The 71,223-nt window shown below is 34.0% G+C and overlaps 9 protein-coding genes across 12 annotated transcripts; 6 read left to right on the forward strand and 3 right to left on the reverse strand.

Moving 5' to 3' along the window:
• The first annotated feature begins 6,525 nt into the window (after positions 1-6,525).
• On the forward strand, positions 6,526-14,237 carry stg (string). Of its 4 annotated transcripts, XM_014238374.3 has the most exons (3): positions 6,531-6,670; positions 7,304-7,894; positions 10,413-14,237. In XM_014238374.3, exons 2-3 carry the CDS (start codon positions 7,836-7,838, stop codon positions 12,043-12,045), a joined length of 1,692 nt encoding a protein of 563 aa, XP_014093849.3. In that variant the 5' UTR covers positions 6,531-6,670; positions 7,304-7,835; the 3' UTR covers positions 12,046-14,237. The 4 variants fall into 4 exon arrangements, with proteins under 4 accessions (XP_014093850.3, XP_014093849.3, XP_069961744.1 ...); XM_014238375.3 differs by lacking the exon at positions 7,304-7,894 and having other exon boundaries at positions 6,526-6,670; XM_070105643.1 differs by lacking the exon at positions 6,531-6,670 and having other exon boundaries at positions 7,213-7,894.
• Positions 14,238-17,288: 3,051 nt separating this feature from the next.
• Positions 17,289-21,411, reverse strand: LOC106620010 (protein vreteno). Its single transcript, XM_014238376.3, has 7 exons — positions 21,284-21,411; positions 21,116-21,224; positions 20,857-21,035; positions 18,966-20,070; positions 18,723-18,901; positions 18,116-18,309; positions 17,289-18,051 (listed from the first exon to the last, which is right to left on the reverse strand). Exons 1-7 carry the CDS (start codon positions 21,292-21,294, stop codon positions 17,885-17,887), a joined length of 1,944 nt encoding a protein of 647 aa, XP_014093851.2. The 5' UTR covers positions 21,295-21,411; the 3' UTR covers positions 17,289-17,884.
• A 955-nt stretch (positions 21,412-22,366) lies between these two features.
• On the reverse strand, positions 22,367-44,757 carry LOC106619997 (organic cation transporter protein). Its single transcript, XM_014238362.3, has 9 exons — positions 43,561-44,757; positions 25,829-26,278; positions 25,612-25,766; positions 25,372-25,540; positions 24,994-25,126; positions 23,546-23,702; positions 23,300-23,482; positions 23,034-23,218; positions 22,367-22,970 (listed from the first exon to the last, which is right to left on the reverse strand). Exons 1-9 carry the CDS (start codon positions 43,680-43,682, stop codon positions 22,758-22,760), a joined length of 1,767 nt encoding a protein of 588 aa, XP_014093837.1. The 5' UTR covers positions 43,683-44,757; the 3' UTR covers positions 22,367-22,757.
• Positions 44,758-52,791: 8,034 nt separating this feature from the next.
• Positions 52,792-54,725, forward strand: LOC106619998 (Cellular Repressor of E1A-stimulated Genes). The gene is made up of 4 exons (XM_014238363.3): positions 52,792-52,951; positions 53,611-54,108; positions 54,175-54,256; positions 54,368-54,725. The coding sequence occupies exons 2-4, from the start codon at positions 53,659-53,661 to the stop codon at positions 54,478-54,480; spliced, it is 645 nt and encodes a 214-aa protein (XP_014093838.1). The 5' UTR covers positions 52,792-52,951; positions 53,611-53,658; the 3' UTR covers positions 54,481-54,725.
• A 360-nt stretch (positions 54,726-55,085) lies between these two features.
• On the forward strand, positions 55,086-56,530 carry LOC106620003 (uncharacterized). The gene is made up of 5 exons (XM_014238368.3): positions 55,086-55,234; positions 55,293-55,545; positions 55,616-55,753; positions 55,881-56,278; positions 56,343-56,530. The coding sequence occupies exons 1-5, from the start codon at positions 55,218-55,220 to the stop codon at positions 56,410-56,412; spliced, it is 876 nt and encodes a 291-aa protein (XP_014093843.2). The 5' UTR covers positions 55,086-55,217; the 3' UTR covers positions 56,413-56,530.
• A 1,744-nt stretch (positions 56,531-58,274) lies between these two features.
• LOC106620002 (protein CREG1) lies at positions 58,275-59,382 on the forward strand. The gene is made up of 3 exons (XM_014238366.3): positions 58,275-58,732; positions 58,810-58,894; positions 59,187-59,382. Exons 1-3 carry the CDS (start codon positions 58,313-58,315, stop codon positions 59,294-59,296), a joined length of 615 nt encoding a protein of 204 aa, XP_014093841.2. The 5' UTR covers positions 58,275-58,312; the 3' UTR covers positions 59,297-59,382.
• A 1,433-nt stretch (positions 59,383-60,815) lies between these two features.
• Positions 60,816-62,696, forward strand: LOC106620005 (cathepsin L). Its single transcript, XM_014238370.3, is given in 4 exon segments — positions 60,816-60,995; positions 61,555-61,757; positions 61,817-61,929; positions 62,007-62,696. Coding segments are annotated over 4 exon segments (1,020 nt in total). The 5' UTR covers positions 60,816-60,893; the 3' UTR covers positions 62,609-62,696.
• Positions 62,697-64,697: 2,001 nt separating this feature from the next.
• LOC106620006 (uncharacterized) lies at positions 64,698-65,989 on the forward strand. Its single transcript, XM_014238371.3, has 3 exons — positions 64,698-64,852; positions 64,934-65,428; positions 65,499-65,989. The coding sequence occupies exons 1-3, from the start codon at positions 64,745-64,747 to the stop codon at positions 65,868-65,870; spliced, it is 975 nt and encodes a 324-aa protein (XP_014093846.3). The 5' UTR covers positions 64,698-64,744; the 3' UTR covers positions 65,871-65,989.
• Positions 65,990-66,867: 878 nt separating this feature from the next.
• Positions 66,868-67,989, reverse strand: LOC106620004 (uncharacterized). The gene is made up of 2 exons (XM_014238369.3): positions 67,413-67,989; positions 66,868-67,324 (listed from the first exon to the last, which is right to left on the reverse strand). Exons 1-2 carry the CDS (start codon positions 67,965-67,967, stop codon positions 66,977-66,979), a joined length of 903 nt encoding a protein of 300 aa, XP_014093844.2. The 5' UTR covers positions 67,968-67,989; the 3' UTR covers positions 66,868-66,976.
• Between the last annotated feature and the right edge of the window lie 3,234 nt (positions 67,990-71,223).

A 71,223-nucleotide genomic window follows, 5' to 3' on the forward strand; every position in this document is an offset into this window, starting at 1 on the left:
CCCTACCTGCGCCAAGCGCGATCTGCATATTCATACACATACACATGCATACTCGTATGCATACATACCCACAAGTATGCGAGATTTCAATGCGTCCATTAATTACCGGAAAGTTGTTATTTGTGGCGCCCTTTATTTGTGTGTTGCAACAACACATTACCGCGCACAGCGGCTCCAATAACTCCAACAGCTCAACGGCCCTCCAACGTCACACTCAGCCGCCCTCTGCGCGTATTATTGGCGCTCTCAACAGCTGTGGAGAGTTGTTTGAGAGCTTTGCTCCAATATTGAGTTGAAATAAAGATGTGATAGCTCCACTAGTGAGTGTTTTTAAGCTCCAATGAGTTGAACTCTTGAGTTCATATACATTTTACATTCGGCTTTTCGACGACAATTTTCGCTCGTGCAATTGGCGAATCAGTGCGAGCGGTGTTTGTTTTATTTGCCGGTTGCAATTGTGTTTTTTTGGTAGTTGATCTTTTCGTTGGCGCTGCTTGGCAGTATAAAAGCTTGCGCGCCAAAAAGTGTTTACCATTGCGGCTTCGACCGCTTGGGCGGTCGTTGTTGCCGTTAAAATGGCCGGCCTGCGATAGGAGGCAGTGTGTGGCGCTGAGTTAGCAGCAATAGCGACGACGATGTTGGAACGAGATGTCCCATGAAGGCGGCTGCTCGGTATGTGCATGTATGTTCAGGTGTCGTATGTCGATAAACAATGTTTTGCCTTACAAAGTGAAGTTCTTAGAATTCTTTGCAAATTATATGCAGAAATTGCATTTGTGCATTTACAAATTTACATATGTATGCAGTATGTACATATGTATGTATGTATATAGTACAAAATAGTATTTTTCGATTAAGTTAAGCGTTTACGAGATATCATCTGTAATGAATAAATAAAGAAATAAGAGTCAATTTAAATAGAGCAGTAAATTTGAAATGTTTTTTTTTTCATTGAGATATAAAATTCAGTAGTTGGAAGCGAGATATGAATTTTTCTATCTGATAATAAAAACAAATAGAAAACTGCAAGGCGGGGGACCTTCCCGTTGCAATTAAAAGATCATACATGGAGAAACTTATGAAGAACTGTCTAAGACCCAATTATTCAGAGAACCAAGCGAAAAACAATATTCGATACTTTTCAGTCCATGTTGTACATGTTTTTAAGAACAAGGACATGTGTATGTACCTAAGACTTTGAACGCCAGGTTTAAATTCATCAACATCAATGGGGCAGTAAAATGTATTGGGGAAGAATCAACCGGTACAGCAAAGTCGACGTGGAAAAGGGATGTAAAATAAAAATTGCACATAGAACAACCATAATTTCAAATATGTAAGTCTAAAGAAGAATAACTGGACTTGGTTGTGATAATTTAAGCATTTATATACACGTGTGAATTTCAAAAAATCGATTTTTGTTTTTGCATATACTCATACAATATCAAATGTACATACATATGTATGTATATTTGAAAATATACTCGAAAAAATAGTTTCGGAGCTATGAGTGTAATTATTGAAAAAATGTTAATTCGCGTAAGCGGTTCCCAAAATTTAAACGCGTTCTTCTCGAAACTCTGTTTTCAGAATCGGTGAGAAAGATTTCTCCGAACCGACCGATCAACTTGAAATTTTCAAACCACCTTCTTACATATATTTGTCAGATATAGTTGGAATGAATAAAATTTTGAAACAGAAATAAATTTTTATGGCATTCTAAAGTGTAACTTTTTTTTGGAAGCCGCCATTTTGTCAAAAATCTAAATTTTGACTAGTCTTTCGATCACTAACTCCAATCATTTATTGTAATAATAAATGTTTTTGGTTCTTGGATTAAAGATAATTTTAAACAGAAAAATCTTCTCCACCGACAGACACCTTTTGTCGAAGGTGCTCGAGGAGATCGGCTACGGGAACAAATGAATCCAAGATTTTCCAAAATAAATCCCGATTATTAAAGTGAATTAAACGCTGTAAATATATTTTTATTTATACGAGTATATTATATCTTCACAAACTAAATATATAAAACAATGCACTAACTAACTAACGGTTCTTCCAACGCATGATTTAGAACCTTTTATTGAAATGTTGTTTCTCTAACAAATAATACAATTATTTATTTATTTATAAAAAATTGGTTTAAAGCATGAATCACGAACAAATTTATATTCTCGAATGAAACTGTAAACATACATACATTTCAACCTTTATGCGTATATCGCAATGTCCTTTTTTCTAATTATGCATTATTATACTTGACCATCAAAATCGAATAAATTTCAAATATTAATTACAACAGCTATTAAATTTTGAGCCTAGCATGAATTTCAAAATATTCAAATGTTTTTGTTAAACGAGTTTTAAAAATTGCTTTTGTAATTTATCATTTAGCCAATATTTTCTTCATTTCACTTTAGATAATAAAAAGAAATTATAACGATTTCATTAATGTAAATCCAAAAATCACCAAAAGAAAGTATATTTAATAAATTAATTTTCTTGAATATTCTTAAAACAAGAAAAACCCGGTAACTTCGGCTGCACTAAAGCAATAATACCCTACACAGGCTCATTGCTAATAGCTTAAAAGGGTATAAGATAATCTTTAGCTTCATTTTGATCGTTCAGTTATGGCATGTAAATATGTATGGCAGCTATATGCTATAGTAGTTCGATCTGAACTATTTCCTCAGATATTGTAAAGTTGTCTTAAGCAACAATCTAGGCTAAATTTCGAGAAGCTATCTCCTCAAATAAAAAGTTTTTCCCCAATGGAGTTGATTTTGAGTGATCTGATTTCGGCGATTCCTTTAAATGGGCAGAAAAGAACGTGTACAAAGATACAGATTGATATCTCAACAACTGAGGGACTAGTGCGGAAGGGCAGAAAGACTTGGCTACATCGCATCAGCTCGTTACGCTGATCATTTATATATATCTATACTTTATTGGGTACGTTGGAGACCCTTCCTTCCTTCTAGGCGTTACAACGCTCTTTGCGAACTTAATAATCCCCTGTTCAGAGCATGACAATTTAGTTGAAACAATCAGAAGCAAAGAAAATATTATTCAATACAAAAATATATATCAAATATTATAATTTTTATTGTTGTTATTGCATTTCAATTAACCCTAAACATATCATGCCATTAAATTGCGTTATTTGTATTTATAATAATTGTCATAATAGCTTTATGAATCGCTGTTATAATATTTTCCCATAATTCAAAGCATTCAGCCATATGTACATACAGACATACATATGTCTAAAAGCTCCAAAAATACTTTTGAATTCAAATTTTAGTACTTTGCGCACTATAAATGTATCGATATCTACATATTTACATATATACATACATATGTAGTATAAGTATATGCCCTTGAATTTGTTTTTGACACATTTCAGTAGAAGGTCAGTAATAATCAAATCTCTGCATTCGCGCGACTTACTTTTTTGTTACTGTTACATACGGACGTATGCGTTACGGATTTCAATTATCATTTATGCATACGTACATACATACATACATACATATGTATGTGCTTATGTGTTACTATTTCCGCTAATCACTGATAATTTGCAATATATATCTACATATATAGGTATACAATTACATATTAATATTTGTGTACATATGTATGTTTGTACATCCATACATATGTATATCTTTAATATGAAATTCTACGAATTAAATCCTTTAGCTGTATAAAAACATGCCAAAGATTCATAAATTCACAACGATGCAATGCACATAACCGCACATATGTATATACATACCTATGTACATGCATACACAAGTGCATGTGTACACAAAGGCATCGATGTTGGCGGCCAGCAATAAAGTGATTTTCAGCGTGTTGATTTTTGTTGTTTTCGTCATTATTAACATCCTTGTTTCGTATGTCCATGTTGTAGTTGGAGCTATTTCTGTTAATGTTGTACATACACAAATACGCGCATACTATAAATACGAACACATAGCTGCATTAGTATTGTCAGAGTACCTGTTGACTACTGCATCCACATTTTGGATACACATACATACACACAGCCAGGCAGGTACGACAGTGCGTATGTATGAATGTAGGCGCTGCTAGAGCCAAGTGCAGCAGAATTTACAACTGACCCCACCTAAATCCACAAACAAGCAGTGATTTCAGGAATACTGTGGAAAACAAAGACGAAAGAGAATCAAATTCTTGTGGACATGAAGGCATCAAGATACCCGAGTTATCCTCATCCATACACATACACACACAAAAATGTATCTGGTTGAACAAATCACAAATCAGCTGAATGGCTCAAACAACAACGCCAACAACAACAGATTGTAGGGAAACGTTTGTAACGTACTTTTTATCAGCAACAAAAAAGAAAGCTAAGCAAGATAGTGGAATCCCAAAATTCTCATACTCTCATATACTTGCTCTCTTGCATGCAATCTCTATCGTGCTCAGAGTCAATCTCACGATTATATAGCATTTTTATGGGACTACTTCCCCGCTGACAATATGTATGTGCACACATACGTGCCAAGTGAAGACAAATCTCCTGCAAACAAAAAAAAAGTAAGGGAAAATATTGTTCGGCTTATTACTCGTGCATGGCTTCTTTAGAGAGCAAACCAGCAGAAAATGTAAAGTTAAAAACACACAAAAATGGAGTGATTACAAGGAGTAATTACGATTGCCATATCAAATTATTATTTTTCAAAAATGTTGTCGAAAAAGCACCAAAAAAAGTGCTTCAAGACTTTATGTGAAAATAAAAATTATTATAATAAATGCCCCACCTATATCCACTATGTTTATCAAATTATATTGAAGCTTATATCCTTATAAAATCATGTCTCAATATCTTGATATTTTGATATCTAACATATTAGGGGGTTTCACCACTTTTAAAAAAGTCTCGAGATTCGTGTTCGAGAAAAATTATGTAATTAAGAAAATCAATTTTAATTGCTTAGTGTTTCAACATGTCTGAACATACTAGAAACTTGCTACCTAGCATATAATATTACAGAATATTTGTATATATTAAAACATTGAGATTTGGCCTTCAGATGTTTTTATAATTTTTTTTTAAATAAACAACATTTATAAAATTCTATGTAGGGCTGAAAATGTTTCGAACTACTTGTATGCTTATGGTTGAAGGTTTCTACTGTTTTCTTAGATTTGCCTAAAACCAAATGACTAAGTCAAGTCTAGTTTTCGGCCAAAACCAAAATTCAATAAACAGGCCTAGTTTACAAACAATCCCCACACAATACCATATACTAAAGTAAGAATATAGGTTTCACTATAATAATAAAGCTCATCCAAGATTTTGTCCGGCGTTCATACACATCCTTAAACTTATGCAAACACATATTTACTCGAATTATATGAACTCGCTGAAAACATATGAGAAGGAAGTATCTAGCTCCAGCTAAGGTGTTATTCAAACAGTTTGATAAATGAACTGGAATTAGCAAGAAGGATTAACTAAGTGAATATATTATTATATACACATAAGATATATCTTATGTGAGGATATACCTATATACAAAGATTATAAAGTCGGCCTTATTTGTGTGGTATTTTCAAATTATCAGCTTTGGTAACCCTCCAAAACTGCAGAATCGTGATTTACTTTGATATTGTTGTTGTTTGTTTATTTGTTGGTCATTTCGTTGCGGAGAGCGCGCACTTTGTTGTTATTGCCTTTGTCGACTGGCCCATATGATCAACAACTGATTGCAGTGCCGTCCGTCAATATTGCTGTTGTTGCGATCGTCAACGTTGACATCGTTTTTGAGTGCTGCTGCTGCTGCCATTTACTCTCGTTTGTTGTTATCAACGTTAAGAGCAAAAAGGTAGAATATGTAAACAGAGATGGTAGGCAAGAAAGAGATCACAGCTGGGTTGGGCAGCGCTGGCAGTGGCAGCAGCACGAAAACGAGAAAAAATTTAAAAATCACTGCTCAGCTGATGACTTGCAAGGATTGAGTGGAAGGAGACTAAATGAAATGTACGAAGATGTGTTAAGGGAAAACAACAAATAAGTAATTAACATTGCAAACAACAACAAGGAAAATGTTTTGTTGTTGCCGGTTAGGCGAACAGCTGTAGAACAGTGCCGGCGAGTTTGTGCATACACACACACATCAATGTATGGATGAATGTTAATGATAAAGCCCACAACGACCGATGAAGTGCCAAATTTCTGCCGAAGTCGTCGGCAACAACAAATTAATTATTAGGCAGCCATTTGAGTAAATCCCAGGAATTGTTGAAAAAAGCTGGTGAACCGGCGAAAGCGAATTGAAGTCTTACCTGGCAACGTGGTGACCATTATTATCATTGGTCTTTATACGATTAATTCAACTTGACACGTTTCAATATTCAAAATCTGGAATTCACATTCTATTTCATTTAAACACAAAAAAATTAAACTGATATTGTTATTATACTTGTTATGCGGTCTTTTGAGATAATTATTATTTTTTATGCAGTTAAAATTTGTAAGGGAAAACAGTGCATCCTTCTTACACTACATCTGCTGCCCCGACAGACAACCTAATCGACCGATCAGCTGACCAGGCCCACTCAGGGCACAGAAGGCATCTTGACGAAAACAGCCTACTCCTTGGGAGCAGCTAGAGTGAGAAAAGTACTGGTATGTACATAAGTTAAAAAGTGCATTCATGCAATCCAACAAAAGGAACGTCAGCCACAAGAAGATATCTGTCTGTGTTGGCGCCATATGCTTCCACAAGAAATCAAAGCATCCTTTTGCGCCTCTCGCGCAATTTTCTTCACTTTCCTCCGAGTCGTTTGCCATTTCCACTTGTTCGCACCTTTTCGGTAGTGCTTCGCTCTGTTGATTGTCGATGCTGTTGCACTCGTTCATCTGTGCAGAGTTTGAGTAATTGAGCGGCGCTCTCCTCTTGCGCTAACTAACTTTGAGTTGACCACACTAGAGTTGTTCTTGCAACGGGGTAGTTCTTTGTTTTCTCACTCTGGCCTTTGGGCCAATCTCATGGTATTGTTGTTGCAGTGGTAGCAGTGCTGCAGTTTTTTATGTAGTGTGCGCGCAGCGTTTTTGAGTGTTTAATGCAAAATAGAGCGCGCGTAAAATTTTGTATAAAAGTCGGTGGTTTGACAATGAGTGAATTAGTTCGAGTTTTTGCTTAGTGCTACGTGTACTGTGTCGTAGCATCGCATAGTGCGCTTGGCCTCTTCACTGAAAAATTTATTAAGATTGATTTTTGTGGTGTTTAAATATACTATTTTCAATATCCAATGCAAGTTTTTTATTTGAAACATATCAACTATAAACAAATACGACGGTTTGGGACTAGAAGCAATATTGGATTACATACTAAACAAAAAATGTTGCCAAGTATATGTGGATTATAACAATAAGTACTTAAAAAACTACAAATGAAATCAATTGATAGTGACGGACATTTTTCCACAAAAATCTATTAAATTGTGTATTAAAAGTGCAAAGAGTACATACAAAGCCCGTTGGCCGGTAAAAAAGACTGCAATAAATAGCAAAACGGAATAGTAAAATAAAACAAGTGAAACACTCACACACACAAAAATGCAGCGAATTTTTTAAAAAATTCAAGTGCAAATAACCAAAATCAAACGGAAAAGCAGTAACACGTGAAAAAGTTGAAACAAACGAAGTGCTGCTGCCAGATAAAATATACGAAAAATTGTGCTACAACAATTTTCGCGACTATCATATAAAATAAATTAACGCCCGACATTTCCCTGTCGCAAAATTGTAAAATCCAAATCTTAAGCATAATATTTAAGAAAACTACAAAATGATGTGGGACACAATTGCCGAAGAAACCAACGGAGATATGGCTATGGAATTTGCAAGGTAAATATCACATCGAAATGCATTATAAAAATTCATCATCAGTCATGTGAATATGCAGCTTGTAAAGTGTCAGGCATTGTGTTTATCAAGTTATTTCAAAACCAAATTGCTAAGCTTGCCATGAACCCGGATACGGATATAACTTAAACGAACTAAAAATATAAAAAAGTGCAAAGTAAATAGTGCAATTCTTAATTTGTAGAAATAATAATAATTCAGTGCATTTTACAACGCTTCTTGTGCAGTTACAGTTTATAAGCATACCTACATTACCCAAATCTAAAAAAATATTCCACGCCACTGTTTTTTCGTTGAGCTCTAGCACTCCATTGCTGTTGCTCACTCTCACTCTGCGACGCAAGCCCCAACTCGCTAACAACACCAACAAGCAGACAATGCTCAACTTGAACTCCATTTCAACGGTTCCAACATTTTCTAGATTTTTTTTCTTGTTGTTACAACGTGTTTACATTTTCCGTGCGCTGCAATAACCAACGTTCGTGACTGTGCTGTGGCGTTTTGCCGGCCAATCAGTTTTGTATGCGGTCATTCTCCCCATTAATAAGCTAAAGAAAAGTGAGAGTTTTTTTTTGTATGTGCGTTGCTGTTGATTTTATATCATTTTTTTTAACTGTTGCTTTTCATATGCAAGACTCGTAAGTAATAGTATTTTTTTTATTTCTTCTTTCGCTTTTGTTTGGCTTTAAGCTGGCACGTAAAAATCGCACCGTCGCGTCCGTCATTTCCGTCTTAAACGGGAGCTTACAATTATATGGAGCGCTGTGATTTGGGGCATGACCACAGCCTCAAGTATGTATATATATAAATATGTATGTATATATGTACGTATGAATTTACGTGCACCAAAGCATTTCGGTAGGTGTTTTCGCCTTCACTTGGCAGCGCGTTGCGGTACGTTGGCGTCTTGCGGTTTTCTGCTTTTGTTTGCTTTCCTATTTCCGACTTTTATGCCTTGTGCACCTACTTTCCGCTTGACTGCGCCTTTCTTGCATTCACAACTTCCTTATTAAGCTAACGACCTGGCCTAATAATAATATTTCCGGCGTTCGTGCATTTTCTTGCATGCAGTTTTATTTATTTCATATACATTTAATTTTTTTACTTCACATGCATATATATTTACATATGTGTATGTTTTGAGCTCAGTGTTGCACAATATAAAACCGTGGGGGAATGGCAGCAAGTTTTATTTTCTTTCTGTTCCTTCTGTTTAGGTCGTGCACGCAGCGTGACTTTATAGTTTTCGTACTCAACTTGTTTGAAATTCTTAGGGAATTACTTGCATTTCGGTGCACGCCGCATTCGACCACCGCCTGACGTAATTGTGTTACCATGTTTGATGTGTACGCTTAGTTGCTTACTTCCTTATTTCCGCGTTCTTGCGAGTCAGCCTTTTAGTCCGTGTAGTAAGTCAAACACTCAACTAGTAATTCTATCGTGCATATAGTATTTTTTTCCTTATTTTCTTAACTGTTATGTCAATGGCCAAGTCAGCGACCAGCCAGCCGGCGCTGCCGTAACATCTGCGGCTCTGTGCAATTCATAAGAGTCCAATTGTGCCTTCGCTGTCGACCTCTAATTCTTCCTTGTTAAGCATTGAATTCCATACGGAGCACACACTCACATGTACACAGCCAAATGCATCGCAAACTTATTATTTTTTGTTGTTTATGTCTGTATGTATGTGTATATTTGTACTAGCATATTCGTCTTCCTCCACTTTGTCGATCGATATCAACCGAATGTGAATGTTGACTCGAGCTACGGGACTGATGTGCACTTCTAGTGCAGTGAGGGTACAGTACCCCAGCAGCGTTGCTGTGTAACATGCGCTACTTGGGTTAATTGTTGTTGCTTGGAACAACCCTCACTTTGTAAGCATATGTATATGTATATATATATTATATATTTTGATCGCTTGTGGGTCGCATTTTCCTGTGCATGTACACCACCGTCAACACTAGCACCAGCGCTCTAGCACTATCATCAGCAGCCGAGTTCCTCACTATCATCCTACTATTTAATAGCATAAATAAATACATTTACAACTGCGCTTGTGCTTGGTCTGTTCAAGTTGAATGAACCCATCACTTGCACATGCATACACACACACCAGCTCAGCCGCACACCTACTTTGTCCATCAGCTGCCTGTGTACGCCTGCGCCGTGCCAGCATGCTGGTGTTTGGTCGTCGTAGCGTCAATTCTTCCAATTTGATTCAGTTCTATTTTGTGTGTCCTTCGGTATTGTACGTTTCGAATTGTGCTTAAGCATGGCGCCTGCCCTGTGGCTTTTCAGCTACAGCTTCAAAAACACTGAGCCGCCCACTCTGGTCTTTACGTGGAATATTTACTTTGTGGTTTGCCTGTAAATACCTGCCGATTTGTTGCTGTTTATTTGTTTCACTACTTTTCCTATTATTTTGATTAATTTTTAACATAAATATATCGTTGAATATATTTTTAATATCGAATTTGTTCTTCTGTTTGCATTTTAGCTGTCAAATGCCACACGACTTGAATACAGTCGCAGTCGCTGCTAGCAGTAATGGAGCTACCCGTCAACGCCAGCCACGGAATATTTTGAGCAGCCCGATAAATGATATGGTAGTCGACCAACAACTGTCATTTTATGGGGATGACGAACATGCTGCTGAGTCAGATCAGCGTTCGGCCGTTTTCGATATGCCACAACAGATGGGTTTACTGTCACCTGAGGGATCGCCATGTCGTTTCCAAATAGTACAAAAGCCTAGAGTACCGAAATATAGCCAAGAAGGCAGCAGTCACAACGGTGGTCAACAACGCCAGGCATTTGCAAACCGCCTACAGAAGCTACAACATAACAATGCTGCCAATGGCAGTGCTAGCACACCGACACCACCGAAGAGTCTGCGTATTTTCCACAGTTTGTCATCTGGTTCGATGGGATCTTCGTCGATGGAAGAAGATTACATGGATCTGTTTGAAATGGAATCACTTGAGAATTCAATGATGCCATCAAATAATATGCCGAAAATCCCCAGCGATCTAGACTCGTTGTTTGTCGGACAAATCAAGAATATATTATCACCTGCCCACCGTACAATCGAACAGCCACAATTGTTCGAACAATTGAGAACACCTGAGATGCGCCGTCCACCAGTGCGCCGCTGCCTAAGCATGACAGACAATTGTCTACCCAAGACACCGGAGACGCTGCTTAAACAAGTGCAAGAAATCGCTACCAGTCCATATGGCGTTAAGCTGTTAACAACGGAACGCAACCAAAGCACCATGAGCAGTTGTTTCAAACGTCCCGATCCACCATCGAAGACCAATTCGCCGGTACTTATCAAACGTTACCGCATTGAAGCCGAAAAGGAGAATCTCGATGACTCTCTGACAATGTCACTACCAGCATTGCCGGCGCCTCAACCCAAGCTCAGCCATCCACCAGCATTGCGCAAGAGTATGTCGATGAATGATGCCGAAATCATGTCGGCGCTCGCACGCTCGGAGAACAACGACGAGATAGATCTCATCGGCGATTTCAGCAAACCTTATGTACTGCCACTAATGGATGGTCGTCATCGCGATTTGAAATCAATATCCTGTGACACAATGGCACGTCTGATGCGCGGCGAATTCAATAATATTGTAGGCAACTACCGCATCATCGACTGTCGTTATCCATACGAATTCGAAGGTGGTCACATACGCGGCGCTCAAAATCTGTACACACACGAGCAGATACTCGAGGAGTTCCTCGCGCAACAAAAGACTGAAATGGCACAGCGTAAAGCAACCACTGATCATCGGCGCAATATCATTATATTCCATTGCGAATTCTCATCGGAACGTGGCCCGAAATTGTCACGGTTCCTGCGCAGCACCGATCGTGAACGCAACACCAATAGCTATCCGTCACTTGACTACCCCGAGATCTACCTGCTACACAATGGTTACAAAGAATTCTACGAACATCATTCGGAGCTGTGTGACCCGATTGCCTACCGACCCATGTTGGAGCCAGCGTACAACAGCGCGTATCGTCACTTTCGCTCCAAAACAAAATCCTGGAACGGCGACAGCGGTTTGGGCGGTGCTACAGGGCGCCTAAAGAAATCTCGTTCACGGCTAATGCTGTAAGCAGCAACGGTGCAGCGGTACAGCAAATGAGTCAAATATCAATACGCTTGTTAAACCAATGCCGCAGCTTCAGCTAGTATGAAAAAAAACCAAAATTTTCTTACAGTAGCTGGGCGGCAGACGGGCGCAAATGCGGTCGACGTTACATAACGTCGCTAAATCGTCAGCAACAACTAATAAGACTGCGAATTTGACAAGGAGTGCGGTTGGAGGGAGAACAAATTCACGATTGCAGTACAAATTCAAAAGCTCAGCTTTAACTAACGTTAAACTTATATTTGAAAACAAGAAGAAAAACAAAACAAAACACCCAAAACAATTTTAACACCAACTCTTTGTAGTTGGGCTCCCAACGGTAACTCCCAATAGAGTTTCGGGGCGGCCACTTACACACTCGCACTCGTATTACACAACCACACATGTACATATACACATGCAATTAGCACAACCACATTTTTAACGCACAAACACACCACACAGACACAAGTCATTCATTCATCAAATTTACATTCAATTTGTTTTTGTTGAATTTTTTATTCGATGTTTTATGTCCTATTTGGATTTTATTTTATAGAAACGTTTTATGTGTATGTAAGTACTATAAAAAAACAAAACAAAAAACAATAACAAAGCAAATCATAATTTGCAAGCTCCTTTGTGCATAGACTGCATGCGAGTGCTTATGCATGTGTGTGTGCGTGTGTATGTATGCGCGTACACTATTGTACATTTATACATATGTAAGTGTAAGAAAGGACACTTTCATGGCTACTAAGTCACTGGGGATCGAGTCAATGCCATGTACAGCTGTGTGAGCGCCTGTGTTAGCGCCTCCATGTAAATAATGTGTATGTATGTATTTATGTATGAGTTAAGCATAACGCAACGTTTGTAAAAAATGCTTAAAATATTTAATTTATTTGCTATGAATAGCTTTAGTTAGCTTAATTTAATTTGCTTAGTTGATATATGTATGTTGAGAGGCGCTGCCAAACACAGCGCGCGCACGCGCACACACAAACGTACGCATAGCTCACCCATTGTAAATTATAATTATAAATTTTTGTATGCACAAAAGCACCCTTAATTTATTTAGTTACAAAAGTATAAAGTAAAATACAAATGTAATATATTTTTGTTAGTGAAATGCATGCTATATATATGTATGTATGTTTAATATAGGCAATGCTATGCTAAGCAATCACAAAAACAAAAACAGCAAAACGAAATTTGTGCATTATTATGTATAATTTGTATGTGTACAGCAAAAGCAATTAGAAATTTCCAAAAGAAAAAAAACACTAACAAACAAAAAAAAAATGAAAATGAAACAACAACAATGTGAAGCTATTTATCTTTACATGCAAATAATTGGTTTATATATTGATTTTCTTTATTTTTATTTTCGGTACATATTTGTTTCGATTTTCGATGAACTTTTCGATGTTAATTAACGCATACATATAATACATATAAGAAATATTTACAACGTAACAATTCATAACCATGTATAAACATATGTATACAAAGCATACATACATATGTCCATATGTACACTAATGTGCGCACAGCAACGCACCACGCAACCAACAAGCACAAGCATCTGGGCACGCACACACTACTTGTGTTGTCGTCGCTGCAGTCAAACCATTCAAACAAATTCAACGTAAAGTTAAAAACAATTACGCTTATTTTATGTTATAAGAACCCCTTTTTTATTTTTTTAAAGCATAGCTTTCTTTTTCATATAAACAACACAAAAATACAAAAAAAAAAAAATTAAAATTAAAATAAAAACAAAAATGAAAAATGCAATACAAAATTAATATGTAAAAAAGGAAATATATGAAAAAATTTATCAACCAAGACTACATGGCTTTAATTACGACCAAAAAAAAAAAAAAAGCAAGAAAAAACGAAAATCAGCAAGAAATTTAATTTACTTTGAAGTTTCACTTTGAGCGGCGCGTAAATCGCGCAAGAAAATAAGCTTATGCATACACTTTGGGGGCTTGAAATAAGCGTGATTGTGTCTTGACAACTTCGTCTAAGAAGTAAGCAAAACTCCACACAATAAACCAATTGTATCAAGTAGCCAGAGCCAAAATCAAAGGCTTCGAAGTGTCTGTTATAAGTTTTCATGTAATTTCAGACCGAGCAAAATAAATTCTTTGTATACATATTTCATATAAGTTTGTCTTTTCATTTTTTGCAAATGTTAAACGAAATGTTTAGTTCTAATTCAAACTTTTGTTATTTTTGTTAAATATATATTAGTTTTATTTAGTTTTTTTCTTTATGTAAACTTATTGTACTTTTGTTTGAACGCACTTCCAAAAGGCATTTGTAAATTCATGTGTATGCCTGCACACATACATACATACATATGTATGTATGTATATCCCTTTGAATTGTTTTAGCATTGACTTAAATTTTAACTGTGATTATATTTTAAATGTTATTAGTTTCTTTTATTTTTGTCTTGTTTTCTTATGCCAATGTACGTCTGTATGTATGTATATTTTTATGACTGCGCATTTTAATTAAAGAAAAGGAGAACATATATTTAATGCATAACGTCATTTGTACTAAATTTCACATAACCTCTAATTTAGTGCTCAAAATTCCTTAGTGTGTTCATAGTTATAAAAAAAAAATATTATTAAACGAACGTAAATTCTTACTTTAAGCAATTTTTGTGCGCTTGATGCAAATGAAATGAGAATGGAAATTTAATTCAAATACAAAAACTTCAACAATTTCGGAATATGATATGTTTTTAGTACAGTAAAGTGTTGTGTAAAATACCAATTTGCTGGAAGATGTCTGTGTGTGAGTATAGGCTAAGCAGCCAAATTGGAGAGGAAACATTTAGAATCGATCGCATGGTGACCAGATCGATCCGACTCATATATAGAATAGCGCCTTATGGCACTTCTATTACTAATACACAAAAGCCTGTTTCCACTCTATCTTTGGGGCGGCAAGAGCACATTCACCGAAACAGCAACACAATAACTTTAGACTTAAAATATCCATTGCTTGCAGCATTGCCTGCATAGACGATCGGAAGTACGAAGGTGATAGAATTGATTTCGCAATGCCAACGATCCCTTTATTGAATGTCAAGGTCTTGTGAGTGTGTCTGATAGCAACGGAATTGAGTTAAGCTGCAGCAGCTTGCCACAAATCTCATTAGAAACACAATTCTACTAAACTGTAGATCCCTGGTTGCCTACAGCATGCTTGTATCCGACCCATAGTGACTCGTAATTATTTTCGTTGGCAGATTCCGTAGCGGAACACCAATCCTTTGGCATCTTAATTATATGAAACGAAGATGGTCGGAGGATCATAATCGTGCAACTTGGTGGCAAAGTGTCGCTTTACTGTTTCGGCGAATCAAGGATGAACTGCAACACAACCAAGCAGTTTCTGCTCGGTTCGGTGTTCTAGCAGAAACCATCCCCACAGTCACCTGCTTGAAACGGAGCCGCCTTTTAGGAGCAACAGGAGAACATTCCTCCAATATGTATATCGACGAACTAGAACAATATATAGACCACATTTCGGACTCGACCAATTGCCAACATATAATGAGCGTCATTCACAGCGGAGCTATTTACACCTTCATTAACTCCCTCCCAGTGAATGGCGTACTTGGAGTCCAAACGACATAGCAGCACAAGAGCTCGAGTATCCGCGTGAAACCAGAGTGAAACTTGCGCAACTTCGTTTTGGATATGATAGCAGGTTAAGCTCCTACTTAACCAGAATAGACCCTGACATACAAAATTTATGTCCTGCGTGCAATGAGTCCCCACATGATACTCTCCCCTCTTTGCATGCTCAATAAAATCAAGTAACTTAAGTGAGCAACAATTTTGTAACCCACCATTTCAGCTTTATTAAAATATTTTTGATTTTATCTCTCAATTTTCAATTCAAATATCAAATATTTCACAATATGTTTGTTTTACAAGTATATGCGTTACATTAGTAACGTTTTTGTGTATCATTACGATTTCTTTTCTTACAATATAATTATTGTATCCACCAGAACATAACCTAACAAACGCATTGCGATTTGCGTTAACATAATTTAGCAAAGTGCTTTGAGATCAACAGACGAATTTTAAAAAAGCAAGATCAGCATCATTTGATTGCTGTTAGCGATAACTAGTTATTACACGAGCGACCAAAAAACGAGAAAGTTCTGTTGATGGCAGCTAGAAGAGCTGGGATTGAGAATCAATAGTTTTCGACGAGCATTCCATTCCACAAAACTATTTGCAGAATGTTTTATGCCGCGAAAATAAAAACAATATTGTTCTAAACCAGTAGCCTTACAACATAGCGAGATGACGCTGTAAAGACGGTTAGTAAGAGGTGGTATGCTGATGTCTTTCTAGCTCTACTAGCGATGTATGATTTCGCACTTGAATGTTGTGACATAAATTCGACTGTCCCTCTACACCACAGAGCGACGATTTGGTAACGGGTTTTGCAACGTTTAACGTAACATTAAGTAAAATGCCGGAAATATTCCGATATACTTTGTTAACAGGGAATGCTAATAGAGAGTCGATAACACCGCAAAGCATCACACGCTTATCGGTTTCAGATTAGCTGAGTGTACGTGGTCACAGAGTGTTAAACCCTAAAGCAACCGCAGAGTGTTAGGTCAGTGATGCTCTCTTTTGCGTTGGGGTCCTAAAACCGAAAGATTTTTAGCAATCGTGTACTGCATTTTAGATTGTGTAGACAATATACCATACATAATACAAATTACTGTTATAGTTGCCAAGGCTAGTAGAACCGCTACTATACACTGGCTTCCATACATAATAGGGATATTAAATTGCATTGGATTGATCCCTTTAGCGAGCGAAAATGTATTTTCTGGCCAACACACTGTTGTTTTAGCCGATACTTCATAAGTGAAATAATATATAAATTTTCAGTAGTTGAAATGTCATTGAAGATTGCAGATTGCAGTAAATACTTTAGTGATTTGTAAACTTTTTCAAGTACAACCCAAAAATAGTTTTCAAAAAGTCCAACAGCCTTTAGTATGCATGCAATATTCTAAAAAATATTACAATCATTAAATGATATAAATAAAAAAAAATCGATGAAAATAAAAAAAAAAACACACATTACAGTGCTCTTCTTTCAGGAGAGGGATAACGGTACTACCACTATGCACTCAGTCATAAACAGTGCGACATAAAGACGTTGGATTGACTGCTTACAAATACTAGTAAAACGCGGATCATAGACCGTTTTTATTTAGATAACTGTCGACCATAGACCTGCGCAATTTCGTTCAATACATATTTTACCATATAAAATTTTTTCATGCCTTAAAAATGTTACCTCTCAAAATATATGTAGTTCATGATAAAATTTTCTTCGAAACAATAACTTTCGAAGGATACACATAAAAGGCTCCACTTTCACGGATCTAACCATTTGAGTTATATATGGATTAGGACGTCAAAGTCATATTGGAGCGGTTGCGTTCGTTGTATTCATCATGGATAATAGATTATTATAAAAAGTGGGTGCAATATATATGTATATATAATATTAAAGGAAATATCCTCTATAAAATTAACATAGAAGGATTTATATCAATTATATGGTGTTGCAACTGATATCGAAACATTTTTATATGTTTCTGTCAAATAGGGGAAGTGTATTAACTTCCATTCAAAACTACATCTTGTTCATATCGAAGCAATTACTCATTATAGTGGGAGGCTAAGCAATTTTATAATTAGAGCCTTTGCTTCGATTATATACCGTCTTAGCGATAACAACGTTCTTATAGGATTTAAGTAAGCAAATTATTTTTTCGAATTTTGTCCAAAAGACTCTTACATTCAACCACTACTACTTGCTCGTCGATATTCTTCACACGATCAATGGTAATAAGAGTTTGCAGTTTTATTTCTTCATTCAAAAATCTTATGAGTTCAGCACTCAAATTTGTTGGCAAGCCTGTATAACGTAAAACAAATTTATTTCAATAATTATAATCAATAAAGTTGGTTTAAGCACGTACCATCAATTAAGCATAGACTTGTTTTGCACGCCCCTGTTGCGCTTGCCGGAAAGTGGCGTATATCGGTACTTTTCAAAGTTGCTTCATTCGTAAAATCGATGTACATCACGGTGTACTCGGATTCGTTAGGTATATCAAATACCTGAGCACGATACCACATTTCTTCAAATTTTGCAATGCAATACTCCTCCAATCTGAAAAATAAAATATTGTTTTTTTTTTTTTTATTGACCCGAGTATGATCACGAGGCATCACATAATTTTATTAATATCTCATAAATGGTATAAAGTTCATCATAGAGACGACTAGTTATATCCCACAAAGAGATTTGGGGAAGTTCGGATTACTATACGAGTGCTTGTGTAAGCTAGGTTTCACCTTGATATATTTTTTAATTGCTACTGTATTGTAAAGACAAATCAATAGCTCAAAAGCTTTTCAAACAGAGAATTATGTACAGTTAACTTCGGCTTTAAAGAAAGAGGTTAGCTATTTTAACACTATTTTTCAAATAACCGTTAGTCATTTAAAACTATAATACACTGGGTGCAACGTGTTCCAAAAGTGTTAATATAAAAAGTTCAACAAAATGTCATATATACTTACTGCGGCTTATAGGGTTTATCAGATACAGTTATGGACTCCAACTGCTTATGCACAATCTGTAGGCATTCCAAATCATCCTGTGCAATACAGCCCAAATAACCGATTTCTAAACAGGAAACATCAAGCACAACAGCCTTGAAAGGGTCACAACCCATTTTGAAGTAGTGTATTTCGAACGGCTGTAGAGAATTTATGGTATATATTCACTTTCAAATCTGAAAATAAAAAAATATACCATCTTACCGCTTTCATCGTGGGATGTTCAACTTCAATGACACTTTCTCTTTTCTTCGCTTCCTTTATGCCATTACTATCTATTGGTATAGCCTGCTTCTGCTGCACACTTACATGTGAATTCGCTGTGGACGAGCTTGGTTGAAGCGCATAAAATTGTTCATCGTGTGGCTCGTCCACATTTTGGCTGTCGCCTGCTGAATTTGGTTGTTTAATAGTATTGGCATTGGTATTATTATTAACAGTATTCTGTTTAACGCGTACACCATCAGTCCAAACTTCAGCACCTGATTCCTTGCAAAATTGCTCAACTTCATCATTTAGTGATTTTTCAGTTTGCCAATGCAACAGGTCCACACCGTTTTCGACGCGTTTATATTTTATTTTGAAGTCTAAATCCTCGTAACTGGCAAAATGTTTTACCAATTTCTCACTCAACACATAATTGCATACATTGCGCAATTGTATCATACATGTATATTGTTTAAGCGATATAATTTCATCGGAAATTTCACGCAAATCCCTTAGATTTCGTGTCGCAATTACACCGCGATCAATAAAGAGCACACGAATGTTGGCGGGGTTACGTGCAAACAATACTTCTACACGATGCATAATACCGTTATATGGTGCTATGGCATAACTGTGCAGCTTGGGCATTGCGCTTAGTGGTTTTGCCACTTTTCCAAAACCATCAATTTTGCGTGCATTCAACATGGTATCATCTTCAACGGATGGATTGACAGCGCGCACATAACAACGGTTTGGTGTACGAAAGCCGGTCAAAGTCACATGACTGTTGGTCTTGGGTAGGTCTACTGTTGGTACAGTAGTCGTTGTCACTTTGGTCGTTTGTTTTGCATCTTTATTATTAGCCTTCTGTATGGCCTTAATATTTGTTTGTTGTTGTTGTCCATTAGTATCAGAGAGCTGTGGATGTCCCGTCAAACTGTGATTTTGTTGTGAATTATTTCGTAAATTCTGTGGTTGCTGTTGAGTACGTTGAATACTTTTGAACGGGTTGGTATGAGAAATTTGGTTAACAGTTAGTAGTGGCGCATTAGCAGGATACACAGCGTCCGTTGTCAAAACTGATGTTGGCTGTACCAATTTTCTATAAATGTAAAATTAACTTTATTATTTAACAAGATATCTTCAGAGAATTGTAAGGCAATGGAATTATCTCTGAAGAAATTGTTCAGATCAGTCTACTGTAGCATATATGTATGTATGTACAGAGTTGCCATGCAAACTGACCGCAGAAAATCAAGCTTTGGATGGAAACTTTTGTATTTGTGAAGGGTAATATAACTTCGATGCAACCAAAGTTAACGTTTCTTCTTGTTAATAATGGTAATATAATTTGTTTACATTATTTTCAAGTGCATTGATGCTCAAATTCCGTCGTCAAGTAAACCACTTAAAACTCTTGACAGTTTTGCAGGAAATAATTTAATGGAAATTAATGCAGAACAGCCATCTCGTTATACGATAACACATTAGAGTATTATGTGTTCAGCTGTTTCGAAGTAAGCACTTGACTGTCAAGTAAGCACACGCCCTGATTGGAAAAATTGATATCAAGACGGCGTTCAAGTTTAAAAGATGAATGTGGTAGTAGAAAGTATTGCAACTTGAAAGCAATTTCTTGATCGTGTAACGACCGGGTTAGAGATGGAGTTTGGTACCCGTATATAATTTATAAACTATTTATAAAGTGGTTGCTTCGAATTGATTTCAAATTATATACATACATCACTTGCATCAATCATTCATCTCTTGAACACAAAATAGAATGTAAAATTTAACCACCAAAGTAAATAACTTTTTAAACCGGATTCACATACAAGGGAGTTCACCAAAAAAAAAATATATATATATTAACCTAACAAAAACTTACGGCATTGGGAAGCATATATATCTATGGCTTTGCCAATCTTTCTTTTGGCAACCCGGTGAGCAGTAAAAATCTCCACATCGTTCACATACACATATTGATGGCTTGCGGCAAGCAGTACACTCGCCGGTTTGAAAAGTAGGATCGATGGAATGGTTGCCAGCATTTTGCTTTGGAGAGTTCTGTGAATATTTATGTATATTATGTATGTATATCTGATAATTTTACAATATATAATTAAGTAGAAAGCTTTTATAGTTACAGTCACGTTTTGTTTTATTCCATTGTGTTGGATATAATTTTCACCCGCAGCTTGTGGTGACATATATGGAACGGCGTTGTTAATTTGCGCTCTTTTATTTCTTTTTGCCCTGTAAATACAGTTCAGTAAAATTTTTTATACTTTATTTATTAGATTCAAAAATATTACTTATAATCCATGCTAAACCAATTAAAACAACTAAAATACGCAATGCTTTACTAAAGCCACACAAATTTTATAGGCAGCAGGTAAGTAGCTGTCCCGACATAATCGAATTGTAATAGATTCCGATATGGTATTAATAAAGCACTGTTGCATCTGAATCATATTGTGAATTAATTTGAGATATTATTTAGGGTGTGTGCCAACTGCAGAAAAATATAATTTTTTAATTTATAATATATTGTACCAAACAAAAAAGTTCTGAAACTTACTGCATATTTTTAGACTTGGTTTGACTCCGTTTTATAAAAAAAAGCTTATATATATATATTAGAGAATGTAAATTATAATTAATATAATTTTCTATATATCTTTTTATGACGTTTTGGTCTACTTGTTAGCACTACAGCCCGGATCGAATAACTTTCAGTTTGAAGACGAATTGTACGTAGTCGAGAAAGATTTGCTATTTACATAATGTTAAGTAAAATTTATAAATTAGTTAAAGGCATAAAATGGAAGAATGCTTAAAAATAAAAATATGCTCCAACGAAGAAAGTATTATTGGCTTCTAAGTCCACTATTATTGACTCTTAAATTTTAGACTTCTGCATGACAGTTTCTCGAAGGAAACCCCAAATGTTGAAGGCGTGAATGTTTTATAAACCAAGAGTCTGTTTATTTTCTCAGACCCTATAAAATACATATTTGTATGGTAGTTTTACGAGCTGAGTCGATATTGCCATGCCCCTCGAAAACTTTTATTTGACAAAATATCTTCACAAATTTTTTACGATTATTATCCAAGGCAACGATAAATTCACTGAGCATATTGTTTAGATCAGACCATTATAGTATATTGCTGCCATACAAACTGATTTTTTTTTTTGTAAAGGGTATTATAGCTTCGGTGCAACCGAAGTTAACGACCGTTTTTCTCGCCATTCCCACGACAGTCGGGTCTACGTAACCGGAACGGACCCGGATTTATTCCGGCCAAGGACTGTCAACTCGGCAGAATTCTGCCGCTACAGCACCAACAACAACCGTTTTTCTCGTTTAGTGTTAAAATAAATAATTTTGCAGATGTTTAAAATTATATTTCATTGCCTTATAGCTTTATTGTCATAATCAAAAGCAACAGGCTACGACAAATAAACGTGTATTACTAACTAATGTGCAAATACATATTTTTTTACTATATAAATAAATAAATTTTAATAATTTTTATTTAACCACTCAAATAACATACATGATATATTATACAACACTAGCCATAATATTTTCGGTTTATGATAGATCTTAATTTATAAGATATCTTAAAAAACAAACAATGGAACATTTGCAAAACTCTTGCAATTTCTAATTGACATATGTGTAAATTATATATGTAATTATGTATGTACTGTAATGTATATACTTATATTAATAGATGTTGTGTACGTGTGAGAATATATGTGTATGTATGTATTAAAAAAAACTAAAATTTATTAGAACTTTCGATTTCTTTCACTTTGGCCACAGTAGTAGAAGTTGTGTTCTCCTCAGTGCTCGATTCCGATTCAGAAGGCACTTCCTCAACGCGATCCACCAGTTTGTGGGTACTGGTCTCGGGTAGAGTGAGCGTCAGCAGACCCGCTACTAACACACAGCAACCGCAAATTGTCGTTGGAATGTACCAGCCGAGTAAGCCCTGCAAGAATACATATACATATGTATATAACATTTTAAAAGTAAAACAACTTCTTTCACCCACCAGCACATCCACCACGTAAGGCGCTGAGATGGAGCCTACATGGGCCCACGTTGAGCATGTGCCCAAAGCAGAATTTCTTATCTCGGTGGGAAATAATTCAGCAGTATATAGGGTAACAATGGAATATGTAGCAGTAATACCGAAACGACCCAACATAGCAAATAATATTATCCATGCAGTATTTCCTGTGATTTTGCAAAAACAAAAACAGAAAAGTTATTAACTATTACTGTGAAAAATTTAATTTTGACAATGTTTCTTCCTACCGCTGGGCACAGCCAACACCATGAGTAAGGCCACTCCGGTTAGTATAAACAGTGACATTGTAGTTGTGCGTCGACCCGTGAAATGCAGCATTATCATCGGCAACAGATATGAGGGCAGGTCCACCATACCGGTAATGCCAACATAAATGAATCGACTAACCGACATATTGGCGGCATTCAGCGCTGCAAGATAATATTTATAGTAAGTCACTGTTTATATATAATAATACAATTTTCTTTACATACCTGTGACATAGTAACTGAGAGAGGTTACACAAAACATAAAATATGCGGTAAATATGAGACGACGCACCTTCCATGTGCCGAATAGTTCGTGGAATTGTTTAAGTGGACCTTCTCTTAATTTCACCCAAAGTGTTGTCGCTACCTCGGGCTGCGCCTCCTAGAAGGCGAAAAAAAAGTTTTGTTCAAGTATATTTATATATATGTATATATACATAATTTTATATGTATTCACAACAAATGTACAGTTTTTCTTAAAACTAAAATAATATGAAGGAGCTTTTAAAACCTGTACTCTGAAAAGTCATAGAATCAAGCTGACTTACGGCTGATTATTTTCTCTTAATAAAATAAGGACTCTTGAGTTTATTTTGGACTAATTTTGTTCGCTTGGGCGGAAGCTGATATAAAAAACTATTATAAATATTAAAAGTTAAATTTGAAATTTTGTCAAAATCAAAAATTCAAAAATGTCTTTAAAAAAACTTGGTTTCGTAAATCAGTATGCGTTTTTGCTCGACTTTACTAACCATTTGTCAGTTTTTTATCAATCGGAACGTAGAAAACACGTATATTTAGTATTCGGGGTGTCTAGGAAAATGCATCAATCGATGCCAAATAGTTTTTGGTACCAATTCACTTCATATTAAGCCACAGACTCCCTGCTAATAAATGGACGGAAATTAGCATATGCGAAATAAGGAACTAGAGAAAGGTTAGGTAGAATAAGGTTGCCATATATCAGTAACACTGTATGGGCTATGCTGACTTTCAGTATCGCCGTTTATGATTGCGTTATCCGTGATAAAATCAAATAATTTCATGGTTTTAAAAATTCCGTTATATGGATGGTGGTATGACCTTAAGTGCCTTCAGCAAATTTTTTTTTTCCGGTTTCGGAACTAACAGAAGTGGATAGACGACTCGCAAAAGGCCAGTTATCGTTGACTTCACGACATATAATTGTGTTCGTGAAAAAGTAGACTCCCCAAAACCCTTCTGTAGCATTTTCAAGGATTCCGTAGTCATCGGTTAGTAACTTTATAAAAACAATAAAAAAAAGGTCAAACTAATCTGGGAATATTTTTTTATGGATTCGGTTCGTACGGTCGTAGTTCTTTAAATAGACCAGTCTGAGTCAAATTTGTTCAGATAATATGTATGATATGCAAATTATAAAAATAAGTGAAATCAGCTTACTTAAAAATTAATATGTTAAGTATATTATTAATTTACAATACTATGTGGGTGAATGGACTTCCTTTATACTTTAATAGTACACTTTCACATGAACATATATGGTACATATGTATGTATATGTTGTATATAAATATACATATGGTTTGAAATGTGGCATTTACCGCATACAAATATTCTTATGCACAAATGAATTGAACTTAAGAATAAAAGAATAACAACAACAAAAGCACAACAAATATATAAAAACTTACGGCTTTCTTGTCGGTGATGGCTTCAATGGGGGCTTTCTGAATTTCATAATGGCAATCCTCTTTGAATAAGATTCTGTAGACCTGATCGTAGCGTTTCTTCGTTATAAGCCAACGTGGCGATTCATTCATCAAGCTGAATAAAACGACAAACAATTTAATATGAGATTTTTAATTTACAGCAGCGGCAGCAACATAACCGAACAACAACAAAAAACGCAGAATAATGGTGATAACGACGATAACGGCGATGAAATTAAGAGAGAAAAACATAAGCCGAAATTAATAAAAATCGAGATTAAAAATTGCAAGTCAAAAATCTTATTAATTTTAATTACATTTAATAAAAAATTTAGCAAAAATTATCCAAGACCAACTCACTAGCAATTAAAGATGAGCAAAAATGCCGGCATTGTGAGCGCCAACTGAACATAGCGCCATTGTGGCACCAGATATGCGATCATTGCCAGCATGATCAAGCCAATCGGATAGGAGCCCGAAAACGCGATCGACATCCAGGAGCGATGCCGCAGGCAAACGTTCTCCACAACTGTAATGTGCGATAAAATGTCGTTAGAAATATATAGCAATCAAAATACACACAAAATATTATATATTTACTCATGGCAAAAGCGGGATAGAAGAGCCCTGAAGAGGCCGCACCCAAACCAAAGCGGCCCACTAAGAAAAGCTGATACCAGGGTGAAAATGTGCATAATAAGCTCGACAAGATGTAAAAGACGGCGCCTAAAGTGAACGAAGTTTTGCGACCAAATCTGCGAAATAATTGAAATACCTCCATTTAACCAAGCCACTACAGTAGACAGTGTGTACTTACTTATCCGAGAATATGCCAAAAGAGAAGGAGCCGAAAAATTTTCCCAACGATATGGCAACCTGCGCCGTAGTACGTTGTATGGCATTCTCACATACTAAATCCCAATCCGCCACAAATGTGGTCTCGGCATCTGGGTACGCGTATTCACCTTCCATTTTACATGGTATCTCTGCCAGCTTACCGTTCGTCGTTTGTGTCTGTGTCGTGTAGTTCAGTGCCTCTTCGTATGTCATAGTCGCCAGTTTCGGGTAGTCGTACTGCCATATGGTGCAACCACCTGTATTGAGATTCTCTTGTGTTATGCTTCGCTGTTGCTCAACAGTCCAATTGGTCGACTGCAGATTTGAGACGGCGCACCATTGATCTTCAGGTAAGTGTCCCAGTAGGGTGTAGGAAGAAACGTGGAAGCCATTGAGAATGTTCGGTGTAACGCAGACGAAAAAGAGAGTCCTAAAAGAAAATTAATCGCTATTATTAATCAAACATCATTTAAGCAACTAAAGGTTTATTAGGTATTTGTGAAAAAAGTCAATCAGAGAGAATCATATCAGCGAATATGGTTTAGACCGATTGCATTCAAGCTCAGCTTTAAACCTAATTTTGTTTAAGAAAACATGTCTACCTAATTGCATTAAAATATCATACATATTAAACAACCGAATAAATGGGGCTAAGAGGAATTCTGGACTGAGAGCATTAACTTTTAGCATTACTCAAATATACTCGAGAATATTTTTCCACGCAATTTTATGAAGTTATCTTTACCGACCTGACCGACATTTGCGTCATAAAGTCTGCTCGACGATCGAAAGTCTTAATATGCAGTATATGGGAACTGTGGTAATTCGTGTACCGATTCCACAAATTTCATTTATTTAATTTTAAACCCATTTTTGACACCGGAGCACATTATTGTCATAAGAAGATTTGATCCGAATTTCGCTAATACCTATATCTCACAGATTAACCAATATTTCCGGTAAAAAGTCAGCCATTTACAATGGTGTCCAAATATTCAGTATTCGGGGGGCTTAAAACGTTATAGCCCGATTTCGACCATTTTTGGATAAGAGATCTAAAATTGTGAGTTCTTGAAAGTAGGCGTGGTTGTAACCCGAATTCGCCCATTTTCACTATGCAATATAAGAATAATATAATGTACCGAATTTGGTTGATATTGATCAAGTCGTTTTTGCGATACAGGATTTCACTTAAAGATGGGAGGTGCCTCACCCATTTTTCAATTTTGATACCGGCTCATACACGATTACAGAATCTCTGCAAAAAGTTGAAGGATATATAGCGGTTTGATCAATTTTGTATCAGTTCTGGAAAGTTGAAGAATTTATTTGGTCCATAAAATTTTTAAATCTCAAAATGCATTTAAAGTCAAAGCACGTATCAGTTCTCAAATATTTACATGAAATAATTGCACTATTTAAATACTCAATTGTATACATTTTTTAATTATTTACGTGCTAATTTTGATTTTTTTACATTTGTCTGTGACTTTAATTAGCTAAACGATCGCTTACTTCCTCATTTAACTTGTTGCATATTTTTTTACAAACATTTTTATGCACATCTAACGACAATGAGTGTTCGCGTGCAAATCTGTTCTAATCTGATATGTATTATATATGGTGTTCATTTTAAAGCTATAAAATTACCCATAATATTTTCTAGAGGGTGGTTAGCTGTCAAAGTATTGACAGGTGTTTGACATTTATGTTCACAACATTTTAAAAAATTGCCATGGAAAGTGGTGTTGCCTTAACAGCTACGGAATGGAGTAAAAAAGTCGAATTATATTATGTTCCTCCAGACTCCTTGTATCCAGAAAAAGTTACTATCGGTTTGAAAGCCACAAGATTATTGGTACATATATCAATCCTTTAAAATCTAGGACATAGATCGTGAAACCATTAGTTTATTAAAGGGAACTTTCTATTACCGAAACATATCAAAAAAAAGGCGTCAGTCAATTAGCTCTTTCTAGGTCTCGCATTTTGTGTTTGTGAGACTAACTTTTGCTCTGCTTTGACTATTCCATAAGTCCTTGCTGATAAAACAGCTACGACTGATAAGCAGACTATTGGCGAGATATCGCCGACTTGGAACAGGTGTAGTCGAGAAATGACCGACAGGATGATGTTTCTTAGACGCAGCGACGAGTCTTATATGCCAAGTTTTCTTCAAATACTAAATGCCTTAAAATTTTCGAACTAAAAATGCGCGCACATTTAATAAAAATGTTTCTATATTTATTTTTGCGTTTGTGAAATAAAAGTTTCATACCTCTAACATCACCCACTATTACATTTACGGTTGAGGCTTTACAATGAACAAATTGATTGCAAAGTTTCGTGTACAAAATATATGTGGAAATGTTGAAATTTTTTAGCAATATTTTTGTTTTTGTCGCTACTCTTACTTTCGTTTTGATAAACAGTGTCAAATAGATCTCGTAAATATTCATATAAAACTTTCAGAAATCACGCATACTAGGAGAAAATTTTTTCAAAATTTTCTTTTGTTACAACAGCAACAATAGTTTGCGTTCAATGACCGCAAGTTTCTCATAAACGGAGTACACGCTTAGATTTACTAGCTCTGGTGTAAGAAGTGATCTTTGAAGTATATTAGATAGTGGAACAGATATAACTGTAAAATCGTTACTAATTGTCTCTTTGACTAACAATGTTTCTATTACGTCAAATAGGTTACGGATAATTTGCCAGTTATCAATAACTCACCCGTAATTAATTTTTATAACCTAAACAGGGTATATTAAGAACGATTTAGATTTTAAGATATCGATCTGAAATTTTACAAACGTCCTTTTCATCCTAAGAAGCTGCCCATTTGTCGGAACCGCCGATATCAGATCACTGTAGCTATAGGAATCAAGTGCTTGCATGGAAAACTCTTTCATTTGACGAGATATTCGGTCTGGACTATTTTCTAAGGCAATGGTGCAATCTCCGAAGAAATTGTTCAGATCGAATCACTATAACGTATAGCTGCCATACAAACTGACTGATCAAAATTAAGTTCTTGTAAGAAATCTTCTGTAATTGTGAAGTTTCTTGTTTTATACTACTTTTAGCAAGAGAGGTATACAAATTACTTTCCCAATACGGCTATCCTGAGATTTTACCACTGATCGTAGTTGGGTTTGTAGTTTCAAATTGCTTGAAAACATTTGGATGAATAATTCTACGGAAAGAACCACTGGCCGCTCATAGTTCCAGGTCCGTTTCGGTTGAATATACCTGAAAGTCATGGGGCCGACAGTATCAAGCTTTTATTGTTCGAATATGACTGAAGAGAAAGCTCTCCACTTCATACTAAAAATAAGCTAAATTAAAAATTTATGATATGAGAACTATATGTATATCCTTTTGAAGCCCCAAATGTTACGTTACTCATACCCCGAAGTAAATTTTTGATTAAAACAAATATGAATACGAGTTAACTTAGAAATACATATGTACACCAAAATGTGTGTTAGTGGCGCACTTCCATTATACCTTTATTTAATTTAAAGTAATACAACTGCTGCCCTACAACTCACAAAATAAAACGTAAATGTGAATATAAATAAAACAAACCAACCTTGAGGAAATGAAAGCAAATCAACGCTGATTAAATTAGTATTCTTATTTTCGAGTTTGTATATGTACGCAGACAAAGGCAGTCGATTTGAAAACTAAAAAATAGTTGTAAGCAGAGGTTAGCCGGATTCGCCTAACTTTGAGATTAATTAAGCTAGTAAATCTATAGACTCGTCCTCAGCTACTACAGCAACAACAGCAACAGCGATTGAAGGTGTATTTCGTAAGAAAAGATCATGTACGTACGCACTTCGTCAATCGCGGTTGGATATTTCCCAGTTAGTCAATTGTTAAAACTACTCAAAAGTAAAATTTTTAATTTATTTACAACGTTCTTAAAACGCAGCCTGATATTTAATTAACGCCATACATGTATTAAATGCGTAAACAAATTATTCAATATTCGTAGCTGGTCGCGGTCATCTGCGCGATCGGCATGCAAATTGTAGCGTAAAAATAATACGCATACATAAAAAATCATAGATCGGATATAAAAATCGTAGCCTCGTCACGGCTCACGTGACTCATGAAATGTATATGGTGTGTGTGTGTGTTTGTGCATTATGAGTTTTTGGCGGTAATTTTGTATTTAGTAATTTATGTGAACAAATCTACATATTATGAAGCTAGCGCCGCTAGTTCCATTGAGCTCGCAGACTTAATCGACTACAAGCAACTGCAACGGTGGCGGAAGGCTTTTTAGACTTATAAAAAATTCATAAATGCAAATATTTGTACATTCGTTTTGTGAATAAATAATTATTTCCGAATTTTCGATGTGGCAGGTTTTTGTGTTGCGGCTTATTTCAAAAATTATATGTTTAATAATTACAAATAGCAACACAGAAACATATGCATAGATAATATGTATTTTATTAATAAAAATAAAATTTAATGTATCTCAAACATAAACACATTTATCGATTAATCTTTACAATTGACTTTAATAATAAACGCTATCAGATTAAAGCTTTTTACATAACCACCAATATTAATATGTATTTATAATATTATTAGAACTACCGGTCGTATGAATGATATTTATATATAGGTGATCATCTATTTGATTGGTGTTGATCATTATTATCTTATGAATTAAAAAAATCCTTATTTAATTAATTTTATTAAATTCTTATTAAAATTTAGGTGACCACTATTTCTTTTAAAAAAAGAAAGAAAATACTTTAACTTCAGTTGCACCGAAGCTATAATACCCTTCACAGCAAATTTTGTGAAGATATCTTGTCAAAAAATAAATTTTTCCATACAAGAATTTGATTTTGATCATTTTCTTTGTATTTTGAAGCTATATGCTTTTGTGGTCCGATATCGTCAAATCCGCAAATTAGTAGCTTTGGCCAGAAAAGGATGTTTGGAAAAGTTTAAATAGATATCTCAAAAACTGAGGGACTAAGTAAGTGTGTTAATTCACATATATGCAGACGGACAAATGCACATTGCTAAATCGACTAAATCTAATCTAATCAACTTGTCATTTAGCATTTTATTGTTGGTTTGTGGTAACTGAAGCGTGATTCCTAAACTGATTTTTTTTCTATTGAAAATATTCTATGTATCCATGCACCAAAAAATTCTCAAAAAGCTTACATTTGAAACCAATTTTTTTTTTAATACATTTTTTAAATTAAATTATATAAACAGGTGGCAACATGTTTTACAAAAATATCATAAATAATTGGTTTGATACACAAGTTATAATATTTCATTACTCATTGATTAATCATTTTCGAACAGATGGCAACCTTACTTTAAAAAAATATATTAACAAAAAGCGTGCTTTTCAGCTTGAAATGTTTAATTAATAACTTGAAATGTTTAATTAACCTCTTTAAATTGATATCCATATAGTAATAATTTGTGAATTATATCAAATTTTTGAGTTAAAACTCTTAAATAGGTGTCAACCCTGCCAGAATTAATAATATTTTTAACTGGAATAGTTTCTGTGCTTTTAATGTGTAATGCTTTTACAATTTTAATATTTGAAACAAATAACACGCTATTTTTTCACATCGAATAATACAAAAAAAAAACCGTTTCAGGCTTTAGTAAGATAGCGTTCTATAACCAACAATTGTAACGGAATTTAGTTGTGCTACACTCTCTCGTTGCCTTTCGTAGGCACGTTCTCTCAAACAAAACAAATAATGCCATCAACAGAAATATTTCTTTAAAGCAATTGTGAAGTTTTTAGCATTAATTGTGTTTATTATTTTCAATGTACGAGTAATGTAACATTAGCCTTCGTGAATATGTAGATATTTTCGCTAACTTTTTATTATTTGTCACGGCCTGCTGAATTTTGTGTTTCTTACGTGTAGTTGAAAAATTATCAGGAATTATTTGTTATTACCAAAAATACAAAAACAAATGTGCTCGCAATGTTAAGTATAGGCTCTCATATCCATAACCGGATAAATGCGCATGCTAATAAATAACGACACATTTCTTTTAAGTACATACATACATATGTGTATCTGTATGTGTGTAATTGCAATTGTGTGTCAATATTTTTGCTTTGCCTTTGACATTGATCACCAAAACTGTTTTTCTGAAATGTAATATTTTCACTTCGTGTTTTGTGGTTGCTCGTGAATTTTTTTGCGGTTTGAAGGTTATGACGGTTATTATGTGGTAAGCTACTACCTGAATTGCATTAATCAGGCTTATTTGTAAACAAATGAGTATTGTCGTTAAATTAAAAATCGTTTCTTCAGAGTATTTTTTAGACAGAAATTATTTGACGCTTCATCGGCTTTGAGTACAATGTATGTATATATTCGGTATATATGTACATACATACATATGTATATTTTCCTACCCCCGAAGATAATTACTTCCATGCCTCCTGTTAACTTGAGTCTATACAACTATTCGATATTTCCTGACAAAATTTTATGAACTGATTGCAAGCAACTTAATGTAAGCTGGTACAAAAAAGGGCCATATTCTCCTATAGTGATTTAAAAAAAATAATTTTTCAACCCGACTGATTGCCTTTAGTGCATACCCCGAACAATAAGTGATACTATACAAAGTATGTCCACAATATTGTCTAATAACGAATACTGATTCCCTGCATATTTATGGAATGTTTGCAGACATTTCTATACATTCGCACTTTGAGAACTTAAATATGGCTTTCGCCCGAACTTAGCCCTTTCTTTAAATATATTTATAACCTAATCTGGATATGTTTTTATTTGACAAACTGTATTCACGAAATTTGACATGGATTATTATTCAAGTCAACGGTATAATCTCCGTACATATTGTTCAGGGCTGCTATAGCACATAGCTGCCATGCAAGATCTTTTTTTCTTATTAAGTAATCTTAATTCGATTTGAAGGTGTTCATATAAAAACAAGAAATGGCAAAACTGTTTTCGTTGAATGCTACGGTGCAGACAAAGTTAACGGTTTTTCTTGTTTTTTTAATATATAAAGTTTTAAAATGAAGGGCATAGATTAATTAAAAACAAAAATATATTAGCGATTACTTATTTACTTTCTCTTTAGCACTTCTCCCTCTTGAATTTTAATCTACATACTCATATTTACATCGATTTCACTTAAGTATTGACAAACATTGATAAAAACTTGTTTTCACTTTTATCTCAAAGAGTGATTTGATGAATAATAAAATAAATATAGGTCAATGCCCTTTTATTAGAATCCCATTAAATTACATAGCTTGTTTAAACCGTTATAAATATTATATGTGTATGTACAGGGTGCGTTATATTTTATTTAAATTTGTAACTGAATAGTTTCATGCGGAGTTTGGTAAGGCCGAAGGTAACAACAAGACGTTAAAACTAGTACCGTAAAGACCTCAATCACGCAGACATAATGCGCCAACAACCGATTCGTTTTGTGTGCAAAATGTGGCCCAATGTTGATGTCGTTAACGCCAGCCCGAACAGTAGCTTTTCGATTATGCAATGGCGTTTCATCGATCTCGAATCGATGTTCTGTTCCCCTAACATAGCAATTTAGCTCACCCGGCATATAAAAGGCGCACCCTGTACATATGTATGTATTAATTTCATTCATACAGACAATTAACCATGCATGACAATGCAAAACTGTAATTATCGAGTACAAGTTGTGCAACGTATTTAATAGGTACGTTTCACACACAATTATCGCAAATATATGATGGCACTAGATTTAGCATGTGATTAGAACTTTTAATTTGTTACATATGTAACAATATTCTATATTGCATACCGTTATCGAATATAACTCATCATTTAACATGTCATCATCGATGATATCGGTTGACATTTTAAACGATAAAATGGATAATCACTAGAAGAAAGTTTTACACTATATTCTCATCCATGAAAACTGCATAATCATATTTAAAACTTGGGACTTCAAAAAAAATATCTCTAGGCGTAACAATACCATGAAATCAAATATGATCCGGACATACATACATGTATATACAAATATTTTTTAATGCTTCATAATTGGCTCCTAAGCCAATACAAGCATGCCACGCTTAATCCATCTTTCAATACACTTGGTATAAGCCTCGGCTGGGTTGGCCTTAAGTGCTCAACCATTCCCTGAATACATAGAAGATGTTGTACCAATCTAGGATAAGGTTTTTAAATCGAGCCCATGCCTACACAGGCTTCGCGCCACATATGAGTACTTATTTAATCAGTGTATTAATTTAATGTGAATGACCCTCGATAGAAAAGAATCATTAAATAGGAAAAACCGGAACAAAATTATTTACAAAAATATACATATATTGGTTGGCCGTTATTTCCCTTCCGCTTTTTTGTCTTTTGAATTTCGCGGCTATGTACAAAGCGCTACAGAGCTCGTATCTGGCAACACTATACATAATTTGAAAGGTCTTGACATAACCTACAAAACAACGCTATGCATGATTAGTTTGGATATTGCGTTCAACAGTTATAGACGTGTAAACATGGAGTTCACTAACGCCGAAATTCGCGCTATTTTAAAGTTTTTCTTCGTTAAAGGCAAATCCGCTAGAAAAACGTTCCGTGAGATTAATGGTGTTTTGGAGGATGGTACTCTTTCACTTCGAACCGCGGAGGAATGGTTTCGACGATTCAGAGCCGGTGAAAACGACACCATGGATAAGCTAGCCGGCGGAAGACCTGTGACGACAAATACCGATCAAATCATGGAATACATCGAGTTAGACCGGCATATGGCATCTCGTGACATCGCCCAGGAGATGGAAGTTAGTCACCAAACCATTTTGAACCATCTGCAGAAGGCTGGATACAAAAAAAAGTTTGATGTTTGGGTGCCGCATAATTTGACGCAAAAAAACCTTCTGGACCGAATCAACGCCTGCGATATGCTGCTGAAACGGAACGAACTCGTCCCATTCTTGAAGCGGATGGTGACTGGCGACGAAAAATGGATCACATACGACAATATCAAGCGAAAACGGTCGTGGTCGAAGGCCGGTGAATCGTCCCAAACAGTGGCCAAGCCGGGATTGACGGCCAGGAAGGTTTTGCTGTATGTTTGGTGGGATTGGAAGGGAATCATCCACTATGAGCTGCTCCCATATGGCCAGACGCTTAATTCTACCATCTACTGCGAACAACTGGACCGCTTGAAGCAGGCGATCACCAGAAGCGTCCAGAATTGGCCAACAGGAAGGGTGTAGTGTTCCACCAGGACAACGCCAGACCACACACTTCGTTGATGACTCGTCAGAAGCTACGGGAGCTCGGATGGGAGGTTTTATCGCATCCACCTTATAGTCCGGACCTGGCACCAAGTGATTACCATCTTTTCCTGTCCATGGCGAACGCGCTTAATGGTGAGAAGTTGGCCTCAAGAGAGGCCTGTGAAAATTAGCTCTCCGATTTTTTTTGCCAATAGGGACGCAGCCTTCTACGAGAGGGGTATAATGAAGTTGGCATCTCGATCACTGTAACACTTTTTATAAAGCATTGAATGAAGAGCAAAAAAGCGGAAGGGAAATAACGGCCAACCTTTACATATATTTCACATTCAATTAAATATCGAACCAAATAAGCGATGTCAGGTCTGTCAACAAATATTTCCATGACAAACAACCTATCAAGTATGTATGTGTGTTGCAATTACATAACAAAACAAGGTGCAACATATATCTATTTAAATACATATGTATGCCTCTAGATTTGAGAAATGTCGCTTCTTATCAAATTGACAGTTATGCTTTAACTGTTATTAGCCCACATGATGCACAATAACTTTTTATTTACATATATATGTAAACCATAATTATATGCAAAAAGCTCAGTTTAGGTACAAACGTAACTACAATACATCCGTGCTATCAATATTTATGAGCAAAGAAACGTGAATGAATAACAAATACAAGTAATACATATAAACATATAAACATAGAAACTTATATTTAGAAAAATATTTATCAGCTCGCAATGGTTGCATAGCGTCAGGGGCAAAAGGTGGCCGGCCGAGTTTTTTGCGACAGCATACTTACATACATATGTTATACATATGCTTATGTACATTGGAAGGTCTTTAAAAATATTTCTATTAATTATTTTTTGTTTTTAATGTCACTCCCTTTCAGCAATTTAAAAATAAACTCTTTTTCTAAAACCCCAAAATTGTTGCGGATTGGAGTCTGCTTTTTATACTTTGAGCTATAACCCTTACGAAAGCCTTAAATATTCTTAACTCGGTACCAAAATTATATTTTGGAAATCTGCCATATAAAACATTTGAGCATCTCCCTAATGTATGAGCTTTAAACACACTATAATACGTAGTGAGTGCTGACAGCACGCGATCCATATGCGCATATAGACTAGTGATATTGTAGAACGTGATCGTAACTTGCTAAATTTGTTAATGGAATGTATATGTTAACAAAATGAATACATATGTATGTATGTGTCCATTTATTTTTGTATATATATGTATGTATGCTTTATTTTGTGCAGATCGTTAGTGATTATATTAGTTTTTATTTGAAACAACGCATTTATTGTATTTATGTTAAAGACAGCTGCGAGACATGTAGCATTTTTGTTTTCAGCAGAGATTTTATGAATTAAATTTTTTGTAGAAAACTTACTTTGAATAATTGAAACAATGCGGCTGCAAAATACTTATATGCAAACTTAAGAGCGAAAATGTAAAAATGCATACTTCAAGCCAAAAATCAATTATGGTAGATAACTTGAAAAATGACAAATGGCAAATGACAAAGAAAAAGTTCCTGTAAAAATGATTAACATTTTATAATGTAGAATATTATCTTTAAAGAGCGTCTTACTCAAATATATTTTCCAGTTTAACATAAAAATGTCTACTTAAGACATCGAATAGCAGTGTGATAATCACAATTATTTCAGCAAAAGCGACACATTTACAGATAGTACTCTTTTGTTGATACTGCACAAGCGAGGCATATGACGAAATTAATGACGACAATGAGATTTTTTAGCTAGGTACATAAGTATATTACGAATTAATATATTGAAAAAAAATTGATTTTGAAAATTTTTGAGTTGTGACACTGACTACGTGTGCGATGTATAAATATTACAAAAATATATATTATAGATATTTTCTTAACTTAGTTAATTGACAATTATTTCTAAATGACTACTGATTAACTAAATTAATGATTCATTTTGTATTAATTAACAATATTTTCCTAATTGACTAACCATGAATTACTATTTTACCAAGTTAATTCTTTATTTACTAATATGTTACTAATATTTACATACATTTATTTCCCATTGACTTATAGTAGACTAATAATTGACTAAGCAAACTCAAATGCCTTCCAAAAATTTTTTCTAACTGACCAATAATTAGCTAATAGTTGAACAAATTGACCAATGATTGCCTACAATTTAACTAAATTTACTTACAAATTGACTAAATTAATTCTAAATTCATTATTAATAACTTTTTTTTTTTAATTGACAAGTGATACTTCAATTATTTACCAAAATAACTCCTAATTGAACAATAATTTTTTTTAATTAGTTGATAATTTCTTTAATTCATTACTTATTGGGCAATATTTAACTAAATTTATTTCTAATTGACTAATAACTACATACTAATTGACTAAATTAGTTCCTTGTGGCAAATAATTAACTAATACTTAACTAAAAAGTGGTGATCTGATACGTTCATATATAATATGTTTATTGAAAATTTTTGTAAATTAAGGGACATTGGTAAGCTTCACGTGTAAAACAATTAACATGTTCATAATATCGAACTATAATTTCAAATTACATGACCTTCAATTCCAAATACTTTAATTTGAAGTTTTCTTTCAAACGAGAGGCAGCTTATTTTGGAGCTTTTAAAAGTGTGTTCTTAAGGATTCTGAGGCTTAGGTTCTTAAGTATCTCACGCCCAATCTGATTATACTTTTATACTTTGTAATCTGTAATACTCATCTTCATGAAAATACTTCGCGTATAACATAAAACAATCGATTTTGAAATTTGTATGACACTTATTTAATCGATGCCACACTCCCGATTGGTTCTTTGTTATATGAAATCTATTTTGCAAAAGCGATTTCCGATTTTTCTTCACATAATATTAAGTAAGCTGAAAATAAAATACAATTATTATTGCTAAGCTAACGTTTCCCCATTTTTACACTTTCTTCCGCATTGATTTCATTATTGTTGATGAGAGTATGTAATTTATGTGTTTTTAAAATGAAATCGTTCAATCGGAAAATAATGAAACACAAAGTATACGTAAATATATGACAGGGTGTTTCAAGTAACAATATGTGACGTTTATATGTGTAGAATGCTTATATAATGTGTCAGTTTAAGATTATGTATTTCTATTGGCTGTGATTGCTTTAAAATAAAAAAAAATTTATTCCGTTAAATAAAAAAAAAGCTAAAGAAATATTTTGCGTGCTCTCAAAAATTAAATATGAGATTCTTTATTAAAACAATCAGCTGAAAAATTCCATAATTAGAAGCAACTTATAATTCTAATTCACATGTGTATAACAAGTGCGCGTAAAATCTATGCACATGGATCCCAAAAACCGATTGTTCAGATATAATACTTTGAATATTGTTGTACATTCGCATTGGATCAGCTCCAATTGCAGAACGCTTTATTTTCACTTATAAATGTGTATACCGACTTGATACGTATTATATAATATATTAGTCGTCTGATTCATGATCTTATCCGATTATTTGATTTACTCCTATGGGAAAAAGGCGGTGAATGAATATTCGTTTTTAGCGAATAATAGACGCAGTTTTTTACTCGAAAATAGTAATACAAGTAGATGGTGTAATGGATTTGTAATGTATGCTAAACGTATTTCGTTAATTAGATTTAGAGATTGCTGTGAAACTGAAATTTCCGCTTTTTAGTATGTACAGTTTAGTGCTGTTGACAAGTAAATAACAGTTATGCATGAATTTAAATTAGTATTTATCACTTTTATTTATTTGAACATGTTATAATTTTCGAACCTCGTTCTTTAAGCCAATACTAGTACTATATTTTTATAATTTGTAGACCCTGAATAGGGTACATATATTAAGTTTGTCATGATGTATGTAATGCCCAAAAGGAACCGCCAGAGACCCTGTCAAGTATTTATATATAAATGATAAGCGTGACGAGTTGCGTCGTTTTAGCTATGTTCGTCTTTCCGTATTTTCGAGATGTCGATCTGAAATTTTGCACCCGACTTTTTTTCTCTAAGAACTCTCCCTAAGAAGATATGTTCAAGAAATTTGGTATGGACTATTGCCTATCGGATCACTATAGTATATAGTTGTTCTACAAACTGAACGATCGGAATCGAGTAGTTGAATGATCGGAATCAAGTGCTTGTATGGTATATTTTGTATTTTGAAGGAGAGGTTGCACCGAAGTTAACGTCTTTTTCTGTTAGTTATATGAAAATGTTATTACTACGTACGATTTGGCAATAATTCATTATTTGTGATAATAATAGTAAACATTTTCAATTTTAATTATTATAAATAAAGTGGAATTTTTTGGGGTGCAACGTAAATATACACATGTAGTTAATTATACAGTAAAAATTTTCCAAAAATTGGAGCTATAGTATTCTAGTTAAGCAATTACGTTTTCATGGATAATGTGACGAAAGTTGGAAACACCTTTAGGTCAAATTTCCTATTCTCTACCCCCTACGTCGATACTAGTAATATAGTCGAGATTATTTCGTATAAATTTTGTGTTTTTTAAGGAAAAATTTTAAAGCAGTCGACATGTAAATAAAAGTTGTTATCCAAAACAACTTAATTAATAATTATTTATTTGAATATGTTATTACTATGTATAATTTGGAAGCAAATTTTTGTTTGTGATAATAATAATAATGCGAAATACAAATAATTATGCAATGTAGTTCAAAAATAATTTAATAATTTAATTTAATTTAATAATTTTGAAAGAAATAGGGAGATTGTATAATATTGAGAGATTATATTATATTTTAATTAAGCAATTACGTTTTTATGGACAATTTACCGGCTGCTCGCGAAAAAATAAAGCAGTGGTTGTTCAATTCAATTTAATTACAAATTATTCCATTTATTTATTTTACTTATTTGAATATGTATTAGTAAGTTGTAAAGTTGCGAAAATTCATTTCACCATGCAACATGGTTACAAATATGGATTAGTAGATGTATTATATAAAGTAATAATACTAATTTAGATTCAAATTAAAAAGAAAAAATCCACATAATCTATTTTCATTATACAATGTTTTTACTATTCCGTTGGAAAATTTTCTAACCTCAAACTCTACGTCGATACTAGTACTATGTTCGAAGTAATATCTAAATATGAGAGAAGTAGTAAAAATTTAATTAAGTTCAACGAAGCACTGTTGCTGAGGTAATCCACGTCGAAAGTTGTAAAAAATAATCGCGCGAAAATGTTCGCGATTTAGTTCCATTTTTGGCTGAGATGAATATTTTAAGTTACTGTAAACAACACAACTAGCCCTCGTATGTAAAAACGTTCTGAGTATGTATAACTTCAAAAATGTCAAACTTTACGATAAAGTTGTAAGTTGCCAGATTGCAACACTAGGGTTGTCAAATCCCGTAATATAAAAAAAGCCCACCTTTGCTTATAATTTTTTTGTTGCAAATAATGGTTTTTTAACAAAACTATGGCCTCAAAATATTACCGAATAGTCCGTCAAGTGTGACATATGATGGAAACGTAAATATGTTTTATTACAAATAATATTTTTCTCGTTACTAAACGTTTACAAATGCTGTTTTTTTATTTGATAATTTCATTCATAATTACATTCTTACACGTCTGTTTGCGCATATTCAACTCGATACGTTTGCATTTTAAAAGCTTTCGGAAGCTCATTTGTGAAAGAACATGAATATGTAGACACTACTAATATACATATATATTATGTACTACATATGTTATACATATGTGCAAACTACTCGTACATTTAACTAATTCTTCAAGCAAACGGTTGAAAAGACATAAATCGAAATTATATTTTCACTAGGAACATCTTTGATGTTACTAAAAGACTCAAGCGAAAAATTATTATTTTATGCCAAGTAACACATATTTATTAACTAAAATTTTTGATTAATATTTTAAACATTTTATTATAACAAGTTATATTATTTTCATTTTCCTTAAAAAAACAAACAAATTTTAGTTATAACACTTTAGAAGTTTGCCTAAGGATTGTGCAGTTTTACGTGTTTGCCAAATTTTTTTTCGCCAGAATTTTATTCAACAATTTTTAATGACTACTTATTTCGCCTATTCAATGTTCTTTCAAAATTTTGTCAATTTCGTTTGTGAAATATATTTTATAGCAAGAATTGGCGCAATTATATTTTGTACTAAAATGTTAACTAAAGACACTTGTATTTGGAATACAAAAATAGTTGCATGTAAATTTATTGGCGCCAATTAGTAGTAGTAGAGAAATCTTCTAGATAAGATGTGCCTCATATGCGTCTAATATTAATGACAGTTCATTAAATAAGTCATTGGTTTTTTTGTTTCGATAACACTGAAATGTTCTTATATGAGAAAATTAAGTGTTAAACATACGAAATATTTTTTTTCAACGTGTCAAAATTAAACAGACAGAATGGTATGTTATATTATATTAATGCAATAATATTGAACCCCTTTTATTGGGCTAAAATTCCAAGTAAGGAGTAAGGCTAGTAACTTCCATTTGTGACTCTAAAAAATCGTAACCCCGACATTGACTTTAAATAAGCGTTCTGACATTTTTCAAAAGTCAAAAGCTAAAGGTAAAGAACACTCTATTAGCAGTAGGTATTTTTTTGTTCTATAGTTCATAAAAAAACGAGAAAAAAAAGGTAATACATTTCACAAATACAAAGATTCCTTAAAAGAACTGTGATCGGTTAGTTTGTATGGCAGCTATATGCTATAATGAGTCGATCTGAAAAATTTTTTCGGAGAATGCATTATTGTCTTAGACAATAACCAATGTTAAATTTTGTGAAGATATCTGGTTAAATGAAAAAGTTTTCCCTATAAGCACTTTATTCCAATCGTTAAGTTTGTATGGTAGTTATATGCTATAGTGCTCCGATATCGGTGGTTCCGACAAATGTTCAGCCTCTTGGGGAGAAAAGGACGTGTTCAAAATTTCAAATCAATATCTCAAAAACTGAGTAACTGGTGGGTAAATCGACTCAACTTGTCATGCTGATCATTTCATAGGGTGTCCGACGTTTTTTCTGCGTGTTGCAAATATCATAGCAAACTTTAAATACCCTGTTCCGGGTATAATAATATAACTAGACTGTTGTAATATAACATAATCGTTTTAGTATCTTTGAAAACTTGGCTTAACTAGTTTTCTAACTTTTTTTTATCACATTTGTTAACTTTATAATCAAGTTTGACATTTTTAATGATAAGCATACGAAGAAAGTTTTATCAGATGTATTGCTGTTGTTGTAGCGGCGTAAAGCATCTCTGAGGAAATTTGGAGAAATGCTGCCGAGTTCCAAATCCATGGTCGAATAAAAAGAAGGGTTCGTTCCGGTTAAGTAGACCAGACTGTCGTGGGAACGGAATGTGGTAATCAGACATGTGATATTAAGTGTGTTATAGACATTTTCTGCTCTGCTAGATGCTTAGACGACTTTTTCCAACAAATAGAGTCGATTTCGAAGGCCTAATAGATTGTCTATCCAAGGCCACCACCAACCAAAGTATATAGTTCTTTCATGAACACTTTTTAACGATTATTTTCAATGACTTTGAGGATGGTTTATAACAAAATTAGTGTACGGATAAACGTTTTCCAATCTGATTTCTGATGTGGAAGGATCGCCGCGAACCTATAGATAAAGAACAACCATTTCTGAATTTCATACTAGATTTTATATTTAATTTGGCCGAAGAGTTCGCTAAAATAAAGGGCATCAATTGACAACACAAGCCCTCAAAATTTAGCTCAAACACGAGCAGAAACACAAAGGATGCAATATTATTATCACCGATCAAAAATAAATGCGACATCTGCAGTGTTTAGCGCTTTGAGAACCTCAAATAAAACCCCAAAGCATTTAAATTGTACTGTACGAGTATATACTGCAGTTTTTATTTTTTAAAAAAACTGACATTTACTACTTATACCACATTTTTTATAACATTAAAATTTTATTGACACTTGAATTGTTTTTAAATAATAAAAATATTTCATATCGATGATATCTAAACACATTATTATATTTTCGAAAAAATTCCTTATATATTTTAAAAAATAATATATAGACATTTATTCGTATTTAATTTTTTTTTGAGCCCTTGAATTAACTGATGCACTTTTCTTCTAATTTATTTTCGTGTCACTTGTTTTTAAGAAATTTATTTTGAAATGCCGAAATTATTGATTGACATATGTATACAGCCGAAGGGAAGAGAATCGATACATTTTCATGCTCTGCGCACATACATATGTATGTTGTTATTTTTGTTTGTATTTACAATGGGTAAAAGATATTTTGCTACTTATTAGAAAATGGAGAAAATAATTACCAAACAAATGCGCCGCCAGCGCCAACACGTTCCAACTGTTCGGTGAGTAAATCTTTGAACTTCTCTTCGGTGATGGTCTCCTTTGCCTTCTCATTGCATTCAGGTTTCAGTTTTGCCGTCATTGTTTTGATATTGTTTTTTGTGATGTTTATAACGTACTAACGATTGTTTGACTTGACAAAGTGGTAAGTTAAGAATTTTTGTTTTAGGTAATTTCGTAAAAATATTTTGTGTTGTATTATTAAATGTTAATTTTTATTACATACAAATTTTTTCTATTTTTCCGAACATTTTTTTTTCACTTTTTTTTGTTTCAGACTGTTATTGTTTATTGATTTTATATTTGTCTTTTGTTGTTGTTTACTAATCAGAAAATACACTTCATTGCACTTTCACTTTTCACGCATCACGCGAACCGCGCTCTGAATTTTCCTTCTTTACGTTTTGCGTTCGCCACTTTGTTGTTGTAATTTTTCATTGGCGCCAAATGCGGTCAACTGGTTGTTGTCGTCGCACCCGCTCGTCTGTGATGCTCGCGAAAATTCACCCGTACAATAGCAACAAATAAGTGGCGCGTATAAAAAGATTTTATATAGCACGATCAATAACACCAACAACAACAGAAATGTGAATGTGATCTTAACAGCGCCGACGCTTCGGTATTTTTACAGCCCTACGCACAACGCCAACAACGAGAGCAACAGCAACAATGCTGCAAAAAAATGCGCGGATGGGAAGTCGTCGCCGATAACAGCAGGCGGCAGCGTTGTTAGCGGTTCTGTGTGTGGAAATGTGTGCTAAATCTGCGAAGAAAATCTGTGTGCACCGAGGTCTGCTTTTGCCAACTTTTCACTGCAGACGTCAATTAGAATGGTGCTGCGCTGCAATGGCCAACTGGCAGCTGGCGTGTTCTTGTCAGTCTCCTCGACGTTTGCGCATAAAAAAACACGCGATTTTCAATGTAGAACAACAATAACAAAACAAACAATAAAGTTGACAGAAATTAAGGTAGAAAGTGCGCCTAGTGCCGCCCGCTTGTCTTCACCGGAAACTGCTGATGATTTAGATTGATTTCTTTTATTATATCCTTTTAATTTAGGCTTCGTGTTTAATGTTATTCATATATTTTATAACTAAATTGTTTATTTACGTTTAGTCTGCTCACGTCGAGTGCGTTACACCGACTAAATCGTTTGCTTGCTGATCGCAAATTGTTATAGTCGAGCGCCCGAGCATTTCTGTGCAGCTGTTCGATCGCCGGCTGCGGTTGCGCTGCTGCCGTGTTGCTGTTGCGGCGCTGCAACTGAAAAATTGGATGCACGAGACGAACAGCCGACCAAAAAGCGTGCACTTCGTCGGCTGTTTGCACCCAATAAAGAAAATATGTTTTGGTACCGTTGCCTATGATAGCGTGTGTACGAGTATTGCCTACAGCTAATTTTGAAATTTTTTCCCAGGCATTTAAGAGTAATTGAACTGTGGACAGCGAAAGAGCTAACAATGATTAGGATTTGAACTAATTGCATGCAGATTTCGGGTTTTTCGTGGTGGTGTATAAAACTCTCAATTTTAGATTTAAAACCAGATTTGTATGAAGAAGCCTTAGGAGCAAGGACTTTGGGTTAAATTTCTTCTCTTTTTTCAAAATGTCTATACAATGTCTTCGAAGGTCCTCAAAGGAATATTTGCTTGGAGGCCTTTACCCCTTTAACTCTGATAAGTATTTGAGAGAGTCGAAAAAATGTCTGAAGAATATTAGTAGGTATATTATGCTCCCTTAAAAATATCAAAAAAAAATAATAATTAGCGATTCTCTTCTATTTAATTAAATGAATTTATGTGAGCTGGGTAGATAGGACGCTCATAGGAATTGGGTGATATTCACCACAATAAAGTGAAAGTGCCAAGCTTTTTTACTTCTCAGCGTATAAACTGCATTTGCCTGTTCTGCACCACCTATGAGCTTGAAATTCCAGGGGTAGTGCCTTGTCATAACTGGCAATTTAATAGTCTCTTCGGCTCTGAGTTTGGTTCGTTCCGTACTTGCAGCGTCTTCCTGTAAGGAATACTGCTTTAAGATGAATTTGAGGGATTTGGAATTTGAATTTGAAAAAGCACTGATGCGGCGTTTGTCAAAACATTTCCTCTTTTATACATTTCCTATACCTACATATATGATCTGGAATCCATAACCCCCCTCGTTCCCAATGAAAAGTTTATTGATTGTCCTAATTTGATAATTTAGTGCTGATAGTCTTCCATTTTCCTCGATCTTCTTGACCTGAAATACAGTGAACGGTCATTAAGTTTAAGTCTGTTAACTACACATTTGAGGACATTTCTTAAATCCTCTAGTAGAATCTTGTCTACTACAGTGGAGAAAGTCGTTTTCGTCGTACATCAACTATTTCAGTTAGGCGTTACAGGGTTACAATATTCAGTAAGAATATGTTTCCCAAAAGTATTTGGTCAGCAGCCTAAAAAAAATGTACCGGCTTCACTCAAATTATTTAAATTTCAAAGTTTTGAAATTTATTTTTCGAAATTTTGAGCCTGAATTTTAAACCTAAAAGCATTACATGAAAAAGATGAATTTAACTTGTGCTTGTCTACTAGAGATGAGAAAATAATTTTTTGAAATCCTTGGTTTAGTCTTGTCTAGTAAAGCGGAGAAAGTCGTTTTTGCCTTACAGCAAATACGACATGTGAGCCCAAGAGGATTAAAATGCCAATTGAGAATATTCCTCCCAAAAACTGTCGATCATCTGCCTAAAAAAATGTCCCGACTTCATTCAGAAAACTTAAATTTCACAGTTTTGAGTTTTTTTCTTAAAAAATGCCAATATTTTAACGCATACATATAAGTATATAATGCGCAATCATAAACGAAAACTTTCAAACTTCAAATGCTAGCTGGGTACCACTAGGTCACAACAGCGTCACAGGCGCAGTCTTCAATAAATCTTATACATTTGAACTGAGCGCTAGCGGCTACAACAGCAGCGACGTCAACACTGACAGCGGCAGCGCAGCGGCTGTAGAAATTACAAAAATAGCAAAAACCGAAAGGCACTCACGCATTTTTGTAAAACAAAAGCAAAAACGTCATAAACGAAACTACACACAAACCAATATATATATGTATATACAAACATACTCATATATACTTATATATATATACTCATATGTACATATAATTACATACTTACGAGTATATGCATGCAAAATAAACCAGAGTAATGTTTTGAATTTGAACTGTGTTTGATTTTTATTTCTGTCTGACTCGTTAATGTGCGACACATACACATCTAAATAAATGTGTGCGCTTAAAAGTAATCGCACTGTACGCAAGCACTTGAATGTTGTCAGACAACCGACCAACCAGCCAGTTAGTAAGTCAGGCGGTCCACCGCCCTCTAAAAGAGTGCTTTCGTTTGTTCAGACACTTGTGCGATCACTCACAGGATTGACGTTGACGTCGCAGTCACAACTGTAGCAACGGAGGCTGCAAAGACACAGTGAAGCAGTTTGCGAGCGCTCAAGTGTAATTTCGAACAAGTAGATATTTAGACTGCCATTACGAGAAGCTGATATATTACTCATTTTTATTTAAAGCATTGATGATTTTTAGAACTACCTCAAAGGTAGTTAGTAGATAAGAAGGAAGCAGGTGTTATTTATTTCCGAGAAACCGGGATCTGACCACTAACTGCTATTTCTTAGAAACCGTAGACTGCTGATGTCAATGGCAAGTAATTGTAACACATTGGAAATAATTTTTACCTTTATTATCGCAAACGTTTTCACACTAAGAAATTTTCACATAATAATAATTTTTACCCAAAATATTTCACTTTCGAACAATAATCCATCGATAACAGAAATGCATGCAATTAATTTCTCTACAAAGAATAATTTAAAAGGTCGATTGGATATTCTTTTTCTCGAATATTGTCACCTATTTTGAAACAAATGTTGTCGGATGAATCTCACGTAAGCGCAGACTTTGCTATTCTTAAGTTCTAAAAACAAAAGCATTAATGACCCAAATGATTTTTTAATTTGCTTACGAACTATTTCAAAAACCGTCCTTGCAAAAAAAAAAAAATGTCATTAGTATTTAAGCGACACAGCGGCTATTTTGGCGTCAACTATTTATATACCGGGTGTGTCATCTTTTATGTGGGTGTGTAAACACTGAATAACTTTGAAGAAAAAATTATTATCGACATATACATATGTATATAGTATATATATGTTAGATTGAAACATTTTTGATTAAGTTAAACGATTTGAAAATTTCTTTGTTCTTGTTTTTGTGTACAATATCAAAGAAGTGGCGGCCTTTATTGTTGATTGCGATGATTTCAGTATGAATATTTGCCTTGATTCGTGAATTTTCCGATAATTGCTGATGTATACTTTATTTTAATTAACAAAATAATTAATTAAATAAAGAAAGTAAGGGTAGTCAAATCTGCAAATCTAAGTGGTTAGAGAATGCTACTTACTTTTGATATTAGACATATCCCGGGAATTTTTTGGTTGCATACCCCAAACAGTTTGATTCGTATTGATTTGTCTCAATGAAACCAGTGAGCCGACACTCGATGTTTTAAAAAGCAGTGACTTGTTAGTTGTGCAGTACGGTTTTATGGTTCTCGAATACAACAATTTGTTTATTAAGCCCGGAAGATTGTGGAAAATTAACCTCGTCGCTCGACAAAATTTGCTTCCAAATTTTTTAGTGCAAATCATATTGGCACTTTTAACAGCTGGAATGTACCGAAAGCGATGAGCGCCTACATGTGACCAAAAAAAAATGTATTATCTTTTATGTAGGCATAAAAAATAGCGCTGTACAGATAATCATAGATTATATTCAACTTTTAAGAAGTTTTTTTTTAATTTTAAGAGTTCAGTGACCAGATTAATGCCAGCATATCAGTGCATGTACACACACACATATAAGGCAAACCTTACGCTGCACAGCATACAAAAAAATGCATTTTTTTGTTTTTGTAAATATTTTTCCCACTTTTTCCAACTTTAAATTAACTAACGATGTTTTTGTAAATATAAATGTGCACTAGTTGTTGTTGTAATCGCACTGTCGCATTTTTATAAAAATTAGTTTCTCGTATTGCCAAGCATATATTGTAGAATAAGATGGATTGTGAACAGACGACACACACAAATATTTATGAATACAAATGTACATATGCACCAGCGAGTACGCACGTGTGTGTTTGTGGTTGTGAACGCAGCAGCATGCACAAAACAGATGTGTGATCGGCGCGTATGGGAAAAAGAAAACGCAGACAGTTAATGTTGTTGCCGCCTGCGATGAGAACGATAAAGTCAAAGTCAACGTCAACGTCGGCGCCGAAGTCACATTCGCTGTCGCTGCGAAGACATTTGAAAAAACAATCGTCTGCGCATATTTAAATGCAGGCGGGCATCCAGCAGGCACATTTACGCACACGCACACATATGCAAGTATGTATTTAAAATTAATTGCCTGCTGGCAGCCGGCAACTTCATCGGCAATGCTAAAGTAACGTGAAATTGAAAATAAAACAAAACCAAAATCAAAGTGAAGGAATGCAACCACAAAACAAAAAAAGATAAAACGGTTTATGAATTTTCTTTATCAATCACTCACTCACATACAGCAACATGCGCGTTCTTCTTTTGTGTTGGATTGAAGCTATTTTGTAATTTTAAAGTTCTTTAATCTAATTCCAGTCTATATAGTGCATTTATTTTGATTATATTTCTTATTTGGGTGATTAGAAAAATGTTGGAACCAAAAAATATTTTTTGTTCGTTAGAGCCTTAATCACTTAATAAATCCATTATTTTTAATGCTTTTTTGTTTATTACGTTTTTGATTGTGTAGTCATTATTAGTCACATTGTAATCAAATTAAGTAAAATAAATCTATTATTTATGATACAATAAATTTAAAATGATATTTTTTAAATTATTATATTTGTAAATTAAATTCAATTAAAATTTTAAAATAAATGAAAAGATTATTAGAAAGACGAAAAAAGTTTTTTATGTAATTTAATTAAACAATTTTTTTATTAATAAGTTTTCTGAATATTTTTATTAAATATAAACTTTATTTTATTTAATTTTATTTTCTAAAATTTCTTTTGAATATATTTGTTAAATATATTGTATATTTAAATTAAATATATGTTTTTTTGCAAAATTTACTTTAACTTATAATTTTTTATAAAAACAGTTTTAATTTTGTAAACAAAATTATTAATTTCATTTATGTTAAATCCTCAATTTTTTTATTAAAAAAATAATAATAAATAATAAATTTAAATATTCAAAAGAGATAAGATATAAAAGGTACTTTTCCATGTCACAAAAACTTACTAGCCTGATTAGAAAATATATTTAAAATGATTAAGAACGATTTTTCTTAGTCCTGAGAAATAATCAATAAGTAGTAAGTTAAACAGTCCAAACATAAACAGAAATAGGGATACCGACAGTTTACTTTTCCGTTACATTTTGAAAAGCATTTGACAGAATTACACAATTGGTTCGTGACGTCATAAACGAATGGTTATGATAACAAATTATCGTTTCTGTCGTTGAATGTCGCCATCTTATCTCTATATTTAATGCAAGATGTTTAGGAATAAAAACTGAAAATTGAGTTTAAGTTTAAAAATAAAAAAATTTAAATTTAAAATATATTATGGATTAAAAATTGAAAAAATATTTTTTATTTTGAAAAATGGATTTTCAAATAAAAAAATATTATTCTTAATAAAAACTGGAATGAAACACTATAATTAAAAACAGTGAAAAATAACTATATATGTAAATACGACAAAAAGTGCTAAACTATATAGATTTTATTAAAAAAAACTTTCCATTTCTAAAGTTAACTATTAATTATAAGCTTGGGATAGGTAAAGTATTTTTCAATCCTGTATTAAATTTTGGGACTAAACTTTAGTTTTCAATCCGGTTTTGGGGATTATTATTATTTTTTTTTAATCCGCTATTTGTGGTTAAAAATTTTAAAATTTGTTTTAATTAAGATTTTCGGGATTACAAAATAAAAAAAATTTATATAAATGTTATTTCTTTATATGCATTATTTGTAACCCTGGTTATCTCCACACTCATAAAAAAGAGCTCAAAATAGATTATATAATAAAAATGAAAAAACTAAATTGGAGTATCTTGTCATTTATATGGAAAGTACATGTGGTTTCAGTCCATTCTAACCAGAGCCCAGCAAACATTTTTCAAATTGACATTTAAGAATAGTAAGAATTAATATATTAATGTTTGAGTATGCAAATAACTGAGCGCAACCACTTTTTTTTCAAGGCATGAGTGCATATAGAGACAACAGTATATTTGTATATTTGAAAAAAACTCGATTATTTATTTTACCAAAAATGAGCTTTTGAACCGTCGGTTCAACGGTTGTTTTGAAGTAACATTTACGAAGAGAGTTTAGATGTGATTTGCTGAGAGAGAGTTTCAGCGCAGTTTAATACTTCTATTAAATAAAATATATATATTGTTTTGGCATTCGCATTAAACTAAGTACACATATAACTTAATTTATGAAATAAAAAAAAATATTTAAAAACTTAAAGTAGACGATTATTGGTAGAGAATAATTAAAACAAAGAGTTATTTAAATTGTATATATCTTATGACGATTATTGTCTTAAAAAATTTGACTGCAAGAAAACAGCTGATTGTTAACGAATAAATAAGTTTTAAAAATTAAAAAAATTAAATTTATACTCAAACCAGATATTTCGAAAACAACAAGAAAATAAATTCCTCGTCAACTCTCCTTAGTTAGTAATCAAATTCAATCAAAACAATTCCGTTTCCGTTCCATATTTATATAATTCTTCTTCTTTATTAAAATATGACTCAAATCAGTTGCAAGCAAAATTTTCAATTTTTTTCTTTTTGAACTATTACTGTACTAATATAGAGATTTCTCTCTTTGAGAGCATATAGTTTCCTACTCGGCGTAAATTATATGTATGGATTATGATTACTGTAAAAGTACGCGAATGCAACTAAATTATTCTTGATATGCAAAACAGCTGTTTCGATAACAGCATAAAAGCGCGTTCAGGGTGCGACTATATACATATTTATGTATATCCGCCTTCGTTAGGGACTAGTAGTAAGTATTTATTAAAGAAAGCTTAGTACAACAGCCACTCAACCTAATTCCATTGTCAAGCATTTCAATGGTCGTTCTTCAATCCGAAGTAGATAACATTGAATATATCAGAAGCATACTCGAGTACAAAATATGTATGTAGAATGTCATCAGAATTATGTAGAACATATCTATTAACATATTGCGACTGTAAATATGTTAATGATTCCATATTATTCAAGTGGTTACAAGATATTTGTAAACACTTCAGAGAAAAGGTCGTTTTATGAAAGTGTTTAGTTAATAATTACAAAAAGTACTTTGGATGTTTTTTTTTTGCTTGTACTTTTTTTTGGTCTTGAATTTTTCGATATACCAGACAGTCAACATGTTTGAGAGGCCGGCATAAATTGCGATCTTAAATATTGAAGTGCATGGATCCCATTCATGATGTCATATATTGCTTTTATAACGATGCTAAAAGGCGGGTACTCATTGCCCAAGTGCTGGAGTTATTTAGGTGTGATTGCTCATAAATACATCACGCACAGAAAACGCATTCAAAACAAGTTTTAAAAATATTTGGTAATAATTCAGCTATCCAAAATAAAAAGATGCATATTTATTAATTTTTTAAAAATTTGTTATTAATTATACACTAAATATATATTTCCAAATGAAACCAATAAAGAAACAATTATTTTTTAATGGTTAAATTCACCATTTATTGTAATGCTGTAAGTAAATACTTCGCTATTGTGATAAAAAATAACTTTATAAATATAATAATATGTAATATTTAATACAAAGCAAAAATGTATTTGTAAGCAATTACGCTATAATTGCCACAGCAAGAGAAGTTCCTTAATATTCACTTAAAGTTTTAACAGTACAATTTACTTCAATCAATTTACGCAGTGTTCACCACGTCACGTTGCGAGTAGTTCAAGGTTTAAATATTCAACCAATTTGCAACACTGACGATTTCTATAGCGAAGTAGCGCAAAGCAACAGCGCAATCATTTTGTTTGTTGCGAAAAAAATTCAAAAACAAATAAGTAAATCAGCTGACAGATAATATTCGCACCGAGAACAAAGATCGCTATTGGTATAAAAACGCTAACCATTGTTATAATGGAATCGATTGCAGAACAAAAACTAAAACGGAACAGATCGTGGAAGTGTTTAACAGCAACAACATTAATACTTAAAGAGGTAAAATAAAAACAAAGGTGCTCTAATAATTTAAAGAGATTTGATAGCAATAATAGTTTCGCAATAATTAAATTTAACAATGTGCAATTTAAACATAAGTATGTTGCTAAAGTTTTATGAAAGACGCAGTTTGCATTCAAGTGAATTATATGCCATATATATAATTGTGAATAATGATTTGCGCAAATGTTTTTGATAATGCGAAAATTTAGTCTGCTGACAGTTTGGCAAAACATAGTACGTGATAATCGCGCCTTTCTCTTTAAAATTCTTTATTCTAAGGGGGATATATGTATATACACATACAAACATAGGAATATTTGTATTTGTTCCATTTGCAATGCGAAATTGTAATACATTTTAAATTCATTCATTATCATTTTTAAGCCCAAAAGTTATTTATACGTGAATTCGCATAAATTCCATTACATACATATGTACATATGTATATCTTGATGCAAATGCGTTTTGTTGCTGCAAAACTCAGTCTGCTTTGATAAGCTTAAACAAATAAAAATATTGTGGTTCCCAACATGGAAATTAAAGGTTTAATATGTATGTTATATACATTTTACACACAAACCTAAATGCATGTGTAAAAGCGCCTATTTGTGTATATTTATATAATTTTATTATTACTACAATTTAATCTCTTGAAGGCGGGTAAACCGTAAAAACATCGTTGGATTCCAGAAATAGACTACAACATGACAAAAGCAATCAGCAGTGTCTTAACATATTTCCTCGCAACCATAATAACGCTTAATTATTGTGCAGCATATTCGGCGCTTGAAGATGCACGCACAATTGCAGAATACAAACGTTATTTGCGTACAACCGATCATGCTGCAGTTGCCCGCAGTTTGGTGCACAAAACTGATTGGGCGTCAGTGGGTAGCATATCTACAAATGATAAAATTGCAGACTATCCCATGGTAAACATAATATCTGTGGATGACAGTGCTGTGGATGGCTCATCCACAGGACGCATACATTTCTTGCTAACCGATTTGGATTTTACTGGTCCTGACTGGAAGCATATAAATAAGGTCACTTTTCTATTTTCCGATGATCAAACTTTGAATTGCAAAAATCATGGACGTGATCCAATGGAACCGACATGCCCACGTACTATAATTAGCGGAAAAGTTAAAGAGGTAAATTAAAACGATTTTAATTGCTTCTATGAACTACTAAAAGAAAATATATCGCTTATTTGACAGTTGGACAAAAATGATAAGAATTACAACGACTGGTTGCAGGCTTTCACCGTTCGCCACCCAGCTGCAAAACAATGGATTAAAGGTAAATAATTTTCTTTAAATAAATATAAACATGATTGATAGTACTTTTGACTCAAGAGATTAATATGAATATTATATTGTTTTCTTATTATATATTTTATATATCTTTCAGCACATAGTTTCTACTTATGCGAACTGGAAATAGAAAATATTTTCGTATTGGACTTCTATGGCGGTCCTCACAATGTCGCTATGAACGATTATTATAACGCTAAACCGAACTAATTCATTGCGGATAGTGACAAAATTCAACGACTGAGATATAAAAGGATATTCAACATACCACATTTGGTGCTTTGTATTTAAATATGGGCATACATCATGTATTTTGAAATGCTAGAAACATATACGTATATATATTTTATAAACTGTTATTATATGCTCCATATTAGATGCTTAAAAACCCATTTTTAATATTTTATATCTTAAAGTGAGACTGGTTTTTAATAAAGCAATATATAAAAAATGTATATTTGTAAGTTTCTTTTTATTTTGTGCGATATATTAATGAAAGTATAGCATAAATTATATGTACATACATATGTACACATGTGCATCTATATGGTTGATAAGTTCACGAAATCTGTTCTCTTATGTAGACTTCTTGCAAGAACAATTGAATTTAGCCCAATTACATGCTGTCAAATATGTATGTATGTACATATGCAGCGGTAGTGATAACTCTATCTATATTCACTTTTTTATTTTTATGCAGTACGACATTAGATATTGAATAGATCTTGTAGAAATGGTAATTAAAAAAATGTAAAACATTAAAAAAAATTCTGTATTGATATTGTACAATAGTAGAAATGTCAAAACCATACTATGTCAAAATGCAACTCTACTGTCAACGTACCAGTTCACTGTCACTTTGAGTCATTATTTTGACATATACAGTTGATTGAGTTGTGTCAAAAACGCAAAGATTTTTACTTGGTCATTTTAGTGTGGCAATCAAAATGAGTAGATATAGTTTGTAAGTAAATGAAAAATAGTGATAACAATGATAAAATAATTACTGAATCTCTCATCAGCTTACAAAGGTCAACAAACGGTTCGGCAACGACTGGGAAACGATTTCGTAGGCTCGAAAAGGTTTGGACACACGATGAACAAAAACTGCTCATCGATTTTATAGCATCAAGACCAGCTATATGGGACCCCGAGTCCGAATTATATAGAAATCGCGATATTAGGAAGAAAATTTGGGCAGAGATCGCCGAGCTTACAAAGCACAGTGTAAATGACGCGAAAAATTACTGGAATAATTTGCGCTCGAGATTTAATGTAAATACAAGCATGCACATATACAAAGGCATGCCAGTTTTGTATCATTAAACTAATTTTATATTTACAGACGGAGCGACGGAAGGCAGTGCTGTATGAAAAAAAGCATCCCGGCAATAAATATGAATCGGGTTATGAATTTTATTTAGGAATGCAGTTTTTAACTAAAATAGAACCCAGACGGACGGCGCACAGTGTCGAGGATGTGGTAGGTTATTTTTTTTTTTTGGGTTTTTTGTGTTTTTTCAGTTTTGAAATCAAAAAATGGAAAATGTATAGAGATTTTTGAAGTGATAGACATGAAACAATAAAATAAATTTTCTTCATTCTTTCAGCATATTCAAATGAATGATTATATATCCCTTGGAAGTCATTCACAAGATGAAAGCGATATAGAATCTATACCGAGTTTACTGGAACCTAAATATGAAACTATTAATAATGATTATTCTGATTCCAACATAAAAGAGATATTTGTCAATGACGCGTTAAATCAGCAAATGGCAACTGTCAATAATTATTCTTCTTCGGAAAAGTTTGTGCACCCAAATGAGCATATGTTGGACAATTTAACAATGGATCCGTTGAAAGCAGATGAATTGCCAGCCAGAAAAAAGCGCAAATTGCATTTGGGAAATAATCCGGAAGTACCAATCCGCAGAAAGTGGAAGGACGTATTTTCCGAGTTCATATTGTGCGAACTAGAGAGATACGAGTACAGTGACGCACAAAGGTAACGAATATATAAATGGATGTATGTGTGAATATTTAATAGATTTTAAATTTGTTTGTTATAGACTGAAGGCTGAACTGACGACCGTTTGCTTGAATTTTCAACCACAAAACCCGCAAATAAATTATTATTAATGTAACTATTTTTGAATTAAATTGATTACTTTTAGGTACCATAACAAGGGTAATAAGTCCACGTATTAAAATATATATAATAAAAATAAATAAATAAATGATTCTTAGAAAATTGAAATTTATACTTTTTTAATTGATATGCTTGTGTAATCTACGCTAGGAAGTTCAATAGTAACTAAATTCATTGGAATTACTGTTTATGTTTATTACATATGTATGAGTGTGCGTATGTGCGTTTGTACAAAAGCTTTTGACTGTTTCGACTATGGAAGGTAGAACTAGATTATTGGGTATGATAATGAAATTATAAATATTTTAGAATTATATATTTAAACGACGCATTTACTACAGTTGTATTTATTATTATTATATACGTACTTACATATATTATATAAATATACTTACATATATATATTTATATATATATATATGTATTAAAATGAATGAAATGTATTGAGTTTTGTATAAATTGTACGTTCATTATCGTATCTCTTATCTCATTTCCTCTAAAACAAATCAGTACGCAGTTCAAATCTAAAAATGTTGGATAGAATCCGTCTACACTAAATAGGTAATCGATAAGCTTTAAGAATCTTTCGAAAATTTACAAAAAAATTCGCTCAAGAAATTTATCAACCGCTATTTGTGTTAAAAGCCAAGTACAGTGTGGTATAGTTTTATGGAGTAATATTTTTAAAAATGTCATACCATAAGAAATAAAAACTTGTATATATCTATGTATGTATGTGCATTAAATGCACAATTTTTTATTACTTAATAAGCCTTTATCAGTAAAGTTGACTATGAAAACCTCGGGGGCAGGCAACCCTTACTAATAATGGTATGCAGGTGATTTTTTTTGCTGTAATATATGTACAGTCTGTCGAAGAAGTGAAACTTAAAATTGGTTTTAAAATTAATTTAATTTTGGTTAAGCAGCTGTCAAGCTGTCATTCAAAATAGAAATGAATAATGTCATAAAAAATGTTTCACAATTTAGTACTTTCTTAAGAAGCAAACTAAGTGTGTAAAACCCCAAATGAAACATCGGGAACTATATTTATATATACACATATAAATAATCAGCGGGATTTGTTGAGTCGATTTAGCCAAGTCCGCCTATCTGAGTGTATATACGCGAATTAGTCCCTCAGTTTTAGAGATATCGATCTAAAATTTTTCACACGTCCTTTTCTACCTAAGAATCTCCGTATTCGTGGGGACTGCCGATATCGGATCACTATAAAATATACAAAATGCACTTAGCTCCCTTACAAACTGTTCGACCAAATCAAGTTCTTGTATGGAAAACTTTTTCGTTTGACAAGATATCTTTATGAAATTCGGCACAGATTATTGTTCAAGGTGAGAGAGAATCAGCTGAAAGTTAACAAATTGACACATAGAGTTCAAAATAGTTAAATATTAGGGGTTTATTGGGACAACCGAAATAAAAGGAACAGCTCTATTTTTTGCCCAAAGATTTGCATTTTTCTACCAAAATCAGCTGTTGAGATTTGAAGCCTAGTAAGGCATAAAAGTTTCAAGCCAGAGCAGCGGCTATTTGAATACGGTACAGAATTTTAACGAAAGTGGATGTGATTTTTGCAAAGACTGTATACGGAAAGGAAAAACCCCAACTGTTATTGTTAAACTCTTAGAAGTAGTCACACATTATGTGCATTTACATATAGTACTCATATATACAAACCTATATATACAGACATATGTATATAATCAGCAAATTACATCATAAATAAAGATGATGATGCATCCACGGCATACAATTTTTCTTAGTTAAAAAAATACTTATATACAACGAAACATACAAACGTATTGTACACTTGTACTATATAAAGGAAGAGAATTCACGTTGACATTACAAGTCACTCCAATCACCATGTCTCAAGCAATCACAATCATTAGCGGTCTGCTCTTCGCACTGCTCACAGTAGACAGCTGCGCAGGATACTCAGCGCACGGACGTCAACCGCCAAACCTGACTGATGCTGCGCTAGCACGGCGCCTGGTGCATCAAGCAGATTGGGCTGCAGTGGGTAGTATTTCCACCAGTGAGAAAATCATCGACTATCCAATGGTGAATATACTGGCAGTGGACGATAGCGCTTTGAATGGCTCCTCAACTGGGCACATACGCTTCTTCTTGCTGAATCTGGACTTTACTGGACGTGATACGCAGCAAAAGAACAAGGTCACCTTCTTCTTTACCGACGAACAGAATGGCGCTTGTCACAGACGTGGCGTCAATCCCATGGAACCGGCATGCCCACGCATTATGGTTAGCGGCAGCGTGAAAAAGGTAAGCTAGTTGTTGTGAACGAGTGTGGCGAATGCGTAATTAATTAATTTTCATTTATTTCTTCAACTATAATGTAGTTAAATACATCAGATCCCACCTACAATGATCAGCTGCAGGCATTCTATAATCGCCATAAAAATGCCGAGAAATGGGCGGCACACAGTAAGTGAAAACAATATGTATTATTGAGCTGTGCCTAATTTCTTAAAGTGGTATAACCGCATGCTATCTCTACTTCATTTTACCAGCCTATTGCATTTATGCCACTTGTCTGTTCAATTCGCTGCACGATCCTACGAACTGAAAATATAAATTTATACCTAAAATAAATTACATAATGGTATATAATATAAATGAAAGGCACAAATTGTAATTAGCAATCAGACAGAGAACCATTCTAGTATAGTTATATTAATTGATGTATTCAATTTCATTCTTTTTCTTCTCATTGCAGGTCATAGCTTCGAATTTAGCGAATTGGAAATTGAAAATATTTTTATTGTGGCCTACCAAGGCGGCCCACGTGTTATTCCCGCCGAGGATTACTACAACGCCACTGTTTGAAATGTTTCACAAAAAATATATTACAAAAGTGACTGTTTTTTTAAATAAAAATTTTGTTTTATAAAATAATAAAGTATTAGAAAAGAGCTGTGGGTTTTAATTCTTTTAAAATTTTCATCATATTTTCAAAAACTTTCAATTTTATAGTTCTTCTTTCAAACTATCTACAACGCATTTGCCGCCTATTTCATTTTTCAGTTTTTCTCCTGTAAAAGTGTCATAAAACGATCCATAAAAGCTTTGGTATGTCTTTTTAAAGACCTAACAACATATTGCTAAACCATCGATATTTTGAATATTCTTTCCCAAAACGTTAGTCAGCCTCAAAAAAGTACTTGCTTTGTAAACTTATCCTAGGTTCCTATTAAATTAGTGATTATGTTATAAATATTAAAGTCAGTTTGTTATTTTCTTCTTGATTAGTTCCATTATCGTCGAAATGGTTTTGATCAAGTTTTGTACACAAATTCGAAGGCAAGTCCTTTGTTATCTTCATAACTCTTTTCAACTAACTGTTAAAGTAAATACCACTTTCAGAGCTTGTGAGTCTAAATTTATTCGAAAAACTTGTTCCAGTCATCGTAATACTTGACGATGTGTAATTTATCATACAGCTGATGTTTTCATCTTACCAACCATCCATCTTACCACCATCACCATGTTTTTTGAAGACTTATAAAGTGTTAGTTTTGTTTATGTATATAAGAACTTACTACTCAAATAATTACTTAGTTCAAAAAAGAACTTTTCGGCAAGAATAATTCTACGTTGGGTGATCTTCTGACTGCCAAAATTATCTGGTGAACTGAGTCGTGAGTGCTGCTTGTTTATTTATGGGATTCTACTGGTATGGTAAAGATAAGATTTCTTACGATTTCGTCTCGTTACTTTTATGCAGGGCGTTTGACCGAAAATACATAAGATCGTCACGTCATGAAAAAATTACAATATTTGAGATTTTACTATTCCAATTCTTTCATTGATGATCTATCATATTATTCATAATATGTTGCCACACAAAAATACTTAGTCAAACACTAAAAAGATACTTTGAAAATAAAACAAAAAATATAATAAACTTGAAAGAAGTTTAGAAATCTCAATCTCAAATATTCTTTCCGTGGTTTTATTGTACTTCACCACTAAACATAATATGAAGCTGATTATTGTCATATTTTTAAAACACTAAAGATCAATTCCATTCTCTTAATGCTTTCTAAGACCTAACGGATTGTCACAGTAGGACTGTTTCTACTTTTATTGAAAGAATCAACGAACTTAGCTGTGACATCAGATATTTATTTTAATTGCGTGTTGTTACATCAATAATTGGTTAATCTTCTTTGCTTTGCCACCAATCTTATGGTGCATCAAAGGTCAGCCACAGGTAGCAATGCAACTAAACTAACTAAAACTTGTTTGAACAGGTCATTGACTACACTCGCCTATTACACCTCAATTACCTAATATTTCCAAAATTCAAATTATCAAAAATTCAGTTCTTTCTCAAACACGCAGTTAGACGGTTGGTGAGAATATAGTTCGAAGTGAATTTTATTAATTTTATTCTTGCAGTGATTTGGATTTCTAATTGGAAATGAAGCAATTTTATGTAGTTTGTTTGCTTTGCTTAAGCGCCTTATTACACATAAGTTGCGCTGCAATTATTGAGGATTCAAAACATTTTCAGCAATTTAAGGTAAGAAAAATTGTAAAAGTTATTTAGTGAAAAAAATGATGAAATGAGTTAAGAAATATAGGCTCAACTGAACAAAAAAATTTTTAAACGATTCTTCCTTTGATGGAATTATTCTTTATTAGTCGGATTATTGAGTGGTTTCTTGCGGGTTTAAAGCATTCATCAGTTTTCAATAAATCATGATAATGAGATCATATGTATGTGATGAAATTGATGGAAAGGTATAACTTCGACTTCGTCCATGCTCGACAATCAGGGTTCGGTTTAGTTTCGTTTTAGCTACGACCAAAAGAGTTTGGAACATTTTCAGCAGATATTATGATAAACCTCTTAAGTGTTTAGCTCTAAGAAGTTTCTTTTCAGAAATAAGATGCAACTTTTTTTCAACTTCTTCATTTTCATTTCGACGTAACGATTATCAACACAAGGCAACTGCAGGAATGCTCTTTCCGCCAATAAAAATTTCAACATCCAAAGATGCTTATAGAAACCACCCATCTCTTTATTGTTACTTTCCTGGTGACTAACTTTCCATCAAAACTAATATTCATTCTTTCAGCTAATTTATAATAAGCACTACGAATCAGATGTCGAAGAGCGGAAACGTGAGCGTATATTTCTGAAAAATTTCGCATTTATCGCGGAGCATAATCAGAACTTTACGAAAGGACTGACTAACTTTGAGCTGGGAATCAATGAGTATGCTGATTTCAGTGAGGAGGAGTTTGCGAGCACTATGAATGGCAGCGATGAGATTTTTAAGTAACTAGTTTTTCTCTTAAATAAATAATGTATAAAATAATTTTCTACTTATATTCTAGTATTCCAAGTGTATTGAAACAAGGCGCCACCTTCATACCACCAGCCAATATCGTGTTGCCCGACGCGGTAGATTGGCGTGAATTGGGAGCGGTTACCGAGGTCAAGAAGCAAGGTATTGCGAGTTTGTTATTAACACCAAATTATATGTGCCGATATTTCTAAATGTAACCTCAACTTTGTTGCTTTAAGGCCGCTGCGGTTCCTGTTGGGCTTTTGCTACCACTGGCGCGCTAGAGGGACAACACTTTCGCAAAACTTCGAAACTTATATCGCTCTCGGAGCAGAATCTGGTAGATTGTACCATTACATATGGAAATCAGGGTTGTAATGGTGGCAATAAAGATCGCAGTTTTCTCTATATACGGGATAACGGTGGCATCAACTAGGCCGTAGTGTATCCTTATCGCGTCCAACTGGACGCAGAGTGTTTGTTCAACGCATCTGCAATTGCAGCGAAAAGTAAAGGTTTTGTCAAAATTACAGTCGACAATGAAGATGATCTTATGGCTGCTGTGGCCACAGTGGGACCAATTGCTATCAAAATCAATACGAAATGTTTTCGCCAACAACTCTATAGGCAAGGTGTATTCAACGACGAGCTTTGTGAGGAGCGTAAACCCAATCATGCTATGCTATTGGTAGGCTATGGTCGAGATAATACTACGAATACGGACTATTGGATATTGAAGAATTCGTGGGGTGTCAGTTGGGGTATGGATGGTTATATAAATGTGCCGCGACATGTCAATTATGGCGGTATTGCAATGGGTCCTAGTTATCCGTTGGTTTGACTGAATATATTATCGGCATATTACGAAATTTCTAAGCCATGTGACATGAACTTTTGTGCAAATAAATATTTTAAATAACGGAAAAGCTGAGTATTGCTTTGAATTTTTATTAAAGAGGTAAAACAAATTCTATGCCAGAAGAAACTACTTCTATTGTATATAGAAACCTGTAAGAAAATTTCAGGCTAGTAAATATATGATCCAGCGCCTGGCGTGCCACTGTAATTCTATGGCCGTCAGTTCGATAGTTCGATCTGGGCTAAGATTGCCACTTTGAGAGGTAAACTTGAAAATTAATATCATTAAGCCATACCATAAAAAAAGGGAAGAAACTTAGTTAAAGCATCAGAAAATAAAAAATTATATACATATGCTTCTATCGCTGTCCCCGAAGGTTTAGAAAATTTACGAACAGAAACTCTTCGAGAACACTGTTCATAGAGGTGTTCGAAGGTTTTACTGTATTTAATGCTTGAACGGAATTTTTTGTCCGTTAGCGCCAAAAAATGTGAGTAATGTGCACATGGGCTCAAGCCATATAAGAGCTTGAAGGGAATTTAATGTTATTATTGGTCAACGAGGCTATGTTTGTTCAATTGTTTTTTGAAGAAAATTTGGAAATTGCTTTCCCAAAGTCATTGCGATTTTCCAATCTCTTAATCTATGGTTGTGCTATTGAGAAGTGTGAAAGCTGGTCTACTCTTAGTAACAGAAATTAGGCTCTATAACCTTTGGTTTCAATTCGATCAATTGTCCTTTGACGATCGACGAAATTCAAAAATCACTCTGTGATTCCATACAGATTAATTCGAAGAAAATAAATCTTTTAAATGCAAGTGAATCATAAACGCGCATGGTTATATTTTTTTTTAATAATGGCGCGTAAAACCTCGACACTGTCTTCCGTCTTACTCAATAACTGCTGACGCGAGAAAAGCAGCTAAATTACCGCTTACGAACATACCGTATGATCGAATGTATGTTCAAGATCAGCCAACCCCTTTTTTCTTAGCCCGCGAAAACAATGGATTTTCCAAATAAAAAATAAACGAATAAAATTAATATGTGTAAATATGCTTGCAAACGTCGGAGAAATTGTGGGATTTACCTCGTATTTGTCAGTAAGCATGCAAATTAATACAAATAAAATATGGAAGTACATAATTGCAAAAAATACACACTTACAGATAATTTTGTGTTAAAAATATCAGCTGTCTTTGAAAATAAATTTCCTCTGAGCGGCTTGTTCTGCGAATATATTGACACTCTAGTCGTAATTTGTATATTTCTTATCAGCAAAAGAGAGAAAGACAAAACCGGCCGTCAAAGGAAAAAGTGTGATCTACTTAATTATATATACCCCTCTACATTTCACGTGTGAGTTTCAATTTAAATATAAGTAATACAATTACTTTATTTGTAATTGATAAAAACCAAATATCATTTTTTTGAACACGAAAAAAATGCCGTTATTGCTCATCTTTACCAAGACACAAGTGTGCGGCAATGTTCCATGAAATTCGGCAATATTCATCCGAACTTCAGTATCGCATGTTGACTGTGACATGGAACTTTCGGAAATTATTAAAAGTTCTGTTAGTCGAAGATGATACATTCTCGGTTCACCTAAGATGGGTCGTATACTTGTATAATTGTGCGTTGATAATTATTTCAATATTCGACTAAGATTTGAGTTAAAATCTGACTAAGTTTGGAGAATGTTAATTCATATCTAGTTGAGACCATGAGTGCAACTTTTAACACTTCACTAAAAGTCCCGACAGTCTAAAAAAGGATTGGTTGCTGCACTAAGATTTATGGCCTTGAAGAACAGCAGACTTTTAAAGCAACAACAACAACAACTGTTGATGAATATTTCAAGACCCGAATTGTATTTATGTCGAAAATAGCAACATTTTGAGAAATAATAGATAAATATTGTGAATAAAATCACGAGTGAGCCTCCGAAAGCTCTGCAACAGCAGATCTAAAGAAATTGGTTAATTACGAGTAGCGCAACCGCGTACACGAACGGCCTTACTATTTTTGTTTTGTTTTTCAAATAATTTTTCTCAACTATATTGTCAACTATAATCAATCCAGGGAGTTTTAATATTTCTGCTATAAATCCACGCAATGTTTAAACGAGTCTCAAACAGTAGCTCCCTTGCATTCAAGATGCAAAGACATCTCAGTAAATTAACGCTGGTCGTACTCGTGTTGTGCTGTGCGTACAGCGTACAGGTATGTGTAGAAAATTTTTTTTTTTTAATTTTAATATGGAGTACCAATGTAAGACTCTCCTATTTAACTAAACTTTTAAAGTGCGAAATCACAATTCTTCCCGACACGTTCTACTACAACATAACGACGACGCCACGTGCCGATCTCTTTTATCTGCACCATCAGCGTCAATTCGGAACCAATATGAAAGAACTCGAACAGAGCTTGGTTGACTTCAGGGCCAAATATTATGCACGGCTCGACGTTATCGCCTACAATGTAGAAGTGTTGGAAACCAAATTGGAGGAGGTGGACAACAAGTTGAATCCGCTCGTGCTGCTGGACGACATCAATGATTATTGTGTGCATAAATATCGCGCCAAATTGCCGCAGATCGCACAGTTAACCGTCAAAATGAAGGAATGCACGCTGAAAGGCAACAATGCATACTCGGGTCTTGTGTCGGGTGCAGAGGCGACTGTGCGAAATTTGAAAAGTTACTACACCAGCAATTTTGCAACGGCTGTGAATGACTGCAAGAAGAAGCATACGGGACATTTCACCGAGAGCAAATACACGCAATGCATATGGACGGCGGTAAGTTACAGACAGTGTGTGTGCAGTTAGGCGAGTTGTTTTTATTTGCAAAAAAAAACTTCAATTATAGGGGACGAATGCCGCCACGAAGACCTACGCCGATACGAATGTCTTCGAAAATCAAATGAAGGCGGCCGAATGCAATGCGGATATGAAAATACGTGAAGTCTTCGATTGCTATAATTTGCAAGTGCTTTCGACGTTCGAGACCATTGGCGAGGTTAAGACCCTGGTGGAGAACTGTATTGCCGGTCACGAATTCTGTCCAACTTGTGGCGATGATGCGGCGCTTAGTAAAGGTCGTTGTCCCTATCACATGAGCTGGCATCTGGCCGATAGCGATTTGTCGAGCGAGAAGATAAATAATCCATTTAAGGGAATCACGAAAACGACACCCTGTTTGCAAGTGAATTTCATTACTAAGGGTATTGCGATAAATTAAGTTTTATATTATGTGTAATGTAGTTCTAATTTGTACTCAGATTTTTGTTAGTTGCAGAACTGAATGTGGATAATTAAGCCTATTTTTATAAAAAAAAAGAAATACATATATGAAAACAATTTTTTATTATATTGCCGCCAATTCGTAAACTAAAGGAGGCCAAGTTTTTTATCTGGTTTTTCCACCACAGGAAAGTGCTCTCTCTTCCTATATTTCTCGCATCTGACAAATAATTACATTCAGATCTGAACTCAATTGCTATAATATCCGCTGAAGATTTTAATTCGTTGAATTGAGATTCTTATATAGTCTACTGTTTCTAATGCATAGAGCTCCGTTACCGTCCCAAGCTTTAAAGAGTTACGAGTTTGTTGAGTGAGGACCTTAGGTCTCAATTCACTACGCCTTCACCATAGAAATTCGAGATTGGTCCTCAGGGCTGGTCTTAATAAGTTAAATGTTAAAGTCTAAATGTGTGAGCTGAGAGTTAGTTAGTTGACTATATAATTGACCATAAGCTTTATATCGCATGAGATAAATTCTTGGAGAAATTCGTTTCAATTCTATCAGAGCTAGTGCTCTTCCCAAGCTACAGCATACAATTAAATCTAATTATTGTCGAAACCAGTTTTTGATCCCTTTTCGGCTTGTTTAAAAGTCTAACATACGGAATATCTGAACAATTGTAAATTTCCAGGCTTGACTCCACATCAAAGGTGATGAGTTTCAATCTTTCCCACATCTTTTTACCCCTCTCTGTCTTAATTTCTGTAGTTCTTCCGTTAGTGATTCTGTTCTTCTGTGTAAAGGCAAGTTCATTTATTATTACTTAATCTTAGTTATTTGTTGTTGTTACATGGTTACACTAAATTTCAAGCATTATATTTTTTGCTTCAATCAATCATGTTCTGTTGTTATTCTGTTGCTGATTCTGCAATAAATTCTGTGTATGTTAATCATCAAAAGAATGTTTCGATAGTTTGACTACTCATATATGGAAGATTTCGAAGCATGTTTATATTTATTGTTAGCTAATTTGACAAAAAAAAAATATAATAACATTTTTCGGTTTCATTGTGATGAAAAAATTCATTCTGTTATAATTTTTAGACAAATCTTATTTCCACGCAATTAGCTGTGCTATTTAGGCCGAATAGAGGGTTGCTTATGGTTCTCGATTGGACATCCCTATCTTCAACTTCCACATAGACGACATTCGGGCAACCAGTGCTAATTGTACCGTTATTGTTATCATTCAAACTTTCCAAATAGTCAGAGAGGCAATCATGAATCAGGCGTGTAGCGGCACCAACCGAAGTCAAAACCGAGTTAAATTGTGTGTGGGTGCAGCCGGCGGCAATATCAAGACGGTTCTCCAAATTGCAATGTGCCGTCTGCATGCCGGCGTCAAAACTTTCACGGTTACTATGAATGTAGCTGTTGACCTTTGAAATCTAGAATTTAAGCATAGAATATTTAAAAATCAAATCAAATCAAATTGTTTTTTTTTTTAATCTTCAATTATTCTGTAATTATACTCACCACGGATGTAACACAGAGCGTGTAATTCAAGGACGGATTGCTATTCGATTTCGCACAGGCGTTCAGGTTAGGATTAAAGGTATTAGTATAGTAACTTTTCAAATAACTATAATAAGTGTTGGCAGAACTGATCATAGAATTGGCATAGTTGCGTGCACTAGTGATGCAGCTCTCAATATTCGCTTTCACAATTTGATTGTACGGCAATTCATCGTGATATTGTTGTACACAGTATTTCGCCGGCAAGCCTAGCAATTCTAAAGGATCAATTTTTTCGTAAGTTTCCTGTATCGATTTGAGCAGTAGCACTTTCTGTCGATCAAGCACTTTCAGTCCCACCTCTAAACCGTTCGTCACGATACTCATTTGGTCCAAATAACCTTGCAACGTGGCATTGAATTGACGCTGATTTTCAAGAATATAATCATCGGTCCTTGTTGTCACATTAACGACTTCGGATGCGGTATAGCTTGCCGCAGTTGTCGACAGCGCCACCGCAACTACGATCACTTGTAAAGAGAGCAACGCGACTACTAATTGCTTGTTAGTGTACATCTTCTAAACGTTTGTTGCAAAATAGTCGAGAAGCGCACTTTATATAGCAAAAATCGATACGGATATAAAGTGATCTATTAAAAACTCTGAAATACTTTCTTTTAAAAGAAGAATAATAGAACATCAAATGTTTACATCTTAAACATGATATTAACGGTGCGCTTAAATATATTTACACAAGAAACAGTTGACAATAGTGGCACTATTTGCTTTCCAGCTTTTTGCTTCAACATTATTGCACTAAGGAAATACAGTTATCCACAGCAATTGTCATTGTTAGTGTAAACATTGTAAAAGCTATAATATTCACTAAAAGAACACTGACAGTCATCTGACTGGTCATATGACAGTCACAGCTGAAAAAATTTTGTCAGCTTGCAGAACAAAGTTTCTCTCATTTTCTTAAGAGCCTTATGCAAAAACTGATGTAAACAAACGTATGTGTGTGAGTTTGCATCTCTCTTTAACACATGGGTATTCGGAATTAATTCACTATATATCTATACTGCTCACTCTCATGTCTTTTTCTGAGTCATAGCTGACCACAAATCCATCATAGCTGAAAATTGTCAGTTATGACTGTAAATCTATCACAAGTGAAAACTTCCTTTGCGCAGTAGATAATTAATTTTTTTTCTTTAATAAATTTTAAACTTTTAATCAAAATTATTTATAATTATATACATAACAATAACAAGTAAGGCAGGGCTAAGTTCGGATGTAACAGAACATTTTATACTCTCGCAAAGTTAAATGGTATACTCGTTTAAGATCTCTTTATATTATATATATTAGTAATTAGAAGTAGGAACGGTTGCCTCAGTTATTTACATTCACAGTTCAATTAATTAGAGCAATTTGTAAACTAAATTTACTCAAATTATGAGAAATCGTTCTTTGGTTTTTTGTATACGCTTATAATTGATTTTATATAGAATGCATTACAACTGTATTGAGAAGTATGCAAAAACTCGTTTTTGGACAATGAATAACATTTTTTATTTATTATATCGATATTATTTACATGTCTAGCTTAAAAATAATAAATATTAACAACTTTAAAAATTATATCATTATATTAATTTTTATATAATATTCACAATATTAAACATAAATTTTTATAGAGATTCTTATACATATATCCAAATGATATTTCTTTTCTCCTTATACTATTTAATTTCTATCATATATTAATACAATAATGTCATATATAATAACAAATTATACATATAATTTAAATTTTCTTAGATTATTTACATATTTTTTTTAAAATTGTCTTAAAAACTACTGTCAAAATTGCTATACTATTCTAATTCGATTATATTTAGAAACAAGTAAGGAAGGGCTAAGTTCGGATGTAACCGAACATTTTATACTCTCGCAAAGTCAAATGGTATACCCGTTTGAGATTTCTTTGTGGATTGACTGATATTTTCGGTAGAAGGTCAACTATAGGCACTGGGGTCCACATATTTAGTACTTAGGGGTTTGAACAGTTTTGGTTCGATTTAGACAATTTTTGGCCGCAAGGTGGCATACTTTAATTGCATTATTTACGCAAAGTTTTACCCCGATATAATCATTGTTACCTGATTTGCATAGTGGAAAGTGAAAGAATCAGATGGAATTGAAAATGGTGTTACATGGGAAGTAAGCGTGGTTGTAGTCCGATTTCGCCCATTTTCGCACTATGACATAGAAACATGAAAAGAACGTTATGCACCGAATTTGGTTGAAATCGGTTGAGCAGATCTCAAGATATGGGTTTTCACCTAAAAGTGGGCTGTGCCACGCCCACTGTCTAATTTGGAAAGCGGTTCCTATAAAGCCAATTTATACCATCTCAGAGATAAAATTTAATGTCTCTGGCGTGTTTAGTGCTTGATTTATCGCGCTTTTAGTAGTTTTTAACAGTACCGTTATATGGGGAGTGGGCGGAGTTGCCACCCGATTTCAACTATTTTCACACCGTCAATAGAAGAGCTAAAAACATTTACTTCTAGTGAATTTTGTTGTTATAGCATTAGCGGTTTAGGAGATATGCACATTAAACCTATTAGAGGCGGGACCATGCCCACTTTTTAAAAAAAAGTTCTAACTGCAGATGCCCCTCCTTAATGTGATCCTGTGTACCAAATAACATTCTTGTATCTTATTGCGGAGCTTAGTTATGGCAAGTTATTTGTTTTTGATTAATGGCGTTTTGTGGGCATGGCAGTGGTCCGATTACGCCCATCTACAATACCAACCGTCTCACGGTACCAAGAAACATGTCTACCAAGTTTCATAAAGATATCTCAATTTTTACTCAAGTTAGAGCTTGCACGGACGGACGGACAGACGGACGGACGGACAGACAGTCACCCGGATTTCAACTCGTCTCTTCATCCTGATCATCTATATATATATAACCCTATATCTAACTCGATTAGTTTTAGGTAATACAAACAACCGTTAGGTGAACAAAACTATTATACTCTGTAGCAACAGGTTGCGAGAGTATAAAAGAAATGAAGAACTATTGCACTAAGTCTGAAAACTTTAGTTCGAAACTGTCATTATAGCTGTGTACTGTCTCAAAAGTAATTGCATTAACACGGGAAGGATCCATGTTTGAAAATGCCCAATCAACTTGTGTACCGGCAGGTGTAGTTGAATATTCTACACCAAGCAGGGGACTAAAGTTTTTTTCTTGGAGCAGATTTCTTATTGCAGTCCCTCTAGACATTAAACAAATGTTAAAATCTCCAACAATTACCACATTTTGATTGCCTAACTCAAAAGTAAGGACTTCCTGAAGCTCTACAATTAAATGTCTGACAGAGAAAGCTGAATTTCTATATAGAACCAGAATATTAATATTTAAACATTTACACAAAACCGCTTCTAAAACTTTGCGGCCTGAATAAATTTTCTTTACAGCCTCTTTGGAATGGTACACGCTCTTCTGTCAAAACGGCGAATTTCAGAACGTATTATCTTGCTATATGAATTATGTCAATTGGTCGTTGTTCTTCACCTGGCGCTATAACTAAATGGTTATAGTCTAAGTTTTCTACAGGAATATTGTCTAAAAGAGTTTCTTGACCGCCAAGATTTAGCTCTGAATGTAAAAGACCCGTGGGAATATTATAACCTGAGAGATTATCATGAGAAGATTGTGCCGCATGAAAAGATTGAACCAATCGGGAATCCTCTGCAGATGCATCAAACGGAATTTCTTCTTGGTTATTAAATTCTGAAATCCAGTTATCAT

This window comes from Bactrocera oleae, chromosome 2, assembly GCF_042242935.1.
Source record: "Bactrocera oleae isolate idBacOlea1 chromosome 2, idBacOlea1, whole genome shotgun sequence".
Taxonomy (NCBI): domain Eukaryota; kingdom Metazoa; phylum Arthropoda; class Insecta; order Diptera; family Tephritidae; genus Bactrocera; species Bactrocera oleae.

Excerpts from the sequence above, each read along its gene's own strand:
- stg (XM_070105642.1), top strand. The coding sequence starts at position 8,489 with ATGTGCGTTGCTGTTGATTTTATATCATTTTTTTTAACTGTTGCTTTT. Across the intron at positions 8,551-10,412 it reads GCTTTTCATATGCAAGACTC|CTGTCAAATGCCACACGACT; the intron begins GTAAGTAATAGT and ends TTTGCATTTTAG.
- LOC106620010 (XM_014238376.3), bottom strand. Across the intron at positions 18,902-18,965 it reads AACATCCCACGATGAAAGCG|CCGTTCGAAATACACTACTT; the intron begins GTAAGATGGTAT and ends AATTCTCTACAG. Across the intron at positions 18,310-18,722 it reads GATAAACCCTATAAGCCGCA|ATTGGAGGAGTATTGCATTG; the intron begins GTAAGTATATAT and ends TTTATTTTTCAG.
- LOC106619997 (XM_014238362.3), bottom strand. The coding sequence starts at position 43,682 with ATGACGGCAAAACTGAAACCTGAATGCAATGAGAAGGCAAAGGAGACC. Across the intron at positions 23,483-23,545 it reads TCTCAGTTACTATGTCACAG|CGCTGAATGCCGCCAATATG; the intron begins GTATGTAAAGAA and ends ATTATCTTGCAG. Across the intron at positions 22,971-23,033 it reads CTTACGTGGTGGATGTGCTG|GGCTTACTCGGCTGGTACAT; the intron begins GTGGGTGAAAGA and ends GTATTCTTGCAG.
- LOC106619998 (XM_014238363.3), top strand. The coding sequence starts at position 53,659 with ATGACAAAAGCAATCAGCAGTGTCTTAACATATTTCCTCGCAACCATA. Across the intron at positions 54,109-54,174 it reads TTAGCGGAAAAGTTAAAGAG|TTGGACAAAAATGATAAGAA; the intron begins GTAAATTAAAAC and ends CTTATTTGACAG. Across the intron at positions 54,257-54,367 it reads TGCAAAACAATGGATTAAAG|CACATAGTTTCTACTTATGC; the intron begins GTAAATAATTTT and ends TATATCTTTCAG.
- LOC106620003 (XM_014238368.3), top strand. Across the intron at positions 55,754-55,880 it reads CGCACAGTGTCGAGGATGTG|CATATTCAAATGAATGATTA; the intron begins GTAGGTTATTTT and ends TCATTCTTTCAG. Across the intron at positions 56,279-56,342 it reads GAGTACAGTGACGCACAAAG|ACTGAAGGCTGAACTGACGA; the intron begins GTAACGAATATA and ends TGTTTGTTATAG.
- LOC106620002 (XM_014238366.3), top strand. The coding sequence starts at position 58,313 with ATGTCTCAAGCAATCACAATCATTAGCGGTCTGCTCTTCGCACTGCTC. Across the intron at positions 58,733-58,809 it reads TTAGCGGCAGCGTGAAAAAG|TTAAATACATCAGATCCCAC; the intron begins GTAAGCTAGTTG and ends ACTATAATGTAG. Across the intron at positions 58,895-59,186 it reads CGAGAAATGGGCGGCACACA|GTCATAGCTTCGAATTTAGC; the intron begins GTAAGTGAAAAC and ends TTCTCATTGCAG.
- LOC106620006 (XM_014238371.3), top strand. The coding sequence starts at position 64,745 with ATGTTTAAACGAGTCTCAAACAGTAGCTCCCTTGCATTCAAGATGCAA. Across the intron at positions 64,853-64,933 it reads GCTGTGCGTACAGCGTACAG|TGCGAAATCACAATTCTTCC; the intron begins GTATGTGTAGAA and ends AAACTTTTAAAG. Across the intron at positions 65,429-65,498 it reads CGCAATGCATATGGACGGCG|GGGACGAATGCCGCCACGAA; the intron begins GTAAGTTACAGA and ends CTTCAATTATAG.
- LOC106620004 (XM_014238369.3), bottom strand. The coding sequence starts at position 67,967 with ATGTACACTAACAAGCAATTAGTAGTCGCGTTGCTCTCTTTACAAGTG. Across the intron at positions 67,325-67,412 it reads CGCTCTGTGTTACATCCGTG|ATTTCAAAGGTCAACAGCTA; the intron begins GTGAGTATAATT and ends CTTAAATTCTAG.